The sequence below is a fragment of the Amphiura filiformis genome, chromosome 11 (assembly GCF_039555335.1).
Source record: "Amphiura filiformis chromosome 11, Afil_fr2py, whole genome shotgun sequence".
Lineage (NCBI taxonomy): Eukaryota > Metazoa > Echinodermata > Ophiuroidea > Amphilepidida > Amphiuridae > Amphiura > Amphiura filiformis.
Genome location: NC_092638.1, coordinates 39,841,702 through 39,913,790, shown reverse-complemented (window position 1 = coordinate 39,913,790; position 72,089 = coordinate 39,841,702).

Below are 72,089 nucleotides of genomic sequence, written 5' to 3'. Positions count from 1 at the left end.
AATTAAATCAAAAAACCCGCCCATGTATGAAACATATTATTCAATCAAAAGATGCTGGTTAGAATAATTAAATAACGTCTATTAATTGAACAATACACGTGCGTCATTGCAATATATAAACGGCATCCGAAGTTGTATTAAATTGCGTGATTCAATTTGGATGTAAATAACTTGTAACTGTTATTTTTCTCGAAGCTGTGAAGAGCAGCTTTGAGAGTAGTCCACAGGCACAGAGTGTACAATTACATCCGTATGTGTTCTATCAAAAATGAATAAGCAGGATTGGTGAAAAAACGAGATAACAAATTCACAAAAACACTTTTTGTCAGTCTCATCAAGCTATAGGGGCCTACGTAGCAGACACGAAAGAGGAAATATCAAGGTATGTGTTCTGCAAAAGCAAATGATTTTTTACACCCATTAGACATATTTTGACCTCTACCTCGCACTCTACCTCGTAACAATGTATTTTTCAACTGCCGTCTCATTGTCTTGTGCCGGTACACAAGAGTTCAGCAAAGACGATTCGGATACGGCGGTCCGAATATGCATCCATCTATTCATTCATAAATATACACTTTGGATTTAAGAGCAAAGAGCAGATTGACGTCATAGTATGTTATGCAAATAAAGTCAGCAGTTTATGCTCTAAAATGGGATTTCAGGCAATTTTACTTTCAAACCGCATTATCGCATCTTAATTAAAAGTCTCTAAACCTTGTTACAGAGTGCGCACGATTATTGTGACCCTATACATACTCACCTGTTGACAATAAAGCCAACGATTCCTGTGAAACGTTCAGGAATAATATTGAACAAATGACAAATAGCATCAATACATACGTGCAGAGAACGAAGAATGTGTACCACTCTGTCTATAAATAACATTGGCACTTGTCAAAGTACTTCCCTGGTTCATACACAACTATTGTTTCGTGAAATTAGCTATTAATAAATGTTGTGTGAAATGATCAATTATGCAGTATCCCAGCAAACACAAAAATGTTTTAAAAACGTTTTAAATAAGTTATATTTTGGCTTTTGGTTGAGGTAAAAACGTTTTAATAACATTAAAATGTCGGGTTATATAAAGGTCATGATAACGTTTTAAAACGTTTTGTATGAAAACACACTACAACAATATTTTTAAATGTTTAAAAAAATGTTATTGTAAACTATTTTTGCAAACATTTTTGCCAAATATTGTGTCAATACTTAAATAACATTATGTTAAAATATTTGAACCCAGCAAACACAGAAATGTTCTTAAAATGTTTTTTTCAAACCTTTTAATAATATTTAAATGTCGGGTTATATAAAAGTCATGAAAACGTTTTAAACGTTATTGAAAATATTTTGGGCAAACATTTTTCGCATATTATTTTGTCAACACCAAAATAACATTTTGTTTAGAATGTTTTGTATCAAGTTTTCAAGAATGTTTTTGGAATGTTATTAAAACGTTTTTATACCAATTATATAACCCGACATTTAAATGTTTTCTGTAAAACATTTGTATTTGCTGTGCAGTAAATTACCAACAAATGTTTTTAATGTTATGAAAACGTTTTATACCATTAATGTACCCTTTATATAACCCGACATTTAAACGCTTTCTGACAACCTTTTATAAGCGTTTGCGAATGATGTCGAAAACGTTTTGTGTTCACAAAAACACTTTTTTGCCAGTCTCATTAAGATATACGTAGCAGACACGAAAGAGGAAATATCAAGGTATGTGTTCTGCAAAAACAAATGATTTTTACACCCATTAGACATTATTTTGACCTGTAGGCCTACTTCGCACTTCGTAACAGTGTATTTAATTATCAACAGCCGTCTCATTGTCGGTGCCGGTGGTACACAAGAGTTCAGCAATGACGATTCGGATACGGCGGTCCGAATATGCATCCATCTTTTCATTCATAAATATACACTTTGGATTTAAGAGCAAAGAGCAGATTGACGTCATTGAATGTAATGCAAATAAATTCAGCAGTTTATATTCTAAAATGGGATTTCAGGCAATTTTACTTTCGAACCGCATTATCGCATCTTAATTAAAAGTCTCTAAACGTTGTTACAAAGTGCGCATGATAATTGTGACCCTAAACATACGCACCTGTTGACAATAAAGCCAACGATTCCTGTGAAGCGTTCAGGAATAATATTGAACAAATGACAAATAGCATCAATACATACGTGCAGAGAACGAAGAATGTGTACCACTCTATCTATAAATAACCTTGGCACTTCCCTGGTTCATACACAACTACCGTAGAATTCCGTCTGGAAGCATGCCTCTAAACGAGGGTTTTTTTTAATGAAAGATATGAAAGGCCAATACCCTTCTCAAAAACATTGCAATAGATTGGTCTTATAAATATACATGTTTGTACAGCCGCCTTTGTCAGTAATATAGTTGTTCAAACTCCAAATAACGTTTTGGTTAATTGAGAGTGTCTGCCTCTTGTCTCTTGTGTCAAAAAAACGTCGTTTAGAGGCATGCTTGTAGACGGAATTTTACGGTTAATTAGCTATTAATAAATGTTGGGTAAAATGATCAATTATGCAGTATTATAGTTATTGATATCAAATGAAACGTTGGGTTTGCGTTATTTTTCACGTGAAGTAGAAAGTTTATCGTGGCGTCCTATTTTCCTACTTTACCCTTTCACCTATATATTGCATAAATCCCCAGCAGACACAAAATGCTTTCAAAAAGTCATAAACGTGTTATTAACATGTCAGGTTATATAATGCGTAAAACGAATCATGTTAACAGTTGAATCTATAATAATCCAAATGAACTTGTTTAAAGATATACCTTCCAATATACTTGCCAATTTGTGCCCACGTAAAAACAATATAGATGTGCCCCCTTTGAAAACCCTCTCGGGTGTGTCCACCACTGCGCTTACAGTAACAAACTACTCATGTTAGGGTGATTTTAAGTTGAAGCCGTCCTGATTTGGGATACATTTTGACTGAAATCGAAGAATGTAGTTGAAAGTCTGTCCTTATGTTGTGTCTTTTGTGCTAAAATGTTCTTTCATGTGTCAACCCTATTTCACCCGACTCTGAGTAAACACCAAGGAAAGCATTAACAATAGTGGAATTGTAGGCTTTTGTGCTCCCAACAGCAACACTTAGCTAGTGTCTGTCTTCAAATGTGTTCAAGGCAATAATATCTTTATTACGCTCTTTTTGGATAAACGCAAGTTCTTTGGATTGCTTTACTGAAATGCTACACAACACACTCAAAAATCGGTCTTGAATAACCACTGTAAACAACACACAGCTCAATATCAAAGCCACACTTCGTGATGGACCTCAACATAAACAACCTCTTATTTGCTTTTCTAAACATGATATCAACTAATAATGGTAGAGAAATAGAAGGAAGACTGCAGTGGAAAAGTATAGATTGTTGTGAAAATACTTTTATAATTCTAATAAAAAAGCATTCTGGCAAATATCAATGGGTATTTATTTTTGGATTTATTCAAACAAGATTTTATACGACATGAATTCAGTCAATAGAACAATTTTCCAAGTTCCAACAAAGAATGGATAAAGATGTTTAGCTAGAGGTTTTGATTAATATACATGTATATTATGTATTTTGTACTCGCTGATCTTGTCAAAATATAAGTAAAGCTAATAAATCGCCATTAAGATGTTAGTGACATTTAAATCTGTACTAGGTTTATTTGATGGCGACAAGGAAGAGAAGATAGAGGGAACAAGACTTGTCCTCTTAAGATGATTACAAAACAATTCTTGTGACAATTAACGACTCGAAGCAATCGTTAGGATATGGATCACATCTCCGGACTTATATATCTATGTATATCATCTAGATTTTCACAGCATTTTTAAAAGGACAGAAGCACATGGCTTTGTTGTACAACAGGCATTGACTTTGGTGCGTTCAAAGAAGTGCATGTAAGATAAACATATCCTTAAATTTTGTCTTAGCAAATATGGTAGGAATACACATTGGAAAAAAATACGTAGATTCTCAAATGCTTTGGGGATGCAAAGGCAATCAGGCAATAGGTAATAATGAATAGTGTTATAATGACTACAGAATAAACATGAACAACTACGACATTATTTCACACAGACATGCTGGCGCGGGCTTTACCACTAAGAAGTAAACGAAAACAAATTTTATTTATTTTTTACTTAAAAGTAATCTGTACATTTAAAGATGTTACATGTCTTTACCCCATTTTTATATGTGTCTCCAAATAATAATTATTATTTTGTTTCGTCAAGCTGTGCTGTATTTTATTTTATTCCAAAAAGGTGACGAATAAATAATACTAACCAATTATTTAAATTTTTATTGACTCAAAATGTATTTTGCTGATTGACTAATAAACTATTATACAGACCCAATAGACATGAAATACTCGGAACTTGAGTACCTTATTATGCCAGCTATGGCATAACAATATAGAATTCGTGTCTTGTATTTTGATGTGAAAATTATTTCTTTAACAACCATTGTAATATTATTCTGTAGATATTGGTTCTATAGTCATAAAATTATGGCGGTCTTATTCTTTTAAGTGTTTGGTTTCATTCCAAGGTATGGCACACGAACAAAGAGGATTTGACACCAGTAACCTAAAATCCATCGAAGCCTGTCAACCTTTAACTATTTGCGATGTTAGCCACAACACACATGAGACATGACGAACTATTCTTCGTATACAATGTTGTTCCAATTAATCAATTTCAGAATATTTTTTTTACCACTGGCAGTCTTGAAACTTGTAAGATATTACACATCACCTAGTGCAGAAAGATATGGCGATTTTTGTGGCTGAGTTTTACGTTTAGTAGAAGGTTATTCCCTGTAAAGCTCACATTACATGTCTATATGTGCATATCAAAGAATAAAACATAGCTGTTTGATATGCCTAAAGATTATTTATTCTCGATTCACGCATAGACAAAGTAGAACAAGGCATCCCATACTACGTTTTTAAAAGCACAACTATTATAGCGCTCATCGCGAGGTTGGTTCCAAGTGCGGAGCTGTTCAGGCCGACGTTATACAAAATATCCCCCTCTCATCAGAATATCACGTCCCACATTTGTAATATAAACATGCAGAAGTACGAAAATGCCTGGTACGGGAAAGTGGATTTTATTTACTTATATGGACAATTATAGGGGTTAAACCTAGAACTACGAATGGGGGGGGGTGTACCAACCCCCTTAAAATTGTTTATCCGTTTACGCCCAAACGACGTAAGTTAATCGTAGATCGATCCTTTGGTAGGACCAACCATCAAAGATGACCATGAGTGGAGTGGGGCCCACCATTGGTTTCTACAGTAAAATCAAAGATTTTCATTTCACTCTTGTAAAATTATTCCAAGAGCTACTCACTTTTTATCTTGCTAGTTATATGAAATAATCATTTCCTTTTATGTTTAGGAAAACATTCTGTGAAAATTGAATTTTTGAGGAATTTTGTAAAAATCAATTTTGCCTATACTTTTGTACATAGCTAGAATTTCACACATTTCCATGGGCGCCCTCACATTATGACGTCATGGCGACAATATGTGGAGAATGTTTGTACATATTTTGGTATCACTTGGTAGAAGAGACCCATGGCTATACATTGGTACTACATATAACGGTATATGACAGTTAGATTGTAAAATTAGGGGGTTGCAGCCCCTTTTCGTAGTCCGTATTACAAAATATGGTTCAGTATAGTTCTAGGGTTAATATTCCGGGCAATATTCACAATTGCGTGTAATGGCTTAACTATAGTAAATTTGCCAACGTAACATCAATACTTATTGACTTCATTTGAAGTAAAAATAAAAATGGCTGACAAACGTGTAATATATGTATTATGTTTTTAACATGTTTCTCTAACTTTACATCTAAAGTTCGTGACAATGGTATGAAAACAAACATAAAGAGACAAAATGGACTCCATGGGAAACAAAATCCCATCAAATGTTACTAAACACTAAACTAAGTTCGTACAGAAAACAAAGTAAGTTCATAAAACTCATGAAATTTAAATTGTTTAAATACTCTTTTCAACTTGTAATGGGGGGATCAGTGCATGTTATAGTAAATACAGTCGGCGATTGTGATTCATTATTGAACAAAATACACTGCTTCTATACGTAACAACTTTTAAGTAATTGTTATCCCTCAAAACGATGCAGTGCAATATTTAAATACCTTTTTAAATATTTTAGATCTAGCGTTTACCCCTCAGCGCATGGCATTATTTCTTTCTGATCTTTTATAAGCTATACCACTGCTGTGAAATGTATTACTTTCTTCTAAGAAATAAAAAAAATCTGACTTGATAGAGCTAAAGTATAATATAGGTTGAAAGAGTGGTATAGATTGCAAAAGTGTAAGAGAACAAATAAAGGATCTACCACAGTCGTAATTCTTGTAGGAATTAAGTCGAATGCTTAACCCAATTTCTACAGGAAAAGCATCAGAATTTTATCAAAATATGCAAGTGATTCTGTTTCTTATGAAATGCAATTATACCGTAAGCCTACGTCTCAAGGTAATTTATTTCTATTCCTTGCCAATGCTAGCTGTGATGTTCTGCTGGGATAACAAAATACACACATACGAATCAAAGACAAAGAATGGTTTTTACAAGCGTTCCATTATTTTGATTAAATCATCATTGGAATTATTTGGGGTACACGGAGATTTGATATGAAACTACGTATTCATGACATTATATCCTTATATTTTGTTTTTTTGTTTTGTTTTTTTGGTGTTTTTAACATATAATCTTTTTTGTTGTTGTTTAAACAGGTAACTTAAACTGTTAAAACTGCACTGCAATTTCGGCTTACATAACCAACTATATAATTTAAAAAATAATGTGTTGTAATTGAACGGATATTTCAAACTATTGTGTAAAATAATATTTCCTTGCCAATATGAAAATTTGTTATTTACCTTCAGTAAATTACAATGTTTAATAGAAGATGTTTACCAAATGTTTAAACCAGGACACTGGGGTCTTCACTGCTCTACTCAATAATGTGAAAGCAGTTCATAGCCTGCGAAAACACCCACTTTTTATGCATTCTATCAAAAGATTTAAAAGCTAAAATATATAATCATAAACGAGATACCCAATTCACAAAAAACACTTTTGTGACCTGTTCTGGCGAAATATTTCTTTAATAGGTGTATTCAAAACATTCAGATTGACTGATTTGTAGAAAGTGACAAGATTTGCTTTTTAATGAAACATTGCTTTTAAAAATTAAAGCCCTGGTTTACGAGTTTTGATGAATGTAGCCAATAGTTTCTTAAAAGATATGTTTTCTTTCCATTTGTAAAGCTTAGTTGTCTATTTCTAAGATCTTTCCAAGCCAACTTAAAGGTATATTTTTTCTGGGACGGGTCATATTCTTTATCAGGTTTCTAAAGCAATAGGTACCAGAGAGGATATATCAAGGTATATGTGCCTCCCAAAAAAGTTACCATAATCCGTATCGTTGACTTGCATCGATGCAAATAATATCATATTCAGCAATGATGATGCGGGTACGTAATCCCAGAATACCTCTATATTTTTATTCATCAATACGCATTGATTTTACCAGCAGAATGACGTCATAGAAAGATATGCAAGTGAAGTAAATAGTTTACGCGCGATTAAAGGCATATTCAGACGATTTTATTTACTCGCATTTTTAATTTCTATTCAATATCTCTCAACTTTTTCTATAATATAATATAGGTATATTATAAAACGTGACTCTCAGTATTAACACCTGTCGGTAAATATAAAACCAACAATATTCCTGTGTAACATTCAAGAATGATATTACACAAATAATATAGATGTGCCGAGAATGAATCACTTGCGATTTCTGGCTGAAAATGACATTAGCACTTGTCTTTCCTGATTATACACAACTATTGTTTCGTGAACTAAGCTATTTTTAGTTCATAGTGAGTAAAATGTTAGTATATAGGCTTATAGTTAATGATATGTCCTTTTTGCTTTAGGTGACGTGACGTAAAAGGGAAAATATGCTATGTCCTAAATTATTCACAAATATTGAACACTGTATTTAGCGGCAGATTGAGTGTTAAAATAATTCTCATTCTGATCTTCTAAATCTCCTACACGAAATGATTAGGATACATGAAGCTATAACTGCACTTTTTTCAGCAACAATATATACAATTTATATACAGGTAAATAAGGATGTGATTTATCAAGGTTGCTGCCTGATCTCCCAAATCTGCGGATATCTAATAAATTACAATCGAGATGTCAGTGACATTTTCATCTGCACAAGATGAAGTCAAGGAAAACAAGAAAACGGGAACAAGTCATAACAGAAAAAAAATATATATGTATGTAAATGTGTGTAGATTAGTTTTTTCTAAAGATTAATGTTATTCTTGTGTCAATAAACGAAGAAACGAATAAACATCCCACTCACCCGACGCAATCGTTATGATATGGATCACATCTCAAGACTTATATCTATATATATCGTCTAGAATTCCATAGATTTCTAAAGAAGCACAGAGCTTTATTACAAAATAGGTAACAAATAATGCACTCTTTTGCCTTTGGTCCTGCGGTGCGTTCAAAGAAGTGCCTCTTCGATAACATACCCTCAATTTTCACATGAGTAAATATGGTAGGGAATATACATTAGATGAAAACACGTAGATTCGGAAATGCTTTTGGGATGAAACCCAAAACAGAAGACATTTCGGCATTACTGTGTCGATTCCCTACGGTGGCAATGTAATAGGGAAGCCTGGATGATACGGAGGATGTAGTTGAGCGATTTGTCATGTAATATAAAGAACACCAAAGATATAAGTACTGAAGTAAACTTAAAATAAGATATTGATCAATGTGATGCACGGTAATAGTATTAAGAATTCCCGTTTTATTATATTATTGTGTTTTTGGTTATATCATATAAAATGTATAGACTTATCACTTGATTTTTTCTATAACCAAGATGATTTCCGCAGTCTAGCATGTGAGTCTTGAAGAAAGAAGTAATAAAGATTCATATCCAACTAAAGCTCATTGTTTTTAACATTAACGATAAAAAAAAGAAGAAAAAAAGGAATAATGAAGAAGGCAAATAATAAAGCTGGAAATTTGGTTTACTTTGTTTTTAATATCATAATATTAATATTCTTTCAAAAGCAGCTACCAATGTTGTCTTTGTTGTTTTTGTTGTTGTTGTTGTTGTTGCTTTTGTTATTGTTGTTATTACTGCTGCTTCATGTAAGAAATGGCATAAGTACAAACATAAGGACATTGGTTTAGTTACACTTCTCAAATCACGTGAGTTCTTTATAATAAAACGTATAAGCCTCAAGCTTTAACCTTTTTGGCACAAGTTTATACGTTCCATTGGCACTATTTTGTCAGTCTGGGCATTTGAAACAGAATGAATATGAATATCCTTTGGCCTAATATTCCATTAAAACCAAAACATCAGTATCACAAGCAGTATACGTTTAAGTCCGCAATATATACCAGGTAGTTACAGGAGTGAATTCCTAGAGGCGACGTATATTCTTCGCTTTTAAAGCATCAGAACCATTATGATACGTTATATGAGGATATACAGGAAGTTAAACTGCAATAGCGGCCTACTTCTTTAATTTGATTATTATTATTATTGAACGATTATTTTATGTTTGAACAAGGGTAGAACCAAATCCTTACAAAATAATGTCTTAAAACACTAATTAGCCCACATTATGGATATTTACCCCGATATACACAAGTGTGGACACCCCAAGAACTCAGCAGTAATGACATTTGACATGACATGACAATCTACACCAGAAAGGTAACTTTCCAAAGATTGTTTTTAAACAACTTCGTAAAAGACTTTGAAAATTGTCTAAGATTTATATAATATTATTATATACATCCCAGTGTTACATTCAGAAAGCTCTTTTGGCATGGTAGAATATTACAACAAATGCCATAAAATAGATTTATTGTCTTACGTTATGGAATAGAGTAAGCCAGTAGAATCATTGGAGTGTGTGTGTGGCGGGGTGGCGTTTGTAAATGCCTCCAAACGAGGACCTACATATGGATACACACCATAAAACGAGGACACACCTCCAAACGAGGACGTCCTTGGTTTGAAACTATGACCAGGATGACGTAAATGATGCAAATATGCATATATAAGATAGCATATAAGATAGGTCCACCATAGGGGGGTATAGGACGGGTCTCAGTTGGATAGTAAGTTGTCTGGTGTATTTGTGCGAGGTCCATTGGGGTGTGTGTGGGGCGGGGTGGGGTGTGTGAGATTATTTTGTTTAAAAATAGTTCTAGGGTTTTTTTTTAAACCGTGATTAATGTAGTTTGAAATTGGTAGGGGTGTGTGCATTTTCGTGAATGTTTATCATGTATAAACATTATTTGAATTATTTTTTACTTTTGATGATATAATTGTTTTGTTAATTATTTTAATTTTATTTAATATCAAAAAATACCTTGTATAATTGTTTCCAATATGTTTTTATACCTCAATATCTGTTTTAATAATTGTTGACAGTATCATTTAAGGCGATTTAATACCCCGATTTTCATCAGTACCCATCTTCTTTTTTTTGTTGCAAATTTATAAAGTATATAAATATGTTCATCTCATGTCCTGAACTTATAAAATATCTCTACATAAAAAGTGGTTTTAAACCATTTTAGAAAATCATTTTAGCCCTATATATTTTTTTGTTTACTGTATCCTGGTAACTGAGATGTGTGTTTTATAACAAACCATAATTTATTCTATTGAACATGTCCAAGTAGAATACATGAATAGAATACATTAAATCCTTTGTTATACTATCTATAGAAATATACTCACTGATTATAACACTGAATAAATTAAATAGGCCTAAACAATCTCTTCCACATAGACAATTAATACTACACCATGTATGTATCTTCTATAATATGTAGTTAGGAAAAGAGATTAAAAAAGGCTATAAGGTCATCAAAGGTCAGGTTATAGGTCAATTGGTTCAGGCATCAATTTGGAATACATGTGATAGTCTGTGATATCATACATGTCATAATGAGGCATCAATTTTGATATTTTGTCTGTTACTGGATATATAATGGAAATGTGTGAGGTGGATATACTAAAATACCTTGGGATGTAAATGGTGAGTACAATTTAGATTGCCTAGTTGAGTTGGATTGGGCAAATAAATATAAAATAGTTACCAAAATCACAAAAATGAAGCTTACGGAAAACTACCTAATATGGTGGTATAGGTGACAAAAAATACAATCTTTTTCAACATTGCTGTAGTGTGGTTGTGGTAACCTGGTACCTATGGCTTAATTAAGTTTCAGTGACATAGTGTTGCAAGTTCAAAATACAAAATATAGCTCGACATTGAAAATAGAAGCATTTTAACCGGTTCGTTTTTTGATAGTTGTGGAGCACCAAGTTCATGAAGTCATAAAAGAAATCAGGGACCACTTATTCCCATTTTACATATCAACATTATTTTCCTAATGTGTTAGCAACACATATCCAAAATTTTAACGAAATCCGTTGATAGTAAGCTTTCCAAAATGAAGTGAATTTAAATCATCAGTGATGTACCTCCTTTTGGCTTCTATCTTCAAAAGCATGTAAGCTACATTGATACCGATGCCACCAATAAAAGGAGAAGATTTGCCCTTCATTTTGCATACCACTTTGTCCAATTTTTTTGTAATTTCTTCACAAAATGCAAAAAATGCAAAAAAAATCAATGGGTGTAGTACCCCTTAAATACGTCTAACATTTCCGTGCTGAATTCGTAATTCGTCAGGTCTGTTTCTTTTTGGTAGTGGTATTAGCCATTTAAAAAGTGCCGAAAATAAGATTTAAAAAAATACTTGTCTTGCTGATACCATAATTATTAATTATAATTTATTATTAACTACTTTCTCGACTGTTTGATATTTTTAAGAGAATAATAAAACTTTTAATTATTGTGTTTGTTCAAAACATAACTTTTTACAATTTTATGACGAACTCATATGTCAGTTGTCATCTATGGGCGATTGCTTACTGAACAATGGTTTACTCTGTTTATTATTAGAACACTAGATGCCATTCATTGATTGGGAGTAAACGCTTGAAATTTTCAAAGCCGACAACTCCAAAGACATTATTCTCAAGGATCGTTAATGCAAGATTGTGTTAAGATGACTTTGATATGTAACACAATATTGATTTTGGTTCATAAGTGGCTCAACCAACTCAGATGTTGTTATGAAGAAGTCTATAGACAATGACATGTTGATCGTTGTTATCGAAACATTTAAAAAGCGAGCTTGCAATGCCTTCCTTTAATGCGGTTGTTCTAGAAAATGGGGGAGACTGAAATCAAGTCAAAAAAAGTGTAGATAATAATGTACGAACGAAGCACCTTGGTGGTTCCATCGAGTAAGTGATAGTGCGATAAACAAGCTCGTGCTTAAGCTGCTGGCAGCAGGCAAGAGTGATTTGTATTACGGTACTAACATACCCCCCCCCCCAACATGTTGTCATGGACTTTACACTAAGCAGTAAGCGAAAATAAATTATAATTAATAAACTTGAAAATGACAAGGCAAGGATCTTCATGTTTCAAGAAAGTACGTATGTTTCTATTGAGTAAGCAACAGTGGGACAAACAAGAATCGTTGTACAAAGTGCAATAAAGTATCATTACATGTATGATGCATCGAGGTTTCAACTAAGAAGTACTCCAGAGTGTAATGATCTCTTGTAATAGACTATGTGGGCGGATTAATGCAGTACAATTACATTAAACCACTATAAAGTGTATGCCATATCGTCAAATTCAAATCGAGTTAGTTGTTGTGTATGAACGTTTTGTAAAAGTACTAAAAGTACAACGTACGTATGTCAAATGTGTACGATATGAAGTTTTTTCCAGAAAGTGGAGGGGAATCGTTAGAGTAAATTGTAAAGTAAAAAAGTGATTCATAGATTCAAGTAAAAATGAGCTAGCCCAGGCACAAATAAAAATGGTCGCACAACACAAGTTCCCTCCACACACGCGCAAACACGGGGAAAACAGGAAACACAGCAAAGAAAGCGCCACTAGCACTGAATATTTTCGTAACTTCAGAAGCCCTCACAATATCTATACATTTTTGTACCTCAAAAGTAACATAGCATATTTACTCACGCGCACATCCAGCTCATACACCCCGGTTTGAGCACGAGATATACACCCATAGTATACCGACATTAAACGAGGAGACGGCAAAAGCAGTTTGTGAAGTGTGTTAAAATTGTACACATTGTACATACAAAACGAGGAGTTTTACAGGAATGTGAGGAGATAACATAAATATAATAATGACACTCCTCGAATTGCAGGCAAAATGACAGAAAAACACTTAAATACCAACCCCTCTATAGGGTTATCCACCGTTAGCTCTGCCTTTCGTGTCTAACCTCCTAGAATTGAAGGTGAGTGTATAAGCACACACCTCCTGCTCTCGCATGCGATGCTAACACGACTCAGTATAGATAAGGTGACATGTGTTTACATTTGATACGCCCTCTGTTGGTCTGTGATCAAAACTGTCAGGCAAAAAACACTATAGTTTACATGGAAGAAGTTGATTTTTATTCATTAACTTTGCTTTCAAAGCAAATAATACTAAAAATGTTATCAATCTTGTTTATAAATGCATCAAGCTATATACATAATATCACACAAAACTTCAAAGGTTTTTAAAGGTTGAGTTTTAAAGAAATGTATGTGGTCTGTCATATACACTCCTGTGTTATTTTGCCTGACTTTAAACAACAGAGGGCGGTCTGAATGTAAACATGTGACATCATAGGTCACCTCATCTATATTCAAATAAGATAAGCTTTTAAAGCAATACGGCAACAGGTACGAATACATCGTGTTACATCAAATGACTACAGAATAATGTGCGACACTGTTAAACACAGACATGCTGGCGCGGCCTTTACCACTAAGCAGTGAAAACAATTTAGATTTGGATGACAAGGACACCTTTATGACACGTTTTCACTATGTTTATTTGGGTCTCAAAATAGTATGTTAATAATCTGTTGTTTATGTACATCCAGGCTGTGAGGCACTTGATTGAATTACAAAAGGTCAAGAACAACCCATTTTTTACCAACATCTCTATTTTATTGAACCAAATAATACATAATATATTTGCTGATTGACTAATGAATTAAACACTCGACCCAGCAAATAAAAAGCAAGTAGAATTTGAGTACTCCTTTCTAGCATAAAATGTAGACGATGTGTCTATTATATGGACAAAAAGCAAATAAAAAGGTTGTAAAGAGGATAAACGTAAGTGTTTTCTTTTTCTCTTGTTTTCCTTTATTTACATTAGCAATCATTGTATTATTAGAGGCTATTAATCCTGACACTGGTGCTTATTCTAATATGTACATGCATAATGTAGACATTGCGTCTAGAGTCATGAAATAATTATAGTCTTGAAATTCATAATTCAAAATATATGTCACGTTATCCCAAATCGCAAAGTAGTTGATGGTTGACGTTTTCAATATAATATAGATCGTTGATCGTTCATGACTTTCATGTCAGCCTCGTCTACCTTTATCAATCCAATAAACCCATAAATCACATGTCTGTTGGTTTCAACAGGTCAACAGGTAAAAAAGCTTTTATTGCGGTAATATAGTGGAATCTGATAGAAGATGTATGAAGTTGCCTGACACAGAAGAGGAGAGCAGATTTGAGATTTGTCAAAACAACGGTAAATACCTGATGTTCCTAGTCCAAACTTATAACACTTATGCTGCAAATTACATTCATTTTCTTTCGCAACTTCAGAGATAAAATACAAGTCATATTCTAACTAGAAAAGATAGAACATTAAACTTGATTGCTTGTGGGGGGGGGGGGGTGTGGGGTGTGTGTGTGTGTGTTTTGTTTTGTTTTTGTTTTTGTTTTTGTTTTTGTTTTTGTTTTTGTTTTTGTTTTTGTTTTTGTTTTTGTTTTTGTTTTTGTTTTTGTTTTTGTGTTTTTGTTTTTGTTTTTGTTTTCTTGGGGTTTTTTTTTGTTTTTTTTTTTCAATTTACTGTATATAACGGTTAATACTTTTTTGAGGTAACATAACAAAACGGTTTCGTCCTAAGATCATGTTGCATAATTTATAACAATGTGAGCTTCTTGCTCAAATACCCCTCTAGGCCTATGTCAGATATCACTGTATATGTATCTGTAGCGATACTGCCCATCGCTTCAGATGAAGTCAGACGGGCAAGAATGGTTGTCCATAGGCACAATGTTTATTGGATGGAGTTGCTTTAGATGGTTGGTTTTAGCATACTTTGTCTTGAATTGTTGTGTTGTGACAACACATGTGTGGCACGGTAATTTTTTCCATGCTGTAATTTTTCCGAACCAGAGAGAGTACGTATAGTAGTCTTTATTTCTCGTTTGTGATTTGATGCAAGTTTTGATGGGAGTGCCTCGATGGACGTTGGAGAAGTTCGTCGACCGGTGGGAGCAGGAGACCCTAGTATAGCCTATTTTATGGTCTTTCAAAAAACACCGATCTAGTTCCTTCTAGTAAGTATTCATAAAATTTATGAAATATAAATTGTTTAAATACCCTATTCAACATGTGATCGGTGAATCAGTGCATGTTAGAGTAAATACAGTGGGAGATCGTGTTCGTTATCCCTCAAAACGATGCAGTGCAATATTTAAATACTTTAAAAAAATATTTTAGATCTAGCGTTTGCTCCTCAGCGTATGGCATTATTTCTTTCTGATCATTTATAAGCTACAGCACTGCTGGGAAATTTATTACTTTCTTCTAAAAAATTTAAAAAAATCCGACTTGATGGAGCAAAAGTATAATATAGGTTGCAAGAGCGATATATATTGCAAAAGTGTAAGAGAACAAATAAAAGAATCTACCACAGTCGTAATTCTGGTAGGAATTAAGTCGAATGCTTAACCAAATTTCCACAGGAAAAGTATCAGAATGTTATCAAAATATGTGAGTAACTCTCTTTCTCATCATGCTTATGAAATGCAATTATACTGTAAGCCTACGTCTCAAGCTAATGTATTTCTATTCCTTGCCAATGCTTATTACTACGATCTAGCTGTGATGTTCTGCTGGGATAACAAAATACACACATACAAATCAAACACAAACAATGGTTTTTGCAAGCGTTCCGTTTGATTAAACCCTAATTGGAATTATTTGGGGTACACGAAGATTTGATATGAAACTACGTATTCATGACATTATATCCTATATTGGTTTGTTTTGTTTTTTTGTTTTGTTTGGTGTTTTACATATATCTTCTTTTTTTTTTTAAACAGGTAACTTAAAACTGCACTGCAATTTCGGCTTACATAACCAACTATGTAATTAAAAAAATAATGCGTTGTAATTGAACGGACATTTCAAATTATTGTGTAAAATGATATTTCTTTGCCAATATGAAAATGTGTTATTTGCTTGCAGTAAGTTACAATGTTTAATAGAAGATGTTTACACAATTTTTCGGCAACTTTCACTTTACAGCATTTATACTGTTTAATAAATGTTTAAACTAGGACACTGAGGTCTTCACTGCTCTACTCAATATGTGAAAGCAATCCATAGCCTGCAAAAACACCCACTTTTTATGCATTCTATCAAAAGATTTAAAAGCTAAAATATATGATCATAAACGAGATACCCAATTCACAAAAAAAAAAAACACTTTTGTGACCTGTTCTGGCAAAATATTTCTTTAATATGTGTATTTTGCAAAACATTCAGCTTTTCTGATTTGTAGAAAGTAACAAGATTTGTTTTTTAATGACACATTGCTTTTAAATCCTTGGTTTACGAGTTTTGATGAATTTAGCCAATAGTTTTTTAAAAGATATGTTTCCTTTCTATTTGTGAAGCTTAGTTGTCTATTTCTAAGATCTTTCTAAGCCAACTTAAAGGTATATTTTTTCTGGGACGGGTCATATTCTTTGTCAGTTTTCTAAAGCAAGGTTTGTGTCTCCCAATAAGGTTACCATAATCCGTTTCGTTGACTTGCATCGACGCAAATAAAATCATATTCAGCAATGATGATGCGGGTACTTAGTCAGGTGGTATGAATCCCAGAATACCTCATGAATTTTCATTCATCAATACGCATTGATTTTACCAGCAGAATGACGTCATAGAAAGATATGCAAGTAAAGTCAATAGTTTACGCGCGAATTAATGTAATACACTATTTTAAAGTGTTGCGATTTGGTAGTTCACAACAACTTGCGAATGGTAGTGAGCTTCGGCAAAAATTGCATTGCTCATTTCCTTGCGAGCGTGTACAGTGGACTTCGGTTGTATATATAAATGCGCATATATAAATGCGCACGTGACATCTACAAGTCGCCATACCGTATTAAACGATATAAGGTACCCGGATGTACATAAACTCCCCGTGCAAAAGTATAGGGGAAAATGACAGGTCGCAAGGAAAATTGCTTTTGCAAAATAGTGGCATTGATTGCAAAGGGTAAAATAACTTGACCTGAAAGATAAACTCTTTATTAACGTTTTCCATCACGGAAAAAAAATTAACTACGGAAAAGCTAGATATAGCTGGTTTATTAACTTATATTTCATAATTTCCGTGCTAAATGGGCGTGCCAATTGGCCATATCTATGACGTAGTGCTGGTTTCATACTATCATGCTGCTTGCCGCCAAGCGGCGTGACACACGCGCATTGTAGACAAACAGACACAATCAAGACTTGTGAATGCCTGATAAGTCATGCCTCTTGTCGCAACGGCATGAAAGTATGAAAGGGGACATGATTGGCTTTAAGGTCAGAACTGTGCAGGCGGCGGATGACATGATCGAGCCGGCAACTTGTGAAACCGCCCGGCCGTATGGCATTTTCCAATATAGTCGGTAATTTTGTGGGGTTCATTATCGAACCCCAACGGTTTTAGCTTGTATTTATATTATTTCTCAACATAGGCCTATTTGTTTGTGATATTTCAAGCGTTTTAAAATTTCAAAATAATCCCATTCAATTACACGGTTGACGATGAAAATTTACTGAATTTAGAGAATGCAATGCGGCCACCACCTGGAACTGTGGTCGCAATTTCAGTGATTGACAGTGAGTTAACACGAACATGGCACTGGCCATCTGGTCACGTGCGTATTTATATATACAACCGAAGTCCACTGGTGTAGAAGAATTCAAATATCACAGAAATGTTTTTATAGGTCCTGTGGTTCTTGAGTTATGTTGTAAAGAGGGCTGAAACAACAACACTTTTGTAAAACTCATTAACAACAATAAAGTTTTTAAAGTATATGATTTGTAGAATGAACTTTTGCAAAACATCAAAGTGTTATTTATCACAAATATATTGATTCAGACAATAAAAATCGATTTTGTGGCTGCTTCGACCAACAATACCGCATCTACCCTTAAAGGCATATTCAGACGATTTTATTTACTCGCATTTTAAATTTCTATTCAATATCTCTCAACTTTCTCTATACTATAGTTCTATTTATAAAAAATGTGACTCTCAGTATTAACACCTGTCGATAATTATACCAACAATATTCCTGTGAAACATTCAAGAATGATATTACACAAATAATATAGATGTGCAGAGAACGAATCACTTGCGATTTCTGCCTGAAAATGACATTAGCACTTGTCTTTCCTGACTATACACAACTATTGTTTCGTGAACTAAGCTATTTTTTTTTGTAAAAGGCTTATAGTTAATGATAATGTCCTTTTTGCTTTAGGTGACGTGACGTAAAAGGGAAAATACGTTACGTACTTCATTATTCACAAATATTGAACACTGTATTTAACGGCAGATTGAGTGTTGAAATAATTCTCATTCTGATCTTCTAAATCTTTGGAAAATCTCAATAGGTAAGCAATCTCATACACGAAATGATTAGGATACATGAAGCTATAACTGCACTTTTTTAAAGCAAAATATATACAATTTATATACAGGTAAATATGGATGTGATTTATCAAGGTGGCTTACGAGGATGCTGCGCCTAATCTTCCAAATCTGCGGATATCTAATAAATTACAATCGAGATGTCAGCGACATTTACATCTGCACAAGATGAAGTCAAGGAAAACAAGAAAACGGGAACAAGTCATAACAGAAAAAAATATATATGTATGTAAATGTGTGTAGATTAGTTTTTTTCTAAAGATTAATGTTATTCTTGTGTCAATAAACGAAGACGTGGGGAACATCCCACTCACCCGACACAATCGTTATGATATGGATCACATCCCAAGACTTATATCTATACATATCGTCTAGAATTCCATAGATTTCTAAAGAACATGAAGAAGCACAGAGCTTTATTACAAAATAGGTAACAAATAATGCACTCTTTTGCCTTGAGTCCTGCGGTGCGTTCAAAGAAGTACCTCTTCGATAACATATCCTCAATTTTCACATGAGTAAATATGGTAGGGAATATACATTAGATGAAAACACGTAGATTCGGAAATGCTTTTGGGATGAAACCCAAAACAGAAGACATTTCGGCATTACTGTGTCGATTCCCTACGGTGGCAATGTAATAGGGAAGCCTGGATGATACGGAGGATGTTGTTCAGCGATTTGTCATGTAATATAAAGAACACCAAAGATATAAGTACTGAAGTAAACTTAAAATAAGATATTGATCAATGTGATGCACGGTAATAGTATTAAGAATTCCCGTATTATATTAGTGTGTTTTTGGTTATATCATATAAAAATGTATAGACTTATCACTTGATTTTTTTTCTATAACTAAGATGATTTCCGCAGTCTAGCATGTGAGTCTTGAAGAAAGAAGTAATAAAGATTCATATCCAACTAAAGCCCTTGTTTTTAACATTAACGATAAAAAAAGAAAAAAAAAGAAATAACGAAGAAGGCAAATAATAAAGCTGGAAATTTGGTTTACTTTGTTTTTAATATTATAATATTAATATTCTTTCAAAAGCAGCTACCAATGTTGTCTTTGTTGTTGTTGTTGTTGTTTTTGTTATTGTTGTTATTACTGCTGCTTCATGTAAGAAATGGCATAAGTACAAACATAAGGACCTTGGTTTAGTTACATTTCTCAAATCACGTGAGTTCTTTATAATACAACGTATAAGACTCAAGCTTTAACCTTTTTGCCACAAGTTTATACGTTCCATTGGCACTCTTTTGTCAGTCTGGGCATTTGAAACAGAATGAATATGAATATCCTTTGGCCTAATATTCCATTAAAACCAAAACATCAGTATCACAAGCAGTATACGTTTAAGTCCGCTATATATACCAGGTAGTTACAGGAGTGAATTCCTAGAGGCGACGTATATTCTTCGCTTTTAAAGCATCAGAACCATTATTGTACGTTATATGAGCATAATACAGGAAGTTAAACTGCAATAGCGGCCTACTTCTTTAATTTGATTATTATTATTGAACGATTATTTTATGTTTGAACAAGGGTAGAACCAAATCCTTACAAAATAATGTCTTAAAACACTAATTAGCCCACATTATGGATATTTACCCCGATATACACAAGTGTGGACACCCCAAGAACTCAGCAGTAATGACATTTGACATGACATGACAATCTACACCAGAAAGGTAACTTTCCAAAGATTGTTTTTAAACAACTTCGTAAAAGACTTTGAAAATTTTCTAAGATTTATATAATATTATTATATACAACCCAGAGTGACATTCAGAAAGCTCTTTTGGCATGGTAGAATATTACAACAAATGCCATAAATTAGATTTATTGTCTTACGTTATGGAATAGAGTAAGCCAGTAGTGGCGGGGTGGCGTTTGTAAATGCCTCCAAACGAGGACCTACATATGAATACACACCATAAAACGAGGACACACCTCCAAACGAGGACGTCCTCGGTTTGAAACTATGACCAGGATGACGTAAATGATGCAAATATGCATATATAAGATAGCATATAAGATAGGTCCACCATACATGCATCGAGGTTTCAACTAAGAAGTACTCCAGATTGTAATGATCTCTTGTAATAGACTATGTGGGCGGATTAATGCAGTACAATTGAATATATGAATACAAAAGCCACCTAAGTCCATACTTTGGCCAAATTGAGTTAAGCATGGGAAATTGTTGCTATACATAGGCCTGTCATATGCATGAAAGAACAACTCAAATTCATTCTCTGTGTCTATTGGGCATGTGAAAAATAGCATGCATGAAAGAATCACCCAATTCCATGATTTGAGTCTTGTAACACATTGATTGAAATCCAGTATTAGACTGTAGGGCAAGGGTGGAAAATGTCTCTACTTTTTAAGTTCCGTGGTCCACATTTAGGGAGGAAGAAATACTTTGCCAGCATATAGCTTGAGGTGTGTACTCAACATTGCAAGTTGTTGCCCCATGCAAAAAGTTGCTCCTTACGAAGATATAGGACGAAAACAAAGAATTGCATAAAAGTAACGTATACTTGATGCATCCACCTTGAATTGGCACTATTTGAAATTGAAATGGAATGAAACTTCGGAGATATGTTTGTCATCATATTTTCTTTGCAAAAAAATATTTTTACAACCAAAATAACAGTTACTTCATGTAGATGAAAAAGTACCGCGCAGTTGATGGTTTACATCAAAATGGCCACTTTTCAAGAAATAATAGTATATTTTGCAATACTACATGTTTTTTATGATCTGAGAACATATCTTACAATGGTTTCTGTTAAATATTTTGCATTCAGGACTGCTGACATCACCATATTACCCTGAACCCGGCATCTTTTAAATCGCATCTCACGTTATAAACTCCTATCCTTCAAATCATGCGCGTTAAAACAGAGTATAGACAAGAATGATTCAGTCAAAACAGATGCACAAAAAGTCAATCAGATTTATAACATAAATTTAAAAATGAATCAGTTTTAATTTCCTATTTCTTTTCAATACAGATATTAAAGGCCCATTCAGTGATTTACTCATCCGGACGAGGGTAAAAATCATAAAAATTCAGATTTTCGTACCTTTGTCACCGGGCTTTGTCATTGTCATAGATGTGCTAACATAACCTGCCAGTGGTTTAGCCGAAAGCCGTGTATTTCATTTAACTTGGTCAATTCTGCTGCTTTCTTTGTTTTTTGCTCAATTTTGCATTCTAAAAATCTCAAATGACAATTTGAATGACTTATCCTTCACTTTCAATTAATTTATAAACAATTATAAATATAAATTTTAATTTTTTTACACTTTCGCTTGGATCACTGAATGGGACTTTAAGCTGAAGTTTAAAGTGCAAGCAAGAACAAGTCCAAAAAAATTAAATTCACAATGTAAAATCTAATGTTAAATATCATACCATAGGAAAGGAATTTGTTATGTATCGTTATGAATTATAACACATTTACCTGTCTGTGTTTTGTGCAATGGTATAAGGTTAGGGTAAAGTTTAGGGTTAGAGTTAGAGGATATATAACTATTGGGTCTAATCTACAATTTGCGCATTTTGAGATATGGGCAAAAACATACTACATATAGCCCTTTGTTGCTCTAAACACCAGAGACCCCCCAAACTCTATGGAAGGTTTTCAGATAGTCCTCCCGAAGTTGTTGCACATAACAAAATAGCACTTTTGCTCTGGTCTGATTTTGAAATTTCAATGCAGATACCCCTTTGTGTCCAGAATATTCCCAGTGTTCTCAGCATTATTTTGGTACCAAAACCCACAATATCACCAAAAATGCACTGGCCAAAATTGCACTGAAGCCCTCGATATACATAAATTTGTGCACAATTATTTTCCACATGCGATCCATTTCAGTGGCAATACTCCCTCTGTTTTCCCAGTCAATAAACCAGGGGGGGGGGGTAGACACTCAACTTTAGAAGTGACAGGTATGTATATACCTACCGGTGTCACGAAATAGGGCCTATCGGTACGGGTAATTCATTGGGTACAAACAAAATGAAAAGGGGGTCATTGGGTATAATATTTTGTAAAAAGGGGGTCATTGGGTATAAAATTTCGAAAAAGCGGTAGAGTAAAATTGGAAAATAATGAGCAAAATTCCATTTCTTGTTCCAAATTACCTGAATTTCCAATACAAATTTGCAGAAATAAGAGAATTTGAAAGTTTCCGCATTATTTTGTGGCATTTTGATAATACCATTATAGAAGAAAGGGTCATTCCGCACCTGAAAAAATGTGTCATCTGGTATGACTTTTATAAAGGGGGGTCATTGGGTATAGTCGACTTCAAAAGAGTGGGACTATTGGCAGGCACATAGGCCTACGGTCACTTTTAAAGTTGAGTGTCCCCTCCCGGATCAGATTTCAATATAAAAAGTGAGCTCTCGTTATGATTATGCAGAGATATGTGCGCTATAATATTCTACAGGGTGTTTCAATAAAAATAGGCCCTGTGGATCGGAGGACATAACTTTAATATCAGCAGTAAAATTACAACTTTCTTGCAGATTCAAAATCCATTAAGTGTCTTCTATAGATTGGTGCATAAATCATCAAAATCCGTGTATGTAACTGGGACAAAAACCCATCTATAATATGAACATTTTGACCTTTCATATTGAAGATAAAGATTTTTCCTCAAGACACACACACACAAAAATGGGTCTTTTTTGGGAAAAAATCGATTAAATTTTCAATTGATGGTCGGCTTTTCATCCCATGCAGCTACATACACTAAGTACATATCACTATTTATGAAGTTTACGTCGAGGATGGTTAAATATCAAAAATACAAAACACAATTTTGCATAAAATGTGTGTTATATCGTGAATTTACCCCCTTACCGCGTCTTTTTTTTCCGACGAACGCGTAACGCGCGTTCCGTGTTTAGGGGTCAAAAAACGCTGTTTTTCAACAAAAGGGGTGTTTTTTTTGTAACCAGCAAAACGCGTTAAGGGGGTAAATTTTCGGAAATTCTAGGAAATAAGTAGTTTTCATAGTTTGATATATTGCTTTCTATTTGAAATAAATTCTTACCTGATGAATTTTAAAAGAACTGTACATTGTAATTCCTTTTTTAACCATTGTGACCCTCTCCATCAAAGTGTATTGTTGATATTAATATTTAAAAAAATAAGGGGTCCAATTTTGACCAGAACCTGTTTAGGGGGTACTTTTGGGGGGAAAAGCATGCTAAAAACCTGTTAAGGGGGTGATTTTGACAAACAGGGTAGAACCTGTTTAGGGGGTGTTTTTAAAACCGTTGTTCACGCATGTGTACACCAATATAGCTGAGTGCCCCCCGGTATTTATATGTGAATGGTGTTTAAAACATTTTAAAACTTTTTTAACCATTGTGACCCTCTCCATCAAAGTGTATTGTTGATATTAATATAAAAAAAAATAAGGGGTCCAATTTTGACCAGAACCTGTTTAGGGGGTACTTTTGGGGGGAAAAGCATGCTAAAAACCTGTTAAGGGGTGATTTTGACAAACAGGGTAGAACCTGTTTAGGGGTGTTTTAAAACCGTTGTTCACGCATGTGTACACCAATATAGCTGAGTGCCCCCCCCGGTATTTATATGTGAATGGTGTTTAAAACACATTAAGGGTAGCAGGGTGATGACAGCAATCCTGATAATTTTCAGAAACCAGAGAGGGATGTTTATAGAAGCATAGAGAACATGTAGAATTGCAAATTGTCCATTTGTTTCTTGAAAAATGGCCATTTTGATGAAAAACATCAACTGCGCGGTACTTTTTCATCTACATAAAGTAACCGTTATTTTGGTTGTAAAAATATTGATTTGCAAAGAAAATATGATGACAAACATATCTCTGCAGTTTCATTCCATTTCAATTTCAAATAGTGCCAATTCAAGGGGGATGCACCAAGTATACGTTACTTTTATGCAATTCTTTGTTTTCGTCCTATATCTTCGTAAGGAGCAACTTTTTGCATGGGGCAACAACTTGCAATGTTGAGTACACACCTCAAGCTATATGCTGGCAAAGTATTTCTTCCTCCCTAAATGTGGACCACGGAACTTAGGAATTAGAGGCAATGCCCTATAGCCTATATGTATAAAAGTCCACTTGTAACACATTCATTGCTAGAGAATGACTTTTGAAAAAAAATGGGTTTAATAAAGGAAAGTGTGTGGTTTATATTACATGGCAGAATGCTTATCAACATTATACATACCTGTGTGCTTTATTTTGTATTATCTTACTAGTGGTAATCTCATTCTAACATTGTTGTCTTTGTATATGATTCAAAAACCACCTAAGTCCAAAATTTAAAATGAACCCCACGAAGTCCCTGAAATGCTAATCGTCATACCTAATACAGGTTAATCCACTCATTTGCACGTAAAACTTACCATATTGACCAGGTAAATGTAACTGAAGGAATTAAAATGATACACGGGTTTTTCTCTCAAAATAACTTCGCATGGACTTAGGTGGCTTTTGTATTCATGTATTCAATTGCATTAAACCACTATAAAGTGTATGCCATATCGTCAAATTCAAATCGAGTTAGTTGTTGTGTATGAACGTTTTGTAAAAGTACTAAAAGTACAACGTACGTATGTCAAATGTGTACGATATGAAGTTTTTTCCAGAAAGTGGAGGGGGATTGTCAGGGTAAATTGTAAAGTAAAAAAGTGATTTATAATCAAGTAAAAATGAGCCCATCCACAGCACAAACGTAAATGGTCGCACAACACAAGTTCCCTCCACACACGCGCAAACACGGGAAAAACAGGAAACACAGCAAAGAAAGCGCCACTAGCACTGTATATTCTCGTAACTTCTCACAATATCAATATACCTCAAAAGTAACATAGCATATTTACGCACGCGCACATCCAGCTCACACACTTGTCTCGGTCCCAGCCGATTTGAGTTTTGTGTCACTAAACAAACCGGTTTGTTTAGTGACGGAGGAACATAAACCGGCTGGGACCGAGACTACTCACCACCGGCCCTTCGAGAGGAATTTTAATGGCTAAACTTGGACAATAGAGGGCTCCCTTCATGACCCTGGCGCCAACTACACATGGTGTAAACACCAAGATCACTGTCTCAATGGGTGTGTTGTTTCTTTTGATTCCTTTATAAAAGCAGCAATCTTTTTAATAAATGGAATATTATTTTATCATTCGAAATTGTGTGTAGCTCTCTTTAGAACCATTCAAACATATTAAAAAATATTATTGACATTGTTAATCAACATTTCACGAGTCTGCCGACATTGCATATCAATGTCAAATTACGCAGCATCCCAACAGAATTGCATCTCCCGATACTGAAGAAATATAAAAATTGTGATAAGAAGTCCCATCAGTTGCCGATATAACTATACATATTTCTTCTTAAAAATCAGTTTACTTCTGGATTTTACCATAATTTGGTTTGAGCATTTCTTGAAAATTCCTGAATTTTAAAGAAATTTCGAAACGTGTCGTGCACGCAAATACACCAAAAACTCATTGTTTTATCAATAAAACTGATGATGCGGCGACCAAACTTCGGCCGACCGGTACCCCATGCCTGGACCGAACAGCTGACGCTCAAAACAATAACATTGAACAGCTGATCATATTCAAGACGTAAACAAACTGAGTCAATACGAATGTAACACGCCAAATATGGGCTTTGAAAGACTTTTGAGCGAGAAAATGTTTACTAATTAATGATGACCTGTGACCTCAAGCGACGTGGAACGTGCAGTCAGTCAGTCTGATTTCCCACAATCGAGAAAGTGCAAAATCATGTTCGAGAACGCTTTGCTAAAAAGGTTATGAAACCTCACTGATATGGTAAGATACTTGAATATTTGTTTTCCTATCATGCCTATTAGCTATGATACCATACTGCAGTTACTGTCCGTTTTCCTATACAAAATACACAGTGCTCTTTCCCATTGACGCGTGACCTTTACAAATAGCCCTACGTTAACAGTATGGGGATATGACTAGTTAACGTCGCTGTGTGAAAAATAACCGGCCAATATTAAAAGTACTCTTCTAAAGTTCTAGAAAATATAGTTTTTAACATGTCCTAAATTTTTAGCTAATTTAGATGTTTGGAAATATTCGTACTTTGGTGTTTTAGTTAATGTTATAGGTAATAGTACATTGCCTAGTTAACGTCGCTGTGTGAAAAATAACCGGCCAATATTAAAAGTACTCTTCTAAAATTCTAGACAATATAGTTTTTGTAACATGTCCTAAATTTTTAGCTAATTTAGGTGTTTAGAGAGGGTCGTACTTTTGTGTTTTAGGAAGGACATGTAAACGACAGATAACACTAAAAATATGAAGAAATTATTTCCAAACCGTGTTAAGTCAAAAATCATTATGTTGCTCATTTTCAAGAATGCTGGTTTACAAAAAGCACGCCATTGTCTGATTTCGTGAACAAAGCCACACATAACATTGTTTCCTTTCGTTTCCTTTATAATCGGTTACCCAACTGAAGCTATGAATACCAGCTTTATTGCGATATCGCACATGAAAACAGTCACTTGTGCACAACCAGAGAAGATCCGATTTAATCAGTTGAGCTGTTTCAATGAGTGTTATCTTGGTTTAATAGCTTTTAATGGGGTTAAGTCCTGCAAAGGTCGAGATGAATTCTACTGTAGACATGACTGCATCATGCTTTGATCGATAGAGTAGGGTCCCGAATGTAGATTACTGTAAGCTTACTTACTGCTCACAGCCTAGCCATGCTACATGTACAGACGAGAGGATGGCTTGCTACGGTACTTCATACGAAGTCTGGCGCGGCGTGTATAAACAGGTCAGTTCATTGTACATGTATTGTATGACTATGATGAGACCCCGAGGCTAACAACTCAACACCTGAGTGAAAGAGTCAAACTTGTTTTGCTTCTTTAAATAATTATTTTTCAAATTCCATTTTTGATGTTGCTCATGTGCTAAAACGAGGATGCATACCAAGCAATCTTGAAAAAGAATCTCAAATCAAACAACAGGCTATACGTGAGTCCTGAATCAGTTTAGGCCGTTCGCACTTGATTATTAGTTTCCTGTTAAAGATTTTGAAAAAGGGACACGGTGACTTTTAATTATTATTATTAATTATCTTTTATTTTCTTTATTTAGTTTGAACTATTACAAGCAACTATTGACTCGTTTTGACTAGAGCGGGCATTTAATTATTTCACAACAATATTTGATTTTATAAATAAGTAAAGGTGGAGTTGTACTCTTTGTTCATGCATCATTTAATATTGTTGGTATTATTAAAGTCAGAAAATGGCAAGTAGAAGTAGCCCGGGGGGCACTCAACTTTAAAAGTGACGGTATGTGCCTGTCAATAGGCCCCCTCTTTTGAAGTCGTCTATACCCGATGACCCCCTTTTTTAAAAGTCATACTCGATGATCCCCTTTTTTTAGGTGTGGCTACCCACCAATTGACCCCCCTTTTGTTGGCTTTTGTTGCGGCTACTCAATGACCCCCTTTTTTCTAGAATTGCATCAAAATGCCACAAAATAATGCGGACTTTCAAATTCTCTTATTTTGGCAAATTTGTATTGGAAATTTGGAGCAAATAGAATTTTGCTCCATTTTTTTCAAAATTTTCTACCCAATGACCCCTTTTTTTGAAATGTTATACCCAATCCCCCCTTTTTCCAAAATGTTATACCCAATGACCCCCTTTTTCATTTTGTTTGAACCCAATGACCCCCTTTTTTAAAACAACGTTTTCTACCCGATAGGCCCCTACTTCGCAACGCCGGTAGGCACATACCCGTCACTTTTAATGTTGAGTGCCCACCCCGGGAGAAGTAGTTGAAAGTTATTTTAAAGTAGAAAATTAGAAATAAAAATAAAATAATTACCGGGGTAATTATTTTGAGATTTTCAATTTTGGACTCGGGCGGTAAACAGGAAACTAATAATCAAGTGCGAAGGGCCTTAGTATAACCTCTACTCTAGCTTGTGTATTTTTTTCTTATTAAATAAAAGTGTTGTAAAATAGGCCTGTAACTCTTTTTCGTAGACAATCGACTATCATTAATCCGGCTATATGTGTACATGCACACATACATCAATATCATGTAGACCCTCTGGTAGACCTTGGCCTTCAAGCAAGCCCTTGCCCTTGAAGTTGTCAATGATAGCACTAGTATACCAGGGCTAGTAAGGTCATGTACTGAGCTATGCAGCTGTGTGCATGAAAACCTTTGGCTGAGGCTACAGATTTGCCAAGTAGGATAAATTGACCTGTCAGGGATTTTTTGTTTATTTAATAATCTGACACGTCATTAGTCTGACACGCTACTAGTCCGAATCTGAAATGCACTGCGCCATTCGACGTGCCACTGCACTGGTCCGACACATTGCTACTGGCCAATTCCATGCCAAAAGTGCCTCTTGTAACATCCGTAACAAAATTTTGGAACATTATTGCTCAAAACTTCAAACTTGCTAATCATACCTCCATACATGTAGATTGATGTCAGCAGACCTACAAAGTTAAAGAAAAAAAATCTGAGTCCTGAAGCACCTTGACATTTTTTTAAAATTTAATGTAATAGCGTTACGGACGTTAGGATAAAATGTAAGATAAAATGTAACATCCATAACACTGAATCAACAGCGTAGGTCCCATACCAAAGTATTAAAACTTGATTTTCATGTTTACATAGAATGGAGTCAGAGCTTGCTCAATAGTTAAGTTAACAAAAAAGAGACAAACACAGAACTGAACATAGATTTAAGGATTCACCGTTTGGCCAATTCCACCGTTACGGACGTTACAGATGACATGCAACTTTTAAGTGAATAGCACACATGTTTCTGACATCAATCTATGGAGGCATGATTAGCAAGTTTGAAATAAATGCTCCTGTTTTGAGCAATAATGTTCCAACATTTTGTTACGGACGTTACAAAAGGCACTTTTGGCATGAAATTGGCCGTTTGTCAAAAAGGCAGGCACTTTTGCTTAACGTCCGTAACGCTCATTTCTAATTTCTGTACCTTATAAGGAAGCCAAAACAAAATTGCTTCATTAAATTGAACATTACAAGTATCATTCTAAGAAATAAAGTGTCATGATCCTAATCAGCAACCAGGTAATAAGGTACCTGTATGCTTTTCACTTAAAAGTTGCACAATGTTAAGTGGAATTGGCCATGTCTGAATCTGTAATCTCTGAAAGGCATGTTTTTTTGGTGTCTAGGCTCGCACCCAAAGACCCCTAATTTCGAACTGGTGTCTGCACATCCCTGTCACTTCTAAGGTTAAGTGGCGCCGGCATCGGACTAGCAGCATGTCGGACTAACGTCCTGTACGTATACCTATGTGAAGCACTGCCCTTAAATAAATAAACTCATTTATCATATTTCCACTGCTACATTTTGAGAATCAATATATCGACCTGCCAAAAAATGCTTGGCCCCCCGCCACCTTTGGCCTGCTAAAAAATCTTTGGCACCTCCCCCCCCCCTTTAATTCACCACCCATGACCCAGGGGGTACACATATATATTGCACCACCCGAAAATCCGAAATACCCCGGACCGATCTGAAATGAAATACGGATCAGGGCATATAATTATCATCGGGTTAATTAGGCCAGATTTGGGCGAGTTCTCACTGAGTTAAAACAGACCTGGGTTCTTTCTTTCGGTTCAAGACGGGATCAGGATTCAGGAATGGTCATTCTTGGTTTTTCATTTAACATTGATCGGATCTAATTTGATACTTCGGTTTGGATTTGTTAAAGCTAGAACGGATCGGGATAAAGTTAGCAGTTGGGATCGAACGGGCATGATGGGTTGGGTCGGGTTGGTATTATTTGGGGAATATGCCAGGATTGGATTTAAAAAATCTTCACAGGTATTTAATGTTAATGTGGAAGAGATGAAAAACAAAATGATATGTTTTTCAAAAGTAAGGCCTAAAAAGTTGTTTGATTAGGCCCAAAGCTCACGAGTGGTTATTTTATACCCGGCTTTTTTTTATGGTATTTTGAGAAAAAATATGATTTTCGCCGAAATTTTCCGGGGAAAAAAAAAAAAATTGAAATAAACGTAACATAATTTTGAAACAAATTGGGGTAGGTAGGTAGGGTTTTTTTTGGTATATTCAAGGACATTCTCTGTGATAAAAAGTTACCAATGCAACTTTTAAAGCTGTAAATTGTGTTTGATAATTATAATTTAGGCCTTGTAAAAAAAAAAAAAAGAAGAAAAAAGTCTAGGGTCTGGCCTAATTTTAGGGTAGGTTGGGTTACGCTAATCAAACAATTTTTTAGGCCTAAAGAGAATCACCCACCATGGCACCTTATTGACATGTACATTGATCATTATGTGTACATGTACAATAGTTTATAATTCCTAATTCCTCTTCTAACCCTCTTTTCTATTTCGTCTAGGGTGAGGCACACAGCAAACAACTTCTGGTACAACCCTAGTCAGATATTTCTTCACTGTGTGGACCACGGATACAGATGAGAGTTGGGTTTTTGATGGAGGACATGGTGACCTTAATCATATTTCACTTTCTGAAGCTCACCAACTTGTTCACCTAGCCATGCTACATGTACAGACGAGAGGATGGCTTGCTACGGTACTTCATACGAAGTCTGGCGCGGCGTGTATAAACAGGTCAGTTCATTGTACATGTATTGTATGACTATGATGAGACCCCGAGGCTAACAACTCAACACCTGAGTGAAAGAGTCAAACTTGTTTTGCTTCTTTAAATAATTATTTTTCAAATTCCATTTTTTGATGTTGCTCATGTGCTAAAACGAGGATGCATACCAAGCAATCTTGAAAAAGAATCTCAAATCAAACAACAGGCTATACGTGAGTCCTGAATCAGTTTAGGCCGTTCGCACTTGATTATTAGTTTCCTGTTAAAGATTTTGAAAAAGGGACACGGTGACTTTTAATTATTATTATTAATTATCTTTTATTTTCTTTATTTAGTTTGAACTATTACAAGCAACTATTGACTCGTTTTGACTAGAGCGGGCATTTAATTATTTCACAACAATATTTGATTTTATAAATAAGTAAAGGTGGAGTTGTACTCTTTGTTCATGCATCATTTAATATTGTTGGTATTATTAAAGTCAGAAAATGGCAAGTAGAAGTAGCCCGGGGGGGGGGGGGCACTCAACTTTAAAAGTGACGGTATGTGCCTGTCAATAGGCCCCCTCTTTTGAAGTCGTCTATACCCGATGACCCCCTTTTTTAAAAGTCATACTCGATGATCCCCTTTTTTTAGGTGTGGCTACCCACCAATTGACCCCCCTTTTGTTGGCTTTTGTTGCGGCTACTCAATGACCCCCTTTTTTCTAGAATTGCATCAAAATGCCACAAAATAATGCGGACTTTCAAATTCTCTTATTTTGGCAAATTTGTATTGGAAATTTGGAGCAAATAGAATTTTGCTCCATTTTTTCAAAATTTTCTACCCAATGACCCCTTTTTTTGAAATGTTATACCCAATCCCCCCTTTTTCCAAAATGTTATACCCAATGACCCCCTTTTTCATTTTGTTTGTACCCAATGACCCCCCTTTTTAAAACAACGTTTTCTACCCGATAGGCCCCTACTTCGCAACGCCGGTAGGCACATACCCGTCACTTTTAATGTTGAGTGCCCACCCGGGAGAAGTAGTTGAAAGTTATTTTAAAGTAGAAAATTAGAAATAAAAATAAAATAATTACCGGGGTAATTATTTTGAGATTTTCAATTTTGGACTCGGGCGGTAAACAGGAAACTAATAATCAAGTGCGAAGGGCCTTAGTATAACCTCTACTCTAGCTTGTGTATTTTTTTCTTATTAAATAAAAGTGTTGTAAAATAGGCCTGTAACTCTTTTTCGTAGACAATCGACTATCATTAATCCGGCTATATGTGTACATGCACACATACATCAATATCATGTAGACCCTCTGGTAGACCTTGGCCTTGCCAAGCCCTTGCCCTTGAAGTTGTCAATGATAGCACTAGTATACCAGGGCTAGTAAGGTCATGTACTGAGCTATGCAGCTGTGTGCATGAAAAACCTTTGGCTGAGGCTACAGATTTGCCAAGTAGGATAAATTGACCTGTCAGGGATTTTTTGTTTATTTAATAATCTGACACGTCATTAGTCTGACACGCTACTAGTCCGAATCTGAAATGCACTGCGCCATTCGACGTGCCACTGCACTGGTCCGACACATTGCTACTGGCCAATTCCATGCCAAAAGTGCCTCTTGTAACATCCGTAACAAAATTTTGGAACATTATTGCTCAAAACTTCAAACTTGCTAATCATACCTCCATACATGTAGATTGATGTCAGCAGACCTACAAAGTTAAAGAAAAAAAATCTGAGTCCTGAAGCACCTTGACATTTTTTTAAAATTTAATGTAATAGCGTTACGGACGTTAGGATAAAATGTAAGATAAAATGTAACATCCATAACACTGAATCAACAGCGTAGGTCCCATACCAAAGTATTAAAACTTGATTTTCATGTTTACATAGAATGGAGTCAGAGCTTGCTCAATAGTTAAGTTAACAAAAAAAAGACAAACACAGAACTGAACATAGATTTAAGGATTCACCGTTTGGCCAATTCCACCGTTACGGACGTTACAGATGACATGCAACTTTTAAGTGAATAGCACACATGTTTCTGACATCAATCTATGGAGGCATGATTAGCAAGTTTGAAATAAATGCTCCTGTTTTGAGCAATAATGTTCCAACATTTTGTTACGGACGTTACAAAAGGCACTTTTGGCATGAAATTGGCCGTTTGTCAAAAAGGCAGGCACTTTTGCTTAACGTCCGTAACGCTCATTTCTAATTTCTGTACCTTATAAGGAAGCCAAAACAAAATTGCTTCATTAAATTGAACATTACAAGTATCATTCTAAGAAATAAAGTGTCATGATCCTAATCAGCAACCAGGTAATAAGGTACCTGTATGCTTTTCACTTAAAAGTTGCACAATGTTAAGTGGAATTGGCCATGTCTGAATCTGTAATCTCTGAAAGGCATCTTTTTTTGGTGTCTAGGCTCGCACCCAAAGACCCCTAATTTCGAACTGGTGTCTGCACATCCCTGTCACTTCTAAGGTTAAGTGGCGCCGGCATCGGACTAGCAGCATGTCGGACTAACGTCCTGTACGTATACCTATGTGAAGCACTGCCCTTAAATAAATAAACTCATTTATCATATTTCCACTGCTACATTTTGAGAATCAATATATCGACCTGCCAAAAAATGCTTGGCCCCCCGCCACCTTTGGCCTGTTAAAAAATCTTTGGCACCTCCCCCTTTAATTCACCACCCATGACCCAGGGGGTACACATATATATTGCACCACCCGAAAATCCGAAATACCCCGGACCGATCTGAAATGAAATACGGATCAGGGCATATAATTATCATCGGGTTAATTAGGCCAGATTTGGGCGAGTTCTCACTGAGTTAAAACAGACCTGGGTTCTTTCTTTCGGTTCAAGACGGGATCAGGATTCAGGAATGGTCATTCTTGGTTTTTCATTTAACATTGATCGGATCTAATTTGATACTTCGGTTTGGATTTGTTAAAGCTAGAACGGATCGGGATAAAGTTAGCAGTTGGGATCGAACGGGCATGATGGGTTGGGTCGGGTTGGTATTATTTGGGGAATATGCCAGGATTGGATTTAAAAAATCTTCACAGGTATTTAATGTTAATGTGGAAGAGATGAAAAACAAAAATGATATGTTTTTCAAAAGTAAGGCCTAAAAAAGTTGTTTGATTAGGCCCAAAGCTCACGAGTGGTTATTTTATACCCGGCTTTTTTTTATGGTATTTTGAGAAAAAAATATGATTTTCGCCGAAATTTTCCGGGGAAAAAAAAAAAATTGAAATAAACGTAACATAATTTTGAAACAAATTGGGGTAGGTAGGTAGGGTTTTTTTTTGGTATATTCAAGGACATTCTCTGTGATAAAAAGTTACCAATGCAACTTTTAAAGCTGTAAATTGTGTTTGATAATTATAATTTAGGCCTTGTAAAAAAAAAAGAAGAAAAAAGTCTAGGGTCTGGCCTAATTTTAGGGTAGGTCAGGTTACGCCAATCAAACAATTTTTTTAGGCCTAAAGAGAATCACCCACCATGGCACCTTATTGACATGTACATTGATCATTATGTGTACATGTACAATAGTTTATAATTCCTAATTCCTCTTCTAACCCTCTTTTCTATTTCGTCTAGGGTGAGGCACACAGCAAACAACTTCTGGTACAACCCTAGTCAGATATTTCTTCACTGTGTGGACCACGGATACAGATGAGAGTTGGGTTTTTGATGGAGGACATGGTGACCTTAATCATATTTCACTTTCTGAAGCTCACCAACTTGTTCACCGAGTCCTTGTACAAAAATGTAAGCAAATACCTGTGGTGTTTTATTATATGCAATAAGCAGGCTGCAAAATAAGGATTGTGAAGGACACCCATTGCAAGGCAATTTTGAAAGGGCACATCTATTTTACAAGGCAATTACATGTTAAAGAATAGCAGCAATTAATAGGGCATCAAGGCAACTGGTAGGGGCACCGAAGGCAATTGCGGTTATTTTGCAGCCTGGCAATAAGGCCAAAGCAAAAAAGGAGCAGATGAAAAAAGTGTTTTTAATAAACACCTCAAAAGAAATAAGTCCCCCTCTGAACATGTCGTCATAACATCGTAAGGTTTCATTTTGTACCAACAAAACTAACTTTGAAATAATTATATGACTGTTTACTAAGTGCTGTGTGAAAATGAGAGATTTCCATGACTTCAGGGCTGAATGAGCCTAAATTGAAGGCAAAAACTGCCCTTTTCAAAAGTCACAAAGTAGGCCTATGCTTGTCACAAAAGTTGATTCATGGCTTGTTACCAATGGAAAACCCCATGTGTTTGAGTGCAGTTTAAAATCCTCACCAAGTGAACATTTACTGTAATGTGTATCGATTCTTGATCATTCAGCCATGCAAATACCCTTGGTGCAGAGTTCAGCACAGTGAGTTGTAAGATGGTCAGTCCCATTCCTTGTCACAATACACCTTGCAGTTAATAATCATAGGCCTACTTTGTGACTTTTGGAAAGGGCACTTTTTGTCTTCAATTTAGGCTCATTCAGCCCTGAAGTCATGGAAATCTCTCATTTTCACACAGCACTTAGCAAACAGTCATATAATTATTTCAAAGTTAGTTTTGTTGGTACAAAATGAAACCTTACGATGTTATGACGACATGTTCAGAGGGGGACTTATTTCTTTTGAGGTGTTTATATGCAAAGTGATAATTTGTGATAATGATTTCAAAATGCATTGAATTTGTATCCATTTTGAAATCATAGAGTATTACATGAACACAAATTAGGCCAAAAAAAAAAAGTTGTTTGCTTGCCCTCAACCGACTGACCCTAATTTTGGAAATAAGCAAAAAGTTGTTGTTTTTCTATTTACTGTACAAAAGAATACCGACCCTATTTTTGGAAATTCCTGAAAAAGTTTTTTTTTCTTTTCAAATTTTTACATTCTGAAGATGTAAAAAAAATGTATTTCAGAGCTTGTGTTCTACATTTTAGTTGTTTTTTAATGTTAGTTGATTCATATTTTGAGCCTTTATTAATTCAAACAGTAGAGTTTGCTAGCAATTAAAAAAAAAAAAAGAAAAAAAAAAAGAAGAAATACCGACCGACCCAATTGTTAAAATTCATTTGAGGGCAAGCAAACATTTTTTTTTTCTTGGCCTTATCACTCTGCAGATTAAAAACAAACATTTTTTTAATTTTTTTCAAGTCAATCATGAATTATCCTAGAATTTAGAGCTATTAGCTCTAGGTCCAGGGACATTCCAAAACAAAACAAAACAAAAATTTATTTTTACTTCTGGTTCTGGTTCCTGATTACCCGCCCAAAAATGTGTCGGGTAGTCGGGTATAAAATTACCCAAAAATGCCTGCCTTACTCCTTGTGATCATCATGTCAGTACTCCCATTAGATGCCTTAAACCTCAACCTGGGGTCCCTTCCCAAGTGGGAGTTCTCATGAAAAGTTTCTGAAAAATATTATTAATTGTGCTTTCTTGGTATTTACTTTCTTTCTTTCAGCTTCATTTGATGAGGAGTCCAAGCAAATGCTTTTCTGTAGGAGATCACTGTAAAGTCAACTACTCAGTGCCAGAAGTGGGTAAGTGCAATAGTTGCCCTGTGAACATTTGGCAATTTACATACAGTATATGTGCCCATCCACCACAGACTGGTTGTAAAGTCGGCATTTTCCATTTTGATGAACCATAACTTCACTTCCGGATGTCCGATGAAGCTGGTTGAGGTGTCATCTTTTAGCTGAAAGTACATTCTTTCAAAATGTGCAATAAACAGAAAATGATCTAGAGCCGACTTTACTACCACTTTGTGGTGGATAGTCACATATTGTACTCATCTACACATGGCTGCTATTGCACTTACCCACTTCTGGCACTGAAGTGTCAAGAACCGTGAAGTTCAGGAACATGGATACCCCGGATGGATACTCGCAGTGCAAATTATTTGTGGACTTACCATATGCGGAAAATTGTATGTGTAATGGACCAGGGTAGTGGATTGCAATGAACACGCTGTACGTGTGGTTCATGTACATCTAGTCTGAATTATCAGTCCCAGAACAAAATATTAATTTCTGACATGATCGTGTTCAGGGTCTGAACTGTTTTCATTCGAAATCTTGATGGCAAATTGGACAAAAGAAGCACATGGACCTACATTTTGTACTTCACAGTTTATTAATCCCCTATTCATGCTGCGTGAATCACTCTATTGTGGACCATCCTTCTGATACTTGAGTGTTTGGACAAGTGGAACAGTTTTGACAGGCCTTTTGTCTACCTCTCTGTTTGTAAACAGGTGAGGAGGTCAAAATTGTCATCCTCGCCGAATAGGAAAGTGAGCGTAATAGTACGGCACTGATGTACATCAATACATGCATATGTAGATGACATTACAAATAGTGAAGTCACTTTTAAGCCCGGGGGACCACTTACATAAATGGTCTGTACGCATATCATGCGTGACCAAATAAAGGGAACAAGGAAAAGGGGTTTTAGGCAAGGCAAGTTACCCGAGTGAAGCGTTTAGGGTCTAAAAAAACACTGATTTTCAAGAATAAGGGTAGTTTTCTAAAACTGAACAACTTGTTTAGGGTACCTTTTCAAATTGTTGGTTAATTACGAGCCCAAAATGGTACATTTTTTCATTTTTACTAGCCAAAAAACTCATTAGGGGTAAATTTTACCATATTAAGGTTGGTTTGAAACCTGGAATTATGGAAACTTCTAAAATGTTGGTCTGCAGTATATAAAAGTATACTTATTTAGAATGGCAAAGACTTGATAAGTTCATCTGTGAGGTCAAATTTGGGCCAAAATGCCATTTTTGGCCCAAAATCCCAAAAATAACGGTTTTTGGCCCACTTCTTTTTCGTCCATCGTAACAACAAAATTCTTGGGCCAAATTTTTTTTTTATTAATTTTTAAAAACTAGATCAAAATATCTAGGACCAGTTTTTTCATTTTATTGAATTTTGACCAATTTCACCAAAAATATTTGAAATTTGGGCCAAAATCAGGGTTTTTTATGATTTTTTTGAAAACTCTGCATTTTTGACCATTTTTGGTGCAAATTTCTCAAAGTTGGTCGAAATTCAAAAAAATAAAAAAACGGGTCCTAGATATTTTTATCTAGTTTTCAAAAATGAAAAAAAAAAATTGGCCCAAAATGCACGAAAAGAAGTGGGCCAAAACCGTTATTTTTAGATTTTGGGCCAAAAATGGCATTTTGGCCCAAATTTGACCTCCCAGATGAACTTATCAAGTCTTTGCCATTCTAAATATGTATACTTTTATATACTGTAGACCAACATTTTAAAGAGTTATGAGGCCCGAAAGTTTCCATAATTCCAGGGTTCAGATCAACCTTACGGGCCTAATTTGCTGGTAGGGTAAAACTTGTTAAAGGTGAACCTCATTGAAAATAAAGTTATATATCAATGGAAAGCTTATGATGTCAGGAAGCAGAAAAGAATATTTTTTATTTGCATAGCGTACCAGGCTAGACATAATCTCCATGCAAAGATTGGATATTGGCACCCCCTAAATTACAAAACGAAATCGTTCAAATTGGGCGCTTTCGTTGATGACGTCAGCCCAGGGACACACAGTTACTTCCGGGTTTGATTGTAAACACAATGTCCGTGTATTACTGTGGCATGCATCGGGCCAATGCACGAATTCAGTCATTGTCAACTTACTTTACATGAAAACTATCTTCAATAAAATAAGAATAACATGAAGGAAATATCATGATCAAATTAAGAATGAAGTTCCTGAATAAAGTGTGTGGATTTGGGAAAAGTGCTGGCCGGGGTGATTTGGGATAGGCCAAGCCATCCACGATATGCATAGGGAATATTACAGTAAAGCACGAAGAGCGAAGATTCGCCGAAGAACCGGAATGAAAACAGATTACAAAAAATAACTGCTAGTGCTACCAGTACAGATCGTCACACCAAGTTGAGATGAACTTATCACAATGAGAAAATGAAGGAATAGAATAAGGTACATGTACAGGATTTTTTAATTATTTCTTAGCTTTACAACCAGTCATGGCCGGTCATGTATGATAGGCGAACTCGTATAGATACATACGGGATGAGCTCAGTGACTGCACTGAGTCTCACTACGCCGAGTGTTCAGTATCCGCGACTGTACTGAACATGATGCAGTCATGTCTACAGTAGAATTCATCTCGACCTTTGCAGGACTTAACCCCATTAAAAGCTATTAAACCAAGATAACGCTCATTGAAACAGCTCAACTGATTAAATCGGATCTTCTCTGGTTGTGCACAAGTGACTGTTTTCATGTGCGATATCGCAATAAAGATGGTATTCATAGCTTCAGTTGGGTAACCGATTATAAAGGAAACGAAAGGAAACAATGTTATGTGTGGCTTTGTTCACGAAATCAGACAATGTCGTGCTTTTTGTAAACCAGCATTCTTGAAAATGAGCAACATAATGATTTTTGACTTAACACGGTTTAGAAATAATTTCTTCATATTTTTGGTGTTATCTGTCGTTTACATATCCTTCCTAAAACACCAAAGTACGAGTATTTCCAAACATCTAAATTTGCTAAAAATTTAGGACATGTTACAAAACTATATTGTCTAGAATTTTAGAAGAGTACTTTTAATATTGGCCGGTTATTTTTCACACAGCGACGTTAACTAGGCAATGTACTATTACCTATAACATTAACTAAAACACCAAAGTACGAATATTTCCAAACATCTAAATTAGCTAAAATTTAGGACATGTTAAAAACTATATTTTCTAGAACTTTAGAAGAGTACTTTTAATATTGGCCGGTTATTTTTCACACAGCGACGTTAACTAGTCATATCCCCATACTGTTAACGTAGGGCTATTTGTAAAGGTCACGCGTCAATGGGAAAGAGCACTGTGTATTGTGTATAGGAAAACGGACAGTAACTGCAGTATGACTTGCAGACAAAATGACCGATTTGATATTCACATTCTGATATTTCCAACTTATTGCTACTTCATCAGCAAAATTTATTCCTGTAAATGTTCCAAATATAAGGGAACGATTGATCAAATCTGCTGAAACACCCCATGAAACACGGAGGACGAAGCCCCGAAGCGAGTCGCTGTGTTTGTGCATATCCGTCCCTGCAATTCAGCAGCAATTTACGCATCGTGTTCGGTAATCCATAAAACATGAATGTTTCACTTTTTCAGTACCGTACACTGATTGTACTATCATTAAAGAATCATGACACAAGTGACAATATTTTAATTTTATTCAGATTTCAGAATTCCATCAAATAACGGCATACTAAGCATAAATTGTATTTATTTTATAATAAAGTATCTGCCCTGAGTATCTGTTTCTTTCAATCGCGACTGTGTGGAAAGAATGTATTACCGCAATACGCTAAATATGAAAACCTTTTATGGGCTGGATTTGATGAAATCGGCGGTTTTTTATTAATTTTTTAATTACTGCAAGACGATATTTTTTTAAATCAGACATTTTAAAATGAATCAAGAATATATAGGGAATGTCACAAACAACTATTTAATTTGTTATTCGATCATTGTTATTCAGTCCATGACATGAACGGTAGCAGCATTTGCGCATGGGATTGATCCCAGCGCGAAATTCAAACTCAATTACCCAGTTATGACTGATTTTGTCAAAAATGTACGGAAAATGTATGTGTTGACAATAATTCTATTATTTCTAATATATATAGAAGGAACCAGCAATTTGAAGATTCCTCGAATTTCAAGCTTTATTGTGAAAATCAGACTTGCCGGGCAGCTTGCAAAGTACAGGAAGCAAGTCTTGTTTACATGTTTCCGAGTAGGATCACGTGACTGCGAACCCTGAGCTTACGTCACGAGCATTCTCAAGGTCATAGACGATTGATTTGGGTGCTTTTTGGGCGCCTTAAAAAAGACCAAAAATTCAATCATTTTTTTAATTTTTCAGCTTTATTAGCCATCAAAAAAATCGGAAAAAATAATTTTTAATATCCTGACATCATAAGCTTTCCATTGATATATAACTTTATTTTCAATGAGGTTCACCTTTAAGGGGTGTTTAAAGAAAATTTGGTCACGCATGCGTACACTATCATACTTGAGCGGCCCCCCTGAAAAGTATTCTCATGACATCAAGAATTAATCTATAAAGCCAAAGGATATGATATATTGGAATATGTATAGATCTGGTAATTTGCATTTCATACATGTAAGGTAAGGTGAACACTTGATTTTGAGTTGGATGTATTTATATTATGCAAGTGTTTAGCAGGGCTCAAAGAATATGCAGGTTGATGTGGTGATTCACCCAGAATTGGAATATAGCTTCCATAAAGTGAGCAACATTCAATGGACTGGTACAGGGCGATAGTCCGACACGCCGCTAGTCCGACACTCCGCTAGTCAAACACGCTGCTAGCCCGAATCTGAAATGCACTGCACCAGTCTGACATGCCGCTAGTTCGAATCTAAAATACACTCTGCCAGGCCGACATATCGCTAGTCCGAATCTGGAAAACACTGCGCTAGTCCGAAACTGAAAACCATTGCGCTAGTACGATATTCGGGACTAGCGCAGTGTTTTCAGATTCGGACTATCGCTCCTTCAGTCGGACACTGTGCTAGTCTGAATCTAAAAAATACTGCGCTATGTCCGAAACTGAAAACCATTGCGCTACATGTAGTCCAAATTTGAAAAACACTGTGCTAGTCCAAATCTGAGTTTGGGAAACACTGCGCTAGTCCGATGCAGTGTTTTTCAGATTCGGACTAGTGCTGTGGTTTTCAGTTTCGGATCAGCGCTATGGTTTTCAGTTTCTGAAGAAGTTTTTTTCAGATTCGGACTAGCGCAGTGAATTCTGATTCGGACTAGTGGCGTGTCGGACTGTTGCAGTGGTTTTCATTTTCGGACTGAGGAGGGCATGCTTTTTTCGGACTAGCGCAGTGTTTTTCATTTTCGGACTGACACACCCCTATTTGTGTAGTAGGTCTAGCGGCGCATCGGAGTGGAGGCGATTCGGACTGAGCGGTGCACTCCCAATGGTCTGGGACTGGGTGATACTTTTTGTGTTATCGGTGCAATGAGATTTAGTCCAGCAGTAAGTCCACACAATCTGACTTTTTCCTGCATTCCACCAAGTTTCATGCAAAATTTCAGCAAAATATTAGGGATTTTTAAATATTTTTCTATGTGCTTTCTGCCAAAAGGTGGTTCAAAACACATGGCCAGTAAATATTTAAACAGGTGTTTTGATGTTGTCAAGTAGCATTTTAAAAATTCAATAAAACTTTTTATCTACTTGCCGAGTGTGTATGATTGTGTCATTATTATGATGTGCCCCCGGGGATGTGCCACAAGAAATACACTTCATCAAGTCAATCATTTCTGTACTTGACATCAATGTTTATCAACAAAGGCGAGGGATTGGTCTTTCGATTTGCTCGAACGAACCGCTTCACTGTTCAATGGCTTTCTTGTCGTACTATATGAAATGTGGTGGGAGATTTACAATACACATGCCCTGAGCAAACTACGATGCGCACGCACACTGCAGGGCAAAGAACAATGGAAAGTGCCATAATGTGTGCGCATACTGCCGGGTAATGACGTCACATGTCAAGTGGTCTATACTGGCTAGAGACTGAGATTTCATAGGAGTCATAGAGCAGTATTATGGGGAAAAGGTGGACTGTTTGCTAGTCCTATGATTCTCTATTCAGGAAAAAAGGGTGTGCTACGCAGAAAATTGAAAAGAGGTCACTAGTCCGAAGTTAGGGTCAGGGTCATACTGTGTGTTTATACCGAGCACTCTGTATTTTAATATTCGGACTAGTGAATCTAGGGACTAGTATACAGAGATGTCACATTTCCGGATTTATCCGGATTTCCGGATTTTGGGGATTAAAAAAAAATCCGGATTTTCAACAATTTTTTTTTTTTTTTTTTTTTTTTTTTTTTTTTTTTTTTTTTGATTTTTTTTTTTCGCTTTTGGAGTGGCCCTGGACCATTAAAAGTGTAGAACAAGCCAGGAGCTTTGAACTGTTCTTTTTACCCTCTGAAATGGCCTTTACTGTGGTGCTAAATGTGCAGAAACCATCTGGCTTCGGGGGGATTCGCCCCCTCGACCCCTACCGGGGCTTCGCCCCTGGACCCCACCGGGGGCCCTTAAGCGGGCCCCCCCGGACCCCCCGGCCGTGTTGCGCGAGAGCTTCGCTCGCTACGCTTCGCAAGTTCAGGATTTTTTTGGGTCAGCCTGTGACATCTCTGAGTATACCATTACCCACCATGAGAAAATACCCTGCCAAATACCAATTCTATGCAAGGAGCTTTCTAATTGCAGTAATTTTTACAACACTTCACAAAAAAAAAATGATCCGATCTTACCGATGACACAAAAATCAGTACCGAATACCGATTCGATAATCAGTTCAGTCCAACTTAGGAATGCTTGCAAAATTTTCATGACCACCCAGAGAAAATACCCCTGCCAAATATCAATTCTTTGCCAGGAGCTTTCTAATTAAAAAATGATACAATATTTTAGCGATGACGCACATATCGATAAAAAAAATTAATTGGTGATAAACGTGCACTTCAGCTAGGCATGACTTAATTATCAGCACACTGCAACAATTATTCCGCTGCCATTAGGATATCAGAATTATTTCCGCTTCACCAAGTCCACACTGAGGTACACTCAGCGACTTAGATTGTGATTATTCCCCCTCCCCCAGCAGCTCCCCATTTTTACACCTGGGTGGAGTGAAGCAATTGGGAATTAAGCGATCTTGCTCAAGGATGCAACACACTGGTCATGGTGGGGCTCGAACCCGCAATCTAACCATTAGGCCACCATGCTTCAGTACTGATCTGATAATCGGTTCAGCCCTAATATTGATTTTTAATTTCCAGGCTAGCAAATCTTATACCGATTCCATGCGAGGAGCTTTAGCTTTGCCAAAAAAAGTTTTATTTTTTTACCGATCTATATTTTACAGATGACGGATTAGGTTTAGCCCTAGTTTGAATGCTAGCAAAATTTTGAGGACCATTTTAAATTTCCAGAGTAGCGAATCCTGGAAAAATACCCCTGCCCAATACCAATTCCATGCGATGAGCTTTAGCTTCGCCAAAATAGTAACATTTGTTACCTATCCAATATTTTAACGATGACGCACATATCGGTTTCAATCCGATAATATCGGTTCAGCCCTAGTTTGAGTGCTAGCAAAATTTTGATGACCATTTTAAATTTCCAGACTAGCGAATCTTGGGACTAGTGCATCTACTCTGGAAAAATAACCGTCCAATACCAATTCCATGAGAGCTTTAGCTTCGCCAAGAAAGTTACAGTTTTTTCCGATCCAATATTTTACAGATGACTCCCATATCGGTACCGATCATATCCGATAATATCGGTTCAGCCCTAGTTTGAGTGCTAGCAAAATTTTGATGACCATTTTTAATTTCCGGACTAGCAAATCTTGGGACTAGTGCACCCACCCTGAGAAAATACCCATGTCCAATACCAATTTCATGCGAGGAGCTTTAACTTTGCAAAAAAAGTTGCACATATCGGTACCGATTGGATAATATCGGTTCAGCCCTAGTTTGAGTTGTAGCAAAATTTTGATGACCATTTTTAATTTCCAGACTAGCGAATCTTGGGACTAGTGCATCTACTCTGGAAAAATACCTGTCCAATACCAATTCCATGCGAGCTTTAGCTTCGCCAAGAAAGTTACAGTTTTTACCGATCCGATATTTTACAGATGACTCCCATATCGGTACCGATCATATCCGATAATATCGGTTCAGCCCTAGTTTGAGTGCTAGCAAAATTTTGGTGACCATTTTTAATTTCCGGACTAGCGAATCTTGGGACTAGTGTACCCACCCTGAGAAAATACCCATGTCAAATACCAATTCCATGAGAAGAGCTTAACTTCGCCAAAAAAGTTACATTTTTAACCGATCCAGTATTTTACAGATGATGCACATATATCGGTACCGATCGTATAATATCGGTTCAGCCTAGTTTTGAGTGCCAGCAAAATTTTGATGACCATTTTTAATTTCAACTTGGGACTAGTACTAGTGCACCCACCCCCGGGACCCACCCTGAGAAAACGCCTTTGCCCGATCCGATATTTTACAGATGACGCACATATCAGCACCAATCCGATAATATCGGTTCAGCCTAGTGCACCCACCCTGAAAAAATACCCCTGCCCAATACCAATTCCCCCGGCCAATTCCATTCATACATGTAACTTAGTAAAAAGGGCCCGGAATTAATTCCCTATTATTTGCGAAGGGTACTGATCGTAAATGAAAATCATTTTAGCAAGATGAGTTTATCATAATGAATTCATTGAGACTACTTCGCAAGTCTCAAAATTATATCGTAAACTTACGACACATTGCAAAATCCAATTCACCAACATTATTTACTATCAGTACCCTTTGAACTATTTAGGAAGTCTACCAGGTACCCTTCGCAAAGTTACAGCTACAAAAAGGGTAGGCCTATGCGTAACTTACGAACATCAACACATACTTTAATCATGTTAATACTAGTGAAATACACGTACACCAAGGTACATGATAAGCTGGAATGGAAACATATGAAGTACGAACGGTGTGCTGTGCACTGGCATGACTGTGTGTGAGTTTGCCCTACCCTGGAACACCATGAACACAGTCCACCTGAGTAAGCTTACTGTGCGATCGTGAAAATGGAAGGTAGACGAGATGCTCATTTTGGAAACCATTTCACACGGCCAAATTTGTGTGTTAAGTGAAAACTGGATTTGTTTTAAAATAAAAAGAGGTGTTAAATTCATGTGGGATATATGAAAGTTTGATATGCGATCTCCAAAGTCGTGTTTTCATAGGGAAATTTCAGTACATTCCGTGCAAAATTTACGGAGTCAACCGGAGTGACGTAAATTAACCGCATGGATGGTGTATTGTGAATCTGCAAAAATATGGTCAAATAAAATAGTCTATAACTTACTATGAGTTGTTTTGCATTTCACGGGCTTCTATATTAATAAAATGTTATAAGTTAATTAGCACGAGTGATGAATTATCGTATTTTGTTGATTTTACATTTTTTCTCACAAATAGATTTATACACAAAATGCGCGGTACAAATAATAAACAACCAAATCTTTCGCGGGGTATTTTAAATTAAGCCAGAAAGCACCCGACGAAGTTTTTTGAAATGGTTTTCTTTTGATTTACAAAATCACTACCGTAATCCACGGTAAAAATAAACGAAAACGAGGAACTGCTCAAGAAAGGTAAATGTATATTTATAAAAGGTACGGTCTTTTTTAGCAATACATAATAAGATAATGCAGCCTATGATGGGACTAGTTAATGAAAAATGTGACATTTTATCGGGGTTTGCTGCTTTCAATATTCATTTGTGTTGCCGTGAATGCCGCGGCGGTCGATGTTTTGGAAAAATAATAATTCGTTTACAACCCTGAATTTCGGATAAGTGAATAATGAGAACTCGTTTAAATAGTATTCAAAACACATCTCTTCTGTTCATTGTTTTTTATTTCTTCTTGCCAGGCTATAATTCATGAAACAAAAACATAGTACATTATTCATGAAAGTGAAGTTTTCTTGTGTACAACAAACTCTCAACATTCAAGTTGTCTGCTGCCCTGCCCTCTGTTGACCAGATTCGGTCATTAAATTTCCTATTCGCAACGTAATTGAAGGGCCGGTGTCACACACCCCGTTTTGAGTACGAGATACACCTATCATGATGCAGTCATGTCTACAGTAGAATTCACCTCGACCTTTGCAGGACTTAAACCCCATTAAAAGCTATTAAACCAAGATATAACACTCATTGAAACAGCTCAACTGATTAAAACGGATCTTCTCTGGCTGTGCACATGTGTCTGTTTTATATGTGCGATATAGCAATGAGCTGCTATAATACAGCTTCAGTTGGGTAACCGATTATAAAGGAAACACAAGGAAACAATGGTAGTGGACCTTTGTTCACGAAATGAGACAATGGCCTGCTTTTTGTTAACCAGCATTCTTGAAAATGAGCAACATAATGATTGTTGACTTAACACGGTTTGGAAATAATTTCTTCATATTTTTGGTGTTATCTGTCGTTTACATATCCTTCCTAAAACACAAAAGTGCGACCCTTTGTCACTCACCTACAGTACCCAATTTCGGCATACTATATAAGAAACTCATCATGATGATTGCCAGAGAATAGTGTAAATGTAGCTTGTACCGGTTTTTTTGTGGCATCCTTCAAAAGTGAGCGGTCCGATACCAATATTTTCGGTCAAATCTCCATTCAATTAACACGGGGAGTTGGCTAGCTATGCCTTGCCCTCACTCATATTTTACAAAAGTGCGACTATTTCTGAACATCTAACCTAGCTGTTATTTTAGGTCATGTTAGAGAAATATATTTGCTAGAAGTTTGGAGAATAAGTTAAATATTGGCTGGTTATTTTTTACACAGTGATGTTAACTAGGCAAGTGCCCATTCTTCCAACATACATCATTTGTAGAGGTCACGCGTCAATGGTGAGAGCACTGTGTATTGTGTATAGGAAAACGGACAGTAACTGCAGTATGTAGTATATATACTGACACATCAGATTAAACGAGGCGACGGAAAAAAGCAGTGTGTGAAGTGTGTTAAAACTATAGACCACTTGGCATCTGACGTCCATAGGGCCTGCACTTTGGCTCGTTTTTTGCAGGTTTACATGGTCCAATAATCACAAGATGACTGACATGTGGTAACAAAGGAAGCAGTCACTGCAATTTGATTATGTCCCATATGATTGGCCATTCAAGACACCCCTGTGAATATACTATAGCGGCCTTTTCAAAATATAATACCTGTTTGCTTGACTGCATTGACAATACCCGGGAACAATACACACAGTATATGCATTGGACAAACTTTTTACAATAAGCATGATAAGTGATAATGTGACCTCCAGATTTATACATCGTTCGTCTCGCAAACTGACAACATTTGATTGAATGGACTCAGGCTACTGCGCCGTGATTACGGTGAAGGACACCGGTTCAAATCCTTTGTTTGGAGCCAATCGATAAAAGCATGCAGGGCCTCTATACCCATGTACAGTTTATCCCTACATAACCTATGTCTTGAATACGCTGGCAAAGTTATGTAATAATCGGATTAATACTATATAGCAGCAGGTAAAAACAAGTTTTGAATAATCCGCGCTATAAAGTCCCATTCAGTGATCCCAGCGAAAAAAAAAAAAAATCAAATTGTTACGTTTATACATTTTTTAATGAAAAACAAATGGCAAAAAAACAAAACAGGAAAACGACAGTATTGACGAAGTTGAAGCCCCATTCAAATACATGTAGCTAATTTATATACTGTCAGTACCGGTATATAAATTACAGACTCACGTAAATGCATTATATTTTGTCTTAGACACACGGTTTTCGGCTGAACCACTGCACTAGCAAGCTATGTTAGCACATCTATGACAATGACGAAAGGTACAAAATCAGCCATAGGCCTTTAGATAGCAGAAGACACCAAAGTGGTGTTTTATGACCTTTGACATTCTTTTGTGGCGAGTGACATGGTCTTTCAATTCACGCCGAGTGTCCTTGACAGGTTTGACTATGCTTCAGTGGTCATGAAAGAATTAAAAAGATAACCTCTGCCCCAATAATCCCAAGCAATTGTCTGAAACTGCTCCTCGGATCATAAGAACTCAGTCCTCAAATGATAGTCATAATAATGTCCAAAATATAAAAATTACTGACTATCATTGAAGACTGAGTTCCGCAGTCTAGTATCCAAAATCTGATTTTTGATGATTTTTACGATCGCCGGGATGAAAAAAAAAATCAAAAAATCACTGAATGGGCCTTTAGTTCCCTCCTCTCCTTACCCTGGCAATATAAATCAAAGAAAAATAAAGAAAAAAAAAAATAAAACAAGAAAAGAAAAAAAAAAGACAAAGAAAATTAACCAAATTAAGGGATCTGGAATGAGCGTTTTGAGCGTTTCGATAGTATTTTTGTGGGACATGAGAGCACATCAGACATATCGAATTGCATTCTGAATACGAAGAATGTCTTTCTGATATCAAATAAATTTCATTGTTTGAAATTCACGATATAATACAAATTTTATGACGGGGTGTGTGTGTGTGTGTGTGTGTGTCCTGCACGCGTATTTTTTTTCTGCAACTATAACGGGACGCAATACGATACCGGTATGTTATAAGAATCAAACTTACAAGAAAGATGGCTCTTGTCAAATCCTACAATTCTGTCAGAGAAATATGCATATTTGCATTAAATTTTTAATTAATTGACATAATTGATTAATTAATAAATATTTTATTTAATGATTTACCATAATTCCAAATATGTCAAACAATATGTCAAATTAAAGGCTAATGAAATGCTTTATAAATTGGTCAGAGCGCATTTTGCATAATGCATTTAGTACTTTAGTTACATGATTTTTGCTATACACGCATAGGAGCTGTACTTTTAAAATCCGCGCCTAATCAATAATAATAGTCTTTCACTCCATTGTCAAAGTACTGTGCTCCCTGTAGCATTATGGAGTGACCAGGTCCTAGAGTGTGATGGTTTTGTAGCAGATGACAGTGCTCATTCAAGCCTGTCAAGGTCAGTTAGTAGCCACTTGCTGAATGGATGGCCATTATCAAAAATATAAAGAGATGCCTTGTGCAGCTGCCAATCACAGTAGAGGTTTGATAACATTTTGTTAAAAACCCAAATGTGATATAACGACAATGCTGTGCATGTTGGTACTTAATTGTTTGGATTCTTACGTTGAAATTCCCTTGTATTAGTATTTTTATGTGTAGTGTATAGTGGTCATAAATTATATACATGTAGCTTTTAAATTTTGGGCATTTTTGCTCTGTTGCACTGTACCATTATGGAATTTGAGTAAATCAATGACCGACACAAGCAGGTATACAGTGTATTATTTTATTTTTATTTCGTATCTCAGGAGCACAGCTCACTTGGTAAGGCATCAGAATTTGGTACACTAGCGCTTCGAACTTTAAATCGGAAGGTGGTGAGTTCGAGCCTCATCACGGTCACATTAATTTTATAAACCAAATATTGTTCGAACTTTTCATATTTGTTTTTCTTTTATTGTTTCTTTTCTTTGTCTTTTTTTTTCTTGTTTTATTTATTTTTTTCTTTATTTTTCTTCGATTCATATTGCCAGTGTCAGGAGAGGAGGGAACTAACGGCCCATTCAGTGATTTTTTTTCATCCGGACGATCGTAAAAATCATCATAATTCAGATTTTGTACAAAACTGCGGAACTCAGTCTTCAATGATATAGTCAGTAATAAGCTTGGGATTGTTGGGGCAGAGGTTATCTTTTGAATTCTTTCATGACCACTGAAGCAGAGTTAAACCTGTCAAGGACACTCGGCGTGAATTGAACTGACCATGTCACTCGCCACAAAAGAATGTCAAAGGTCATAAAACATCAACTTGGTGTCTTCTGCTAGTGGTTCAGCCCTAAGCCGTGTAGGCCTATTTAAGACAAAAATAATGCATTTACGTGAATCTGTAATTTATATACTGACAGTATATATAAATTAGCTACATGTATTTGAATGGGGCTTCAACTTCATCAATACTGCCGTTTTCTTGGGTTTTTTGCCAATTGTTTTCATTAATTTTTTTTATAAAAGTAACAATTTGATTTTTTTTTACTTTCGCTGGGATCACTGAATGGGGCTTTGCAACGCGATATATTCAAAACTTGTATTCACCTACTGTTATAGCATTAATCCGATTATTACACAACCTCGCCAGCGTATTCAAGACATCCAATGCAAATAATCACCTAGATTATGACGTATCATACCGTAAATATGGCGGAGTACTCAAATTCATTCAACAAAAGCATGATTACAAGCTTTGCAATCTACCGCGACAGCTCGTCTCACACACATAACAAATGCACTATACGATCAAATAGGTTGACGACAACGTTTGATTGAATGCACTGCATTGCGCCATGATTACGGTGAAGGACACCGGTTCAATTCCTTTGTATGGAGCCAATCAATAATTTCACGCACATCCTCTATTATTGCCCAATTATTTCCCGGGATGATTGCACACTGTAAAAGAGCTATTGTTATAATGTTTGATGAAATCGTGTTTAACTACCGTATTTGCTTAAGAACGGCACAATACAGATAAAGCAGGCAGATTTACTACATGTGGTACATGTATATACATATAGGGAATGTGTGTGAGTCGAGTATTACCTAATTATAATAGGGGCGTATCCAAAAATGAATTCACGCCCCTTTCAAATGTCGAGCCAAAGTGCAGGCCCTATGATTGCCCGGCAGTATGCGCGCGAATTATGGCAATTTCAATTGTTCTTTGCCCTGCAGTGTGAGTACGCATCGTAGTCTGCTAAGGGCACGTGCATTTCATATAGTACAGGAAAGCCATTGAACAGTGTAGCGGCTCGTTCGAGCATATCGATAGACGAGTCCCTCGCCTTTGTTGATAAACAGTGACGTCAAGTGGTCTATACACATTCTAAATACAAATAGAGGAGTTTTTACAGGGATGTTGAGGAGTTAACATAAATATAATTGTGACACTCCTCGAATTGCAGGCAAAATGACAGAAAAACCACTTTATTACAAACCCGTCTATAGGGTTATCCACCTTTAGCTCTGCTTTTCGTGTCTAACCTCCTGGAATTGAAGGTGTGTGTAAGCACACACCTTCTGGTCTCACATGCGATGCTAACACGACTCAGTATATTCAAATAAGATATAAGCTTTTAAAGCAGTACGGCAACAGGTATATGGCTACAGAATAATGTGCGACACTGTTAAACACAGACATGCTGGCGCGGTCTTTACCACTAAGCAGTGAAAACAATTTAGATTGGGATGCCAAGGACTGAAGGACACCTTTATGACATGTTTTCCCTATGTTTATGTGGGTCTCAAAATAGTATGTTAATAATCTGTTGTTTATGTGCATACAGGCAGTGAGGTATTTGATTGAATTCCAAAAGGTCAAGAACAACCTAATTTTACCAACATCTCTATTTTATTGAACCAAATAATACATAATGTATTTGCTGATTGACTAATGAATTAAATAGTCGACCCAGCAAATAAAAAGCAAGTAGAATTTGAGTACTCGTAAGCATAAAATGTAGACTTTGTGTCTAGTATTTGAACAAAAAGCAATATTAATGCTGTAAAGAGGGGAAACACAAGCGTTTTCGTTTTCTCTTGTTTTCTTTTATATATTTTCATTAGCCATGTTAGCAATCATTGTATTATCAGAGGCTATTAATCCTGACACTGCTGCCTATTCTAATACATGCATAATGTAGACATTGCGTCTAAAGCCATGAAATAATAGTCTTGAAATTCAAATATATGGCTGTGCCTTGTACATTGATAAGGTCACGGAAACCCAAATCACAAGGTAGTCGATGGTTGATGTTTTCAATATAATATAGATCGTTGATCGTCCATCGCGTCTACCTTTACAACCCAATTAACCCATTAATAATTTATGTATGGTATCAACAGGTAAAGCAGCTTTATTGCGGTAATATAGTGGAATCAGATAGAAGTCGGACGAAGTTGCGTTAACACAAACGAAGAGAACAGATTTGTCAAAACAACGATCAGTGACGATATAGATACCTGATTTTCCTAGTCCAAACTTGTAGCATTAAAATTTTCTTACGTAACTTCAGAAACAAAATACATAGTTTAACTGTAGCATTTGATTGCTGAACAGATAGCAAAGTAAACTTGATTGCTTGGGTATTTTATTTACTGTATATACTAGGTAAAGTTAATGCCTTTTTTGGTAACATAATGATGTTCCTTAAACGGGTTCGTCCTAAAGGCCCGGTCACACTATGACGAATAGGGGTGAACGGCAAGCGACGTTAAGCTGCGAATTGCAATTTTGAATTTACCGCCACTCATCGTGGGTTGCCGTTAGTTGTCGCTGACGAATCCGTCAGCGACCGCAGACGGCCGAAATTATTCGTCGGGAATTCGTACGACAAAAAAGTAGTTGTGATTCCGTTCAAATTTCGTTGGAGACCGCAACCCTCATTTCTTTGACGTTTCCATACCGTGCGAAGCCGTCTCTAGTCGTTTTAAGGTCGTCACAATTTCGTTGGTTGTCGTTGTCAACGACTATTGACGAATAAACAACGGCAAGCGACGTCACATCTCGAACCCTGACGACACGTTGCGGCAAGCAACGAAATTGTAACGATCTTGATGCGACAGTGACTTGCAAATTTTGTCCGGAGAGTGACGGATATTGTTTGCGAGTATCGTTTGCGAGTACCTGCGGCATTGAAACGGTGGTCTGCGATGGGTTACGATTTTTAAACGATGGTCAACGATTTTAAACTTTTTGTGCGATTCATGAAATAGATATATGCATTTGTAGAATTGTAGAAATTAATCAAGTCTTTTTTATGGTCGTTGACAACGACTACCAACGAAATTGTGACGACCTCAAAACGACTAGAGACGGCTTCGCACGGTATGGAAACGTCAGAGAAATGAGGGTTGCGGTCTCCAACGAAATTTGAACGGAATCACAACTACTTTTTTGTCGTCACACAATTTTCAACATGTTGAACATTTCCCGACGAATAATTTCGGCCGTCTGCGGTCGCTGACGGATTCTCAGCGACAACTAACGGCAACTCACGATGAGTGACGGTAAATTCTAATCAAGTGTTTTTGTGCGATGTTTGACGTTTTATTGACGTCAGTTCGATTTCAATAGACTGTCCGGCACGATGCAATTTTGAAGTTCATATAAAAAGAAATATCGATAATAATCAAAAATATTAATATTTTCTGATTATTATTGATATTGATATTGATGTTAATATTTTTGATTATTATTGATATTGATATTGATGTTAATATTTTTGATTATTATTGATATTGATATTTGATTATTATTGATATTGATATTAATATTTTTGATTATTATTGATACTGATATTAACATTTTTGATTATTATTGATATTGATGATAATATTTTTGATCATTATTGATATATTGATATTAATATTTTTGATTATTATTGATATTGATATAATAGTTTGGATTATTATTGATATTGATTTTAATATTTTGATTATTATTGATATTTATATATTTTTTTATTATTATTGATATGTGTAATATTTTTTATTATTATTGATGTTGATATTTTACTATATATATTAAAATATCTTTATTAAAAATAATTGATATTGATGTTAATATTTTTTTATTATTATTGATATAGATATTCATAGTTTAGATTATTATTGACATTATTTTATTTTACTATTTTTGATTATGATTGATATTTATATTATTTTTTTAATTATTATTGATAGGTGTAATATTTTTGATTATTATTGATATTGATTGTGGGATAGGCTTTTACGACGGGAATTCATAACAATTGGTGGGTTTTTTAGCGGGTTGCCGTCGGACAAGTTTAGAACTGTCAAGCTTTCGTCAGGAGTAGCTCTAACTTCTTCAGTACAAAGTACCTAAGAATGAGACATGTAGACAGCCCTTGCGTACTTATGACTCGGAAAAGAGCCGTTCACTGAAGACTGAAGACTGCCCTTGTCAACAGAGAACAAGGAGATCTCGCCTATCTGCTAATATACAGGTTTTGGTGGCTCTGAAAAGAGCCGTTCACTGAAGACTGCCCTTGACAAGGGGCAGTCTTCATTGAACGGCTCTTTTCAGAGCCACCAAACCTTTAAATTTAGCAGATAGGCGAGGTCTACTTGTTTCTGTAGACAAGGGACAGTCTTCGGTGAACGGCTCTTTTCAGAGCCATAAAATCATGTATATTAGCAGATAGGCGAGATCTCCTTGTTCTCTGTCGACAAGGGGCAGTCTTTTCAACGGCTCTTTTCAGAGTCATCAGTAGGCAAGAGGCTGTCTACATGTCTCATTCTTAGGTACTTTGTCCTGAGGAAGTCAGAGCTACACTAATTGTAATTGATATTAATTTTACTATTTTTTATTATTATTGATATGTGTAATATTTTTGATTATTATTGATATAGATATTAATAGTTTTGATTATTATTTATATTGATTTTAATATTTTTGATTATTGTTCATATTGATGTTAATATTTTTGATTATCATTGATATTGATATTTTTGAGTGGGTGATCAGAACGTTGTGAAGAGTGGAAACGCCGAAGTGGACTATACGACACGCACACACACAGGCTTTGATGTCGGCCGCTGAGTCACGTCATCATCGCCGCAATCCACCGTCAGCTGCCGTTCCTTGCCGCAAGCAAATCCGCTGCCAGCCGTCCGACCTCGTTGCTTGTTGTCGGGCTCTGTCGAGACATCGTCACTCGCCGCCCAGACAACGTCCGTTTCCTGCCGCAGCCTTTCGTCCCCTGCCGTCGTGTTGTCGCTGAAGGTCGTTCCCACTCGTCAGCGAATCTTGTTTTTCCTCTTTTTGTCGTCGCTTTGCCGTCAACATTTTGTGATTTTCACGTTCGTCACCTTTCGTTGCTTATCGTCCGTCATAGTGTGACCGGGCCTTTAAGACCACGGTGCATACTTTATATCAATCATGTGAGCTTCTTGCTCAAATACCACTCTAGGTCTTTGTCAGATATCACTCTATATGTATCTACAGGTGAAGTCAGACGGGCAAGAATGGTTGTACATATGCGCAATGTTTATTGGAGTTGCTTTAGATGGTTGTCTTTTTTGCATGCTTTGTCTTGAAGTGTTGTGTTGTGGCACGGTAATTTATTCCATACTGTAATTGTTCTGCCTTGATGGACGTTGGAGAAGTTCGTCGACCGGTAGGAGCAGCAGACCCTAGTATAGCCTTGTGGATGATAACCTATTTTATGTTTTTTCAAAAAACACCGATCTAGTTCCTTCTAGTAAGTATGAAATAAATTTATGAAATATAAATTGTTTAAATACCCTATTCAACATGTGATCGGGGAATCAGTACACGTTAGAGTAAATACAGTGGGAGATCGTGTTCGTTATCCCTCAAAACGATGCAGTGCAATATTTAAATACCTTTTTTTAATATTTTAGATCTAGCGCTTGCTCCTCAGCGTATAGCATTATTTCTTCCTGATCTTTTATAAGCTACACCACTGCTGGGAAAGTTATTACTTTCTTCTAAGAAATAAAACAATTCTGACTTGATAGAGCAAAAGTATAATATAGGTTGCAAGAGCGATATAGATTGCAAAAGTGTAAGAGAACAAAAAATCTTTAAAAAATTCTACCACAAATCTGGTAGGAATTAGGTCGAATGCTTAACCCAATTTCTAAAGGTCTAAAGGAAGAACATCAGAATTGTATCAAAATATGCAAGTGACTCTCTTTCTTATGAAATGCAATTATACTTTAAGCCTACGTCTCGAGCTAATTTATTTCTATTCCTTGCCAATGCTAGCTGTGATGTTCTGCTGGGATAACAAAATACACACATACAAATCAAAGACAAACAATGGTTTTTGCAAGCGTCCCGTTGAAATCATTATTGGAATTATCTGGAATACAAATACAATACATACGAAGATTTGATATGAAACTGCGTATTCGTAACATTATATTCATAACATTCATATCCTTATTACATGACAAACAATATATCCGAGAAAGATTTGAGGGAGTAAAGAAATGTTTTGTTTTGTTTTTAACATTTATCTTTTTGTTGTTGTTCACAAAGGTAGTAACTGTACTGCAATTTTGTACTGCTCTATAATTTAAAAAAAAATTGTGTGTTGTAATTGAATGGACGTTTCAAACTATTGTGAAAAATAATATTTCTTTGCCTTTGTTATAATTACTTGCAGTAAGTTAATTGTTTAACAGAAGAGTTTTACAAAAATATTTCGGCAACTTTTCTGTTCGAATTTATAGTGTTAACTGATTGTTTAAACCAGGAGAATGGTGTCTTCGCTGATCACTCAATATGTTAAAGCAGCTCATAGCCCGCACAAACACCCAATATCTATGCTTTATATCAAAAGATTTAAAAAGTTAAAACATATGATAAGAAACGAGATACCCAATTCACACAAAACACTTTTGTGACCTGTTCAGGTGTATTTTTCAAAACATTCAGATTTCCTGATTTGTAGAAAGTGACAAGAAACTCTTTTTAATGAAACATTGCTTTTAAATCCTTGGTTTAGGAGTTTTCATGAATTTAGCCAATAGTTTTTTAAAAGATATGTTTTCTTTTCATTTGTGAAGCTTAGGCCAAAGGTATATTTTTTCTGGAACGGGTCATATTCTTTGTCATTGTCTAAAGCAATAGGTACCAGAGAGGATAAATCAAGGTACGTGTTTTCCAATAACGTGACCATACTCCATATCATTGACTTGCGTTGATGCAATTCATGCAAATTATATTCAGCAATGTTGATGTGATATGTGGTCAGGTGGTATGAATCCCAGATCCATATTTTCATTCATTAATACACATTGAATTTACAAGCAGATTGACGTCATAGAAAGATATGCAAATAACGTCAATAATTTACGCGTTAATTAAAGGCCAATTCAGACGATTTTACTTATTTCGCATTTTAATATCTCTAAACTTTATAAAGGTCTATATAAAAAAAAAAGTGTGACTCTTAGAATTAAACACCTGTGACTTATAAAGTCAAGAATATTCCAGTGAAACATTCAGGAATAATATTACACACATACTATAGACGTGTAGACAACGAATCACTCGCGCTTTCTCTCTGAAAATGACATTGATACCTGTCAAAGTTTTTTCCTGGTTATACACAACCATTGTTTCGTGGAATTGTTTTTTAGTTAATATTGTATAAAATGTTTAATATAATAATTATTGAATATCCTTTTTGCTTTAGGGAAAATATGTTACGTCCTTCATTAATATTGAACACTGTATTTAACCGCAGATTGAGTGTTGAAATAATTCTCATTCTGATATTCTAAATCTTTGGAAATTAATCTAAAAAGGTAGAACTCAAGTTCATATAGGAAATGAATAGGATACATGAAGCTATAACTGCACTTTTTCAGCAAAATATATACAATTTATATGCAGGTAAATATGTTTTCATTTATTACTGGATGTGATTTATCAAGGTGGCTTACGAGGATGCTGCAACTGATCTTCCAAATCTGCCGATATCTAATAAATCACAATCGAGATGTCAGCGACATTTACATCTGCACAAGGTATAATAATATAAAGATGAAGTAAAGGAAAACAAGAAAACGGGATCAAGTCATAACAGAATATATATATGTAAATGTGTGTAGATTAGTTTTTTCTAAAGATTAATGTTATTCTTGTGTCAATAAACGAAGAAGTGGGGAACATCCCACTCACCCGACGCAATCGTTATGATATGGATCACATCTCAAGACTTATATCTATATATATCGTCTAGAATTCCATATATTTCTAAAGAAGCACAGAGCTTTATTACAAAATAGGTAACAAATAATGCACTCATTCGCCTTGAGTCCTGCGGTGCGTTCAAAGAAGTGCCTCTTCGATAACATATCATCAATTTTCACATGAGTAAATATGGTAGGGAATATACATTAGATGAAAACACGAAGATTCGGAAATGCTTTTGGGATGAAACCCAAAACAGAAGACATTTCGGCATTACTGTGTCGATTCCCTACGGTGGCAATGTAATAGGGAAGCCTGGATGATACGGAGGATGTAGTTGAGCGATTTGTCATGTAATAATAAAGAAAACCAAAGAAAGAAGTACTGAACTAAACTTAAATTAAGATATTGATCAATGTGATGCACGGTAATGGTATTAAGAATTCCCGTTTTATTATATTAGTGTGTTTTTGGTTATATCATATAAAAATGTATAGACTTATCACTTGATGTTTTTCTATAACTATAAAGATGATTTCCGCAGCCTAGCATGTGAGTCTTGAAGAAAGAAGTAATAAAGATTCATATCCAACTAAAGCTCCTTGTTTTTAACATTAACGATAAAAAAGAAAAGAAAAAAAAAGAAATAACAAAGAAGGCAAATAATAAAGCTGGAAATTTCGTTTACTTTGTTTTTAATATTGTAATATTAATATTCTTTCGAAAGCAGCTACCAATGTTGTCTTTGTTGTTTGTGTTGTTTTTGTTGTTGTTGTTGTTGTTGTTGTTGTTGTATTTTTGTTATTACTGCTGCTTCATGTAAGAAATAACATAAATACAAACAGAAGAACGTTGGTTTAGTTACACTTCTCTAATCACGTGAGTTCTTTACAATAAAACGTATAAGCCTCAAGCTTTAACCTTTTTGCCACAAGTTTATGAATATGAATATCCTCTGGCCTAATATTACATTAAGACCAAAACAGCAGTCTCACAAGCAGTGTACGTTTAAGGCCGCAGAAGGTAGATACAGGAGTGAATTCCTAGAGGCAACGTATTTCTTCGCTTTTAAAGTATCAGAACCATTATGCTACGTATTATGAGCATATACCGGAAGTTAAACTGCAATAGCGGCCTACTTCTTTAATTTGTTATTATGTTTGAACAAGGGTAGAATCAAATCCTTAAAAAATTATGTCTTAAAGCACTAATTAGCCCATATTATGGATATTTACCCTGATATAGACAAGTGTGGACACCCCCAGAACTCAGCAGTAGTGACTTTTGAATGACATGACAATCGTCTACACCATAAAGGTTAGTTTCGAAAGATTGTTTTTAAAAAACCTTCTTAAAAGACTTAATAAATTTTCTAAGATAGAATTTATATATATAGCATTATATATAACTCAGTGTTACATTCAGAAAGCTCTTTTGGCAATATTACAACAAATGCCATAAAATAGATTTATTGTCTAACGTTATGGAATAGAGTAAGCCAGTAGAATCATTGGAGTGTGTGTGTGTGTGTGGCGGGGTGGGGTGTGTGAGATTATTTAAAAAATTCAATTTTTTTAACCGTGATTAAATGTAGTTTGAAATTGGTAGCATTGTGTGCATTTTCGTGTTTGTCATGTATAAACAACATTTGAATTATGTTTTACTTTTGATGTTATAATTGTTTTGTTGATTATTTTTAATGATTTTATTTAATATCAAAAAATACCTTGTATAATTGTTTCCAATATGTTTTTATGCATGTACCTCAATATCTGTGTTAATAATTTTTGACAGTATAATTTAAATACTTCGGATCACAATTCTGCGCTGAATTCGTAATTCGTCAGGTCTGTTTCTTTTTGTAGTGGTATTAGACATTTTAAAAGCGCCGAAAATAAGATTAAAAAATACCTGTCTTGCTGATAACATAATATTATTAATTGTGCGAATTACTTTCTCGACTGCTTGATATTTTAAAGAGAATAATAAAAGTTATAATTGTTTTTGTTCAAAACATAACTTTTTACAATTTTATGACGAACTCAGTCAGTTGTCATCTATGGGCGATTGCTTAATGAACAATGGTTTACTCTGTTTATTATTTGTCTTGTGTGCATTTTCGTGAATGTTTGTCATGTATAAACATTATTTGAATTATTTTTTACTTTTGATGATATAATTGTTTTGTTAATTATTTTAATTTTATTTCATATCAAAAAATACCTTGTATAATTGTTTCCAATATGTTTTTATACCTCAATATCTGTTTTAATAATTGTTGACAGTATCATTTAAATACGTCTAACATTTCCGTGCTGAATTCGTAATTCGTCAGGTCTGTTTCTTTTTGGTAGTGATATTAGACATTTAAAAAGCGCCGAAAATAAGATTTTTAAAAATACTTGTCTTGCTGATAACATAATTATTAATTAATTATTATTAACTACTTTCTCGACTGCTTGATATTTTTAAGAGAATAATAAAACTTATAATTATTGTGTTTGTTCAAAACATAACTTTTTACAATTTTATGACTCATATGTCAGTTGTCATCTATGGGCGATTGCTTACTGAACAATGGTTTACTCTGTTTATTATTTGTCTAGTAGAATACTAGATGCCATTCATTGATTGGGAGTAAACTTTTGAAATTTTCAAAGCCGACAACTCCAAAGACATTATTCGTTAATGCAAGAGTGTGTTAAGATGACTTTGATATGTAACACAATATTGATTTTGGTTCATAAGTGGCTCAACTCAGATGTTGTTATGAAGAAGTCTATAGACAATGACATGTTGATCGTTGTTATCGAAATATTTAAAAAGCAAGCTTGAAATAATGCGGTTGTTCTAGAAAATGGGGGAAATGAAATCAAGTAAAAAAAAGTGTAGACAATAATGTACGAACGAGGCACCTTGGTGGTTCCATCAAGTAACCCAGCAAACACAAAACGTTTTCGACATCATTCGCAAAAGATTATAAAAGGTTGTCAGAAAACGTTTAAATGTCGGGTTATATAAAGGGTATATTAAGAGCATAAAACGTTTTCATAACCTTAAAAACAATTTTGATAATCTACTGCTCAGCAAACAAAAATGTTTTACAGAAAACGTTTAAATGTCGGGTTATATAAAGGGTATAAAAACGTTTTAATAACATTCCAAAAACGTTCTTGAAAACTTGATACAAAACATTCTAAACAGAATGTTATTTTGGGGTTGAAAAAATATTTTGTGAAAAATGTTTGCCCAAAATATTTTCAATAACGTTTTAAAAACGTTTTCGTGACCTTTATATAACCCGACATTTAAATGTTATTAAAAGGTTTTGAAAAAAAACAATTTAAGAACATTTCTGTGTTTGCTGGGTTTAAATATTTTAACATACTGTTATTTAAGTATTGACACAATATTTGGCAAAATGTTTGCAAAAATAGTTTACAAAAACATTTTTTGAAAACATTTAAAAATATTGTTGTAGTGTGTTTTCATACAAAACGTTTTCATGACCTTTATATAACCCGACATTTTAATGTTATTAAAACGTTTTTACCTAAACCAAAAGCCAAAATATAACTTAAATGATAGTGCGATAAACAAGCTCGTGCTGGCAGCAGGCAAGACTGATTTGTATTACGGTACTAACAACCCCCCCAACATGTTGTCATGGACTTAACACTAAGCAGTAAGCGAAAATAAATTATAATTAATAAACTTGAAAATGACAAGGCAAGGATCTTCATGTTTCAAGAAAGTACGTATGTTTCCATTGAGTAAGCAACAGTGGGACAAACAAGAATCGTTGTACAAAGTGCAATAAAGTATCATTAAATGTATGATGCATCGAGGTTTCAACTAAGAAGTACTCCAGAGTGTAATGATCTCTTGTAATAGACTATGTGGGCGGATTAATGCAGTACAATTACATTAAACCACTATAAAGTGTATGCCATATCGTCAAATTCAAATCGAGTTAGTTGTTGTGTATGAACGTTTTGTAAAAGTACTAAAAGTACAACGTACGTATGTCAAATGTGTACGATATGAAGTTTTTTCCAGAAAGTGGAGGGGGAATCGTTAGAGTAAATTGTAAAGTAAAAAAGTGATTCATAGATTCAAGTAAAAATGAGCTAGCTCAGGCACAAATAAAAATGGTCGCACAACACAAGTTCCCTCCACACACGCGCAAACACGGGGAAAACAAGAAACACAGCAAAGAAAGCGCCACTAGCACTGAATATTTTCGTAACTTCAGAAGCCCTCACAATATCTATACATTTTTGTACCTCAAAAGTAACATAGCATATTTACTCACGCGCACATCCAGCTCATACACCCCGTTTTGAGCACGAGCTATACACCCATAGTATACCGACATTAAACGAGGAGACGGCAAAAGCAGTTTGTGAAGTGTGTTAAAATTGTACACATTGTACATACAAAACGAGGAGTTTTTACAGGAATGTGAGGAGATAACATAAATATAATAATGACACTCCTCGAATTGCAGGCAAAATGACAGAAAAACACTTAAATACCAACCCCTCTATAGGGTTATCCACCGTTAGCTCTGCCTTTCGTGTCTAACCTCCTAGAATTGAAGGTGAGTGTATAAGCACACACCTCCTGCTCTCGCATGCGATGCTAACACGACTCAGTATAGATAAGGTGACATATGTTTACATTTGATACGTCCTCTGTTGGTCTGTGATCAAAACTGTCAGGCAAAAAACACTATAGTTTACATGGAAGAAGTTGATTTTTATTCATTAACTTTGCTTTCAAAGCAAATAATACTAAAAATGTTATCAATCTCGTTTATAAATGCATCAAGCTATATACATAATATCACACAAAACTTCAAAGGTTTTTAAAAGTTGAGTTTTAAAGAAATGTATGTGGTCTGTCATATACACTCCTGTGTTATTTTGCCTGACTTTAAACAACAGAGGGCGGTCTGAATGTAAACATGTGACATCATAGGTCACCTCATCTATATTCAAATAAGATAAGCTTTTAAAGCAATACGGCAACAGGTACGAATACATCGTGTTACATCAAATGACTACAGAATAATGTGCGACACTGTTAAACACAGACATGCTGGCGCGGCCTTTACCACTAAGCAGTGAAAACAATTTAGATTGGGATGACAAGGACACCTTTATGACACGTTTTCACTATGTTTATTTGGGTCTCAAAATAGTATGTTAACAATCTGTTGTTTATGTACATCCAGGCTGTGAGGCACTTGATTGAATTACAAAAGGTCAAGAACAACCCATTTTTTACCAACATCTCTATTTTATTGAACCAAATAATACATAATATATTTGCTGATTGACTAATGAATTAAACACTCGACCCAGCAAATAAAAAGCAAGTAGAATTTGAGTACTCCTTTCTAGCATAAAATGTAGACGATGTGTCTATTATATGGACAAAAAGCAAATAAAAAGGTTGTAAAGAGGATAAACGTAAGTGTTTTCTTTTTCTCTTGTTTTCCTTTATTTCCATTAGCAATCATTGTATTATTAGAGGCTATTAATCCTGACACTGGTGCTTATTCTCCTAATATGTACATGCATAATGTAGACATTGCGTCTAGAGTCATGAAATAATTATAGTCTTGAAATTCATAATTCAAAATATATGTCACGTTATCCCAAATCGCAAAGTAGTTGATGGTTGACGTTTTCAATATAATATAGATCGTTGATCGTTCATGACTTTCATGTCAGCCTCGTCTACTTTTATCAATCCAATAAACCCATAAATCACATATCTGTTGGTTTCAACAGGTCAACAGGTAAAAAAGCTTTTATTGCGGTAATATAGTGGAATCTGATAGAAGATGTATGAAGTTGCCTGACACAGAAGAGGAGAGCAGATTTGAGATTTGTCAAAACAACGGTAGATACCTGATGTTCCTAGTCCAAACTTATAACACTTATGCTGCAAATTACATTCTAACTATAACAGATAGCACATTAAATTTGATTGTTTGTGTGGGGGTGGGTGGGGGTGTGTGTGTGTGTGTGTTTTGTTTTTTTTTTGTTTTTGTTTTTGTTTTTTTTTTTTGTTTTTGTTTTTGTTTTTGTTTTTGTTTTTGTTTTTGTTTTTGTTTTTTGTTTTTGTTTTTGTTTTCTTTTGGGTTTTTTCTTGGGTTTTTTTTCAATTTACTGTATATAACGGTTAATACTTTTTTGAGGTAACATAACAAAACGGTTTCGTCCTAAGATCATGTTGCATAATTTATAACAATGTGAGCTTCTTGCTCAAATACCCCTCTAGGCCTATGTCAGATATCACTGTATATGTATCTGTAGCGATACTGCCCATCGCTTCAGATGAAGTCAGACGGGCAAGAATGGTTGTCCATAGGCACAATGTTTATTGGATGGAGTTGCTTTAGATGGTTGGTTTTAGCATACTTTGTCTTGAATTGTTGTGTTGTGACAACACATGTGTGGCACGGTAATTTTTTCCATGCTGTAATTTTTCCGAACCAGAGAGAGTACGTATAGTAGTCTTTATTTGTCGTTTGCGATTTGATGCAAGTTTTGATGGGAGTGCCTCGATGGACGTTGGAGAAGTTCGTCGACCGGTGGGAGCAGGAGACCCTAGTATAGCCTATTTTATGGTCTTTCAAAAAACACCGATCTAGTTCCTTCTAGTAAGTATTCATAAAATTTATGAAATATAAATTGTTTAAATACCCTATTCAACATGTGATCGGTAAATCAGTGCATGTTAGAGTAAATACAGTGGGAGATCGTGTTCGTTATCCCTCAAAACGATGCAGTGCAATATTTAAATACTTTAAAAAAAAAAATTTTAGATCTAGCGTTTGCTCCTCAGCGTATGGCATTATTTCTTTCTGATCATTTATAAGCTACAGCACTGCTGGGAAATTTATTACTTTCTTCTAAAAAATTTTAAAAAATCCGACTTGATGGAGCAAAAGTATAATATAGGTTGCAAGAGCGATATATATTGCAAAAGTGTAAGAGAACAAATAAAAGAATCTACCACAGTCGTAATTCTGGTAGGAATTAAGTCGAATGCTTAACCCAATTTCCACAGGAAAAGTATCAGAATTTTATCAAAATATGTGAGTAACTCTCTTTCTCATCATGCTTATGAAATGCAATTATACTGTAAGCCTACGTCTCAAGCTAATGTATTTCTATTCCTTGCCAATGCTTATTACTACGATCTAGCTGTGATGTTCTGCTGGGATAACAAAATACACACATACAAATCAAACACAAACAATGGTTTTTGCAAGCGTTCCGCTTGATTAAACCCTAATTGGAATTATTTGGGGTACACGAAGATTTGATATGAAACTACGTATTCATGACATTATATCCTATATTGGTTTGTTTTGTTTTTTGTTTTGTTTGGTGTTTTACATATATCTTTTTTTGTTGTTTAAACAGGTAACTTAAAACTGCACTGCAATTTCGGCTTACATAACCAACTATGTAATTTAAAAAATAATGCGTTGTAATTGAACGGACATTTCAAATTATTGTGTAAAATGATATTTCTTTGCCAATATGAAAATTTGTTATTTACTTGCAGTAAGTTACAATGTTTAATAGAAGATGTTTACACAATTTTTCGGCAACTTTCACTGTACAGCATTTATACTGTAATTATAATAAATGTTTAAACCAGGACACTGGGGTCTTCACTGCTCTACTCAATATGTGAAAGCAATCCATAGCCTGCAAAAACACCCACTTTTTATGCATTCTATCAAAAGATTTAAAAGCTAAAATATATGATCATAAACGAGATACCCAATTCACACAAAAAAAACACTTTTGTGACCTGTTCTGGCGAAATATTTCTTTAATATGTGTATTTTTCAAAACATTCAGCTTTTCTGATTTGTAGAAAGTAACAAAATTTGTTTTTTAATGACACATTGCTTTTAAATCCTTGGTGTACGAGTTTTGATGAATTTAGCCAATAGTTTTTTTAAAGATATGTTTTCTTTCCATTTGTGAAGCTTAGTTGTCTATCTCTAAGATCTTTCTAAGCCAACTTAAAGGAAGTGTCCGGCAATCACAACATTAGGTCTTATATGTTAGAAAAATAATTATCAAGCACGAATCACATTATTTTATTTCAATCAAACTCATATTAACCATAAAAACGAATAAAAACAGCCGTCTCTCAACACGCGATTTTCAAAATTCCCGCGCCGAAATGTTCTAGAGCAGTGACGTCATGGTTATTTGTGCTCATTTGTCGACAGGCTTCATTGAACTATTGGGACGTCACTGCTCTAGACAATTTCGGCGGCGGGAATTTTGAATATCGCGTGTTGAGAGATGGCTGTTTTTATTCGTTTTTATGGTTAATATGAGTTTGTTTGAAATAAAACCATGTGATTCGTGCTTGATAAATTTTTTTCTAACATATAAGGCTTAATGTTGTGATTACCGGACACTTCCTTTAAAGGTATATTTTCTGGGACGGGTCATATTCTTTGTCAGTTTTCTAAAGCAAGGTTTGTGTCTCCCAATAAGGTTACCATAATCCGTTTCGTTGACTTGCATCGATGCAAATAAAATCACATTCAGCAATGATGATGCGGGTACTTAGTCACGTGGTATGAATCCCAGAATATACCTCTATATTTTCATTCATCAATACGCATTTGATTTTACCAGCAGAATGACGTCATAGAAAGATATGCAAGTAAAGTCAATCGTTTACGCGCGAATTAATGTAATACACTATTTTAAAGTGTTGCGATTTGGTAGTTAACAACAACTTGCGAATGGTAGTGAGCTTCGGCAAAAAATGCATTGCTAATTTCCTTGCGAGCGTGTAGAAGAATTCAAATATCACAGAAATGTTTTTATAGGTCCTGTGGTTCTTGAGTTATGTTGTAAAGAGGGCTGAAACAACAACACTTTTGTAAAATGTACATAACTCATTAACAACAATAAATTAAACAAGTTTTTAAAGTTTATGATTTGTAGAATGAACTTTTGCAAAACATCAAAGTGTTATTTTTCACAAATATATTGATTCAAACAATAAAAATCGATTTTGTGGCTGCTTCGACCAACAATACCGCATCTACCCTTAAAGGCATATTCAGACGATTTTATTTACTCGCATTTTAAATTTCTATTCAATATCTCTCAACTTTCTCTATAATATAGTTCTATTTATAAAAATGTGACTCTCAGTATTAACACCTGTCGGTAAATATAAAACCAACAATATTGCTGTGTAACATTTAAGAATGATATTACACAAATAATATAGACGTGTAGAGAACGAATCACTTGCGATTTCTGGCTGAAAACGACATTAGCACTTGTCTTTCCTGATTATACACAACTATTGTTTCGTGAACTAAGCTATTTTTAGTTCATAGTGTGTAAAATGATTAGTATATAGGCTTATAGTTAATGGTATGTCCTTTTTGCTTTAGGTGACGTGACGTAAAAGGGAAAATATGCTATGTCATTATTATTCACAAATATTGAACACTGTATTTAGCGGCAGATTGAGTGTTAAAATAATTCTCATTCTGATCTTCTAAATCTCCTACACGAAATGATTAGGATACATGAAGCTATAACTGCACTTTTTTTAGCAACAATATATACAATTTATATACAGGTAAATATGGATGTGATTTATCAAGGTGGCTTACGAGGATGCTGCCTGATCTGCGGATCCCAAATCTGCGGATATCTAATAAATTACAATCGAGATGTCAGTGACATTTTCATCTGCACAAGATGAAGTCAAGGAAAATAAGAAAACGGGAACAAGTCATAACAGAAAAAACAAATACATATGTATGTAAATGTGTGTAGATTAGCTTTTTCTAAAGATTAATGTTATTCTTGTGTCAATAAACGAAGAAGTGGGGAACATCCCATTCACCCGACGCAATCGTTATGATATGGATCACATCTCAAGACTTATATCTATACATATCGTCTAGAATTCCACAGATTTCTAAAGAAGCACAGAGCTTTATTACAAAATAGGTAACAAATAATGCACTCATTTGCCTTGAGTCCTGCGGTGCGTTCAAAGAAGTGCCTCTTCGATAACATACCCTCAATTTTCACATGAGTAAATATGGTAGGGAATATACATTAGATGAAAACACGTAGATTCGGAAATGCTTTTGGGATGAAACCCAAAACAGAAGACATTTCGGCATTACTGTGTCGATTCCCTACGGTGGCAATGTAATAGGGAAGCCTGGATGATACGGAGGATGTAGTTGAGCGATTTGTCATGTAATATAAAGAACACCAAAGATATAGTACTGAAGTAAACTTAAAATAAGATATTGATAAATGTGATGCACGGTAATAGTATTAAGAATTCCCGTTTTATTACATTAGTGTGTTTTTGGTTATATCATATAAAAATGTATAGACTTATCACTTGATTTTTTTCTATAACTAAGATGATTTCCGCAGTCTAGCATGTGAGTCTTGAAGAAAGAAGTAATAAAGATTCATATCCAACTAAAGCTCCTTGTTTTTAACATTAACGATAAAAAAAGAAGAACAAAAGGAATAATAATGAATAAAGCTGGAAATTTGGTTTACTTTGTTTTTAATATCATAATATTAATATTCTTTCAAAAGCAGCTACCAATGTTGTCTTTGTTGTTTTTGTTGTTGTTGTTGTTGTTGCTTTTGTTATTGTTGTTATTACTGCTGCTTCATGTAAGAAATGGCATAAGTACAAACATAAGGACATTGGTTTAGTTACACTTCTCAAATCACGTGAGTTCTTTATAATAAAAAGTATAAGACTCAAGCTTTAACCTTTTTGCCACAAGTTTATACGTTCCATTGGCACTCTTTTGTCAGTCTGGGCATTTGAAACATAATGAATATTAATATCCTCTGGCCTAATATTCCATTAATACCAAAACATCAGTATCACAAGCAGTATACGTTTAAGTCCGCTATATATACCAGGTAGTTACAGGAGTGAATTCCTAGAGGCGACGTATATTCTTCGCTTTTAAAGCATCAGAACCATTATGATACGTTATATGAGCATATACAGGAAGTTAAACTGCAATAGCGGCCTACTTCTTTAATTGGATTATTATTATTGAACGATTATTTTATGTTTGAACAAGGGTAGAACCAAATCCTTACAAAATAATGTCTTAAAACACTAATTAGCCCACATTATGGATATTTACCCCGATATACACAAGTGTGGACACCCAAAGAACTCAACATGACAATCTACACCAGAAAGGTAACTTTCCAAAGATTGTTTTTAAACAACTTCGTAAAAGACTTTGAAAATTTTCTAAGATTTATATAATATTATTATATACAACCCAGTGTTACATTCAGAAAGCTCTTTTGGCATGGTAGAATATTTCAACAAATGCCATAAAATAGATTTATTGTCTTACGTTATGGAATAGAGTAAGCCAGTAGAATCATTGGGGTGTGTGTGTGTGTGTGTGTGTGTGGCGGGGTGGCGTTTGTAAATGCCTCCAAACGAGGAACTACATATGGATACACACCATAACACGAGGACACACCTCCAAATGAGGACGTCCTCGGTTTGAAACTATGACCAGGATGACGTAAATGATGCAAATATGCATATATAAGATAGCATATAAGATAGGTCCACCCTAGGGGGGTATAGGACGGGTCTCAGTTGGATAGTAAGTTGTCTGGTGTATTTGTGCGAGGTCCATTGGGGTGTGTGTGGGGCGGGGTGGGGTGTGTGAGATTATTTTGTTTAAAAATAGTTCTAGGGTATTTTTAAAACGTGATTAAATGTAGTTTGAAATTGGTAGCATTGTGTGCATTTTCGTAAATGTTTGTCACGTATAAACATTATTTGAATAATTTTTTACTTTTGATGATATAATTGTTTTGTTAATTATTTTAATTTTATTTAATATCAAAAATACCTTGTATAATTGTTTCCAATATATTTTTATACCTCAATATCTGTTTTAATAATTGTTGACAGTATCATTTAAATACGTCTAACATTTCCGTGCTGAATTCGTAATTCGTCAGGTCTGTTTCTTTTTGGTAGTGGTATTAGACATTTAAAAAGCGCCGAAAATAAGATTTAAAAAAATACTTGTCTTGCTGATAACATAATTATTAATTGTGCTAACTACTTTCTCGACTGCTTGATATTTTTAAGAGAATAATAAAACTTATAATTATTGTGTTTGTTCAAAACATAACTTTTTACAATTTTATGACGAACTCATATGTCAGTTGTCATCTATGGGCGATTGCTTTACTCTGTTTATTATTTGTCTAGTAGAATACTAGATGCCATTCATTGATTGGGAGTAAACGCTTGAAATTTTCAAAGCCGACAACTCCAAAGACATTATTCGTTAATGCAAGATTGTGTTAAGATGACTTTGATATGTAACACAATATTGATTTTGGTTCATAAGTGGCTCAACTCAGATGTTGTTATGAAGAGGTCTATAGACAATGACATGTTGATCGTTGTTATCGAAATATTTAAAAAGCAAGCTTGTAATAATGCGGTTGTTCTAGAAAATGGGGGAAATGAAATCAAGTAAAAAAAAGTGTAGACAATAATGTACGAACGAGGCACCTTGGTGGTTCCATCGAGTAAGTGATAGTGCGATAAACAAGCTCGTGCTTAACCTGCTGGCAGCAGGCAAGACTGATTTGTATTACGGTACTAACAACACCCCCCCCCCCCCCCAACATGTTGTCATGGACTTTACACTAAGCAGTAAGCGAAAATTAATTATAATTAATAAACTTGAAAATGACAAGGCAAGGATCTTCATGTTTCAAGAAAGTACGTATGTT